Below are 72089 nucleotides of genomic sequence, written 5' to 3'. Positions count from 1 at the left end.
CGTTTAATTAAACAACGTATTTCCTGTTTGGTCAGAATTCAAAAATTACCTATACAGTAATACAGTCTTTTATTTGAAGCAAATAATTCATTTGAATTGTACATACTGTATGTGGGCCTGATTGTAATAAATTATATGTCTGGTATAGAGACATGATTTGCATTCAGGGGATCACCTGCTGCCGGCGTCAACTTCCCTCCGCCCTGTGCGTTCCCACAGAGAGGGCCTCCTCAGGGTGCCACCGGTCAGAGAATGTCGGCTGGTGGCCCCCAGGGGGAGGGCCTTCTCTGTGGGCGCCCTGGCTTTATGGAATCAGCTGCCGGTTGAGCTCCGGATGGCACCTGACCTTCGCTCCTTCCGACGCAGCCTGAAGACCTACCTATTTGAGCAAGCCGGACTGGCCTGATGGGGGATGTGCTGGGGGTTTTATTGGGGATTTTTATTACTCTACTGTTTTTTAGCTCGGGCTTTAATTTAATTCTTTTTTAATTTTTGTATTCTGTATTTTTGTGTGCCCTGTTCACCGCCCTGAGTCCTTCGGGAGAAGGGCGGTATACAAATATAATAAATGAAATGAAATGAAATGAAATTCTTTTCTCTTTTTTTACTTAATTTCAGTATTTTATTCTTTCTTTGTGTGTGGTCTTGTTAATATTTTCTGTAGTACATTCTGTATCTTGATATGACCTAACGACTATTTAACAATATTCTAGCATGTGCTCTAGAATCAAGATTTATTGATTCAAATTAATATTTTCAACTTGATCTCAGTCCAAATATAACCCAGGATTCTTCATTGTGTTTACAGATAAGTGGAAGAATGTCTTCAGCAGATCTCAGTGATAAAAGTAAATTTCCCTTTTTTTACCGGATGTTCACCAAATTAGGATTCCATTACCCAAGAATTGTCCAACTGCTCCTCCATTTCAGTTGGACCTTGGTTGGTCTGTTTGCTCCAGACACAGAGGGAGGAGAGCATTTCATGAGAATGTTGACTCCTATGCTTTTAAGGAATGGAATTTGTGTTGTTATATCACAACAATTCTCAATGACTGCACATACAGCACACCTCAAGGACAGCATGTCTAAGTGGAGACAGGTTAATGTTTTTATTCACTTTATGGATTACATTTCCCTTTTGGACAAAATAATTCCTGTCCTTTTAATACTTGAAGGTTTCTCGGGATTCATTGAAGGGAAAGTCTGGATTATCTCAGCCTTTGGAGACTTAAAGGTAGAAAGGAACAGACTTTTCAGATATGTCCATAGTGTTTCAACCTTTAAGTTCCAGGGGAAAAAAGCGTTTAAACAAGATTATGACTTTAAACCCGATCTCTTTGTGGAACACCAGTTTAAATATAAGACCTTTAACTGTTCTTTTTCAAAGCACACCTTTTCTGTCAAAGTCCGGAGAAGGTGCACCCAGAATAGGCCACTGGAGACCCACAAGAAAAGTAAGAGTATCTGGATCCAAAATATACACCATATTTATGCTCTCGTTAAGACTCTGGTCCATGCCTTGAATACTGCGTACTACTCCAGATCAACGAAGAGAAGAAAGGAGGGCACAGAGAGGTTGCAGCCATGGCAGGTATGGGATCACAACATAAGCATTTAAAAAAAGAAAAAAAAGAAATCCTGCGTGCATGGGCTTGTGATTACTATTGTAGAATTTTGTATTCATAAATTTGAAACAGATGCTGAGACCATCTATTCCAATCCCTTCTCTCTGCAGCCTTTCTGGCTGAGGACTGCTCAATCTTTGCATCAAGACCATCACTGAAGGGGAGACATCTCTACTTTATTGGTTCAGCTCTAAAACTGCTCCTATTTTTAGGATGTTTTTTTTTCTCCTTTCATTTAACCAGAATTTCTTCTCTTGTGACTAAGTTCATTTTTTCCATCTCTGAAACTCTAGAATAACAGTGAACAGACAGAGTTTAAGCTTTTTCTTTATTTCTTTTGAGTTATTAGAAGTGTGTTGTATCCTCGCTTTTCCAGCCAAGAGACTGTGTTAGTTAGAAAAGGTGCTCCCAGACATCTGATTTTCTGCTCCCTTAGGTTTGTTAAAAGATTTTTTTTCTGGGTCCCTTTCTCCAAGCCTAAAGAACAAGGGGAAATAAAACATGAGGCATGCTGTTGTGGAAAGAAGGTAGGTCCATTTATTTCCCAATAACAAAGGGATTTGTTCTTGCGGTCAACTATAGAGAAAATGGGATAATAATAATAATAATAATAATAATAATAATAATAATAATAATAATAATAATAATAATAATAATAATAAGAAGAAGAAGAAGAAGAAGAAGAAGAAGAAGAAGAAGAAGAAGAAGAAGAAGAAGAAGAAGAAGAAGAAGAAGAAGAAGAAGAAGAAGAAGAAGAAGAAGTTGGAAGGGACCTTGGAGGTCATCTAGTCCAAACCCCTGCTCAGCCAGGAAACCTTATACCATTTCAGGCAAATGGCTGTCTAGTCTCTTCTTAAAAACTTCCAGTTTTGGAGCATTCACCACCTCTGGAGGCAGGTTGTTCCACTGGTTAGTTGCTCTAACTGTCAGGAAGTTTCTCCTTAGTTCTAGGTTGCTTCTCTCCTTGACTAGTTTCCCTCCGTTGCTTCTTGTCCTGCTTTCAGGTGCTTTGGACAATAGCTTTGCTCCCTCTTCTTTGTGGTAGTCCCTGAGATATTGGAACACTACTATCATGTCACCCCTCACCCTTCTCTTCATTAAACTACACATACCCAATTCCAGCAACCGTTCCCTATATGTTTTGGCCTCCAGCCCCCTAATCATCTTGGTTGCTCTTCTCTGTACCCTTTCTAGAGTCTCGACATCTTTTTTACATCGTGGAGACCTTTTTTAATAGGGGCATCTGGTTCTGGGTTTGGGCTTGGGGGACGTGGCTTGTATATGTGCTAGTTCTAGTGTTTGTGTGTGTGTGTGTTCTTCCTAGTGTCTGTTGGCTTGCCTTTTGTTGTGTAAATGGTCTCTGGGCAGCCTATTTGTGGGTGTGAGGAAGTGTGATTGAACAGGATCTTTGGTTAATTACTGTTGCCCAGGTATTTAGTTTTGGTATTTGGTTTTGCAGTTGTCAGTAGAGAGCTTAGCAGAAGTGCAGTTTAGCAACCTATTCCTACAAAGTATCTCCCATAGTTTCCTGTCTTAGTGGATCATGGATTTCTGTTAATGGTTAAGGGATAGCTGAGACAGTGAGAGAAATAGTTAATTTGGAATAAAGACTCTCCTTTGATTATTAAAATAAAATACTTTCCATAGACCAAATTGGCTCTCCTCCTAGTTGTCTTTCCTAAAGGCAGTTCCATAGAATAGAATAGAATAGAATAGAATAGAATAGAATAGAATAGAATAGAATAGAATAGAATAGAATAGAATAGAATAGAATAGAATAGAATAGAATAGAGTAGAGTAGAGTAGAGTAGAGTAGAGTGGGTAGAGTAGAGTAGAGTAGAATAGAATAGAATAGAATAGAATAGAATAGAGTAGAGTAGAGTAGAGTAGAGTAGAGTAGAGTAGAATAGAATAGAATAGAATAGAATAGAATAGAATAGAATAGAATAGAATAGAATAGAATAGAATAGAATAGAATAGAGCTGGAAGGGACCTTGGAGGTCTTCTAGTCCAGCCCCCTGCTACTGCCAGGGGTAGGCAACCTCAGCTCTTTTATGACTCAGGAATTCTGGGAATTGAAGTCCATGAGCCATAAAAGTGTTGAGGTTGCCTACCCCTGGCCTATACCATTTCAGACAAGTGACTGTCCAGTCTCTTCTTAAAAGTGATGGAGCGCCCACGATTTCTGAAGGCAAACTTTTCCACTGATTACTTCTTGGCCTTCCTTGTCATTCCCTAAAGCTGAACAAGTTTTGTGCAATGTCTTCTCCAAACATGGTGCCTTCAAGGGGAGCTGGTACTTGGTAGGGAATCTCCTCAAACAGAGAATGTTCACTCCTGAGATTCTTATGGATGCATTTGACCTCTTTCTATCAGCATCACACTGCCCATTAACATATGGTTTACAATCAACCACCCTTTTGAGATCATTTTAACAAATATTTTGACAAGTACCAAAAGAAGTTCATCATACTGAATGGGCATTTATTTATTTTTTTCTATTAGTGGAGAACTTTGCACTTTTTTCTGTCTTAAATTTTATTTTTTTTTATTTTTGAGTCCATTTTATTAAAGTATCAAGAAGTGTTTTGAATTGTGTATCTTTATAAATTTTATACATTGACACCCAATTTGATATCAGCTACAAATTGAATGCCATTTTATTCCTTTTTGTCCAATCATTAATGGCACTGTCATTAAGCATATATGATTGATACCAAATCATGCTTCTACTAATTTATTATAATCAATTACCAGAATTCATATATAATAATGTGAGAAAAAGTACAAATGTATTCTGAATGAAAGATCTACATCCTTTTGTTGTAATACCAGATCTCATAGTTTGTCAAGCCCTGGATGCTAAAAATCAAATATGCACCTATTTAAGATTTAAATTTTAAAAAAAAGAAGAAGAAAATAACTTTGTCTAAGAGTTCATATAAACCCTGAAGTTTTTGTTTTGTTTTAAATAATTTTATTTGTGTTACTACGTAATCTACACATAAAAATAATATACACTAACAATCAGGAAAATAAATAAAGAGGAAGATGAAAAAGAGAGTAGAGGGAGAAGTGCAAAAAGATATAAAGGAAAAGAAAGCAAAATGAAAATATGTACAAAGAATGACTTCCGAACTCTGCTTCGAAGGATATGAAGAACTTTTACATTCAATTCTTAGCTTAACTGTAAAGTAACTGTAAACTGTAAAGTAGCATCGATTTCTTTTTTTGAATTTAACAATCATCAAATCCATATGTCAAATTTTGATTTTTTTGCCTGCTGTCACCTATGAATATTCCACAAAGGTCTTTCAGCTGAAGATGGTCTTCTTCAGTTATTTTTCTCTAACAAGGGTTGCTAATTTAGCAAATGTTGCCAGTTCCATCATCTTTATTAACCATTCATCCACCTTGTGGATGTAAGATCTTTCTAACTTTGGGTATATAAAAGTTGTGCTACTGTTATCATGTTGTTATTAGCTGCGAAGTCGTGTCCGACCCGTCGCGACCCTATGGACAACTCCTCCGCCATCTTCTGGAGTCCATTTAAGCTCACGCCTACTGCTTCAGAGACTCCATCCAGCCACCTCATTCTCTGTCGTCCCCTTCTTCTCTTGCCCTCCATCTTTCCCAGCATTAGGCTCTTCTCCAGTGAGTCCTTCCTTCTCATTAGGTGGCCAAAGTATTTGAGTTTCAGCTTCAGGATCTGGCCTTCTAAAGAGCAGTCAGGGTTGATCTCCTCTAGGACTGACCGGTTTGATCGCCTTGCAGTCCGAGGGACTCGCAGGAGTCTTCTCCAGCACCATAGTTATCATATTTAGAAGTAAAATGTCATTTCCCCCCCCCATTTTTGACCATTTTTCCAATTTTTTATCCATAAACCCTAATAAAAAAGTTTCTGATGTGTTTTGTATATTAATTTTCAAGGTTTTTCTATAAGCCTTGGACAGGACAAGAAGTTATGGGTGACAGCTGGTTAAGGAGAGATCTGATCTAGAAGTAAAGAGAAATGTTCTGACAGTGAGAACAATTAATCAATGGAATAGGTTGTCCCCTGAGATTATAGGTACTCCATTACTGGAGGTTTTCAAAAATAGACTGCACAACTATTTGATCAGGATGGTATAAGGTCTCTTGCCTTGAAGAGGAGGTTGGACTAGAATACCTCCAAGGTTCCTTTCATCCCTATCAATTGGAAGTTTTCTTATCTTGTTATTTTCCATACAAAGTACACCCAGTTGTCTCTTGGAACTTTTCTTTTTTTAAAAAAAAAGTAATTTTCCAATATTACAATAGTATCTTTAAAAAGCAATGTGGTGTCTGGGTTACAATAGTTCCATTTCAGACAAATACATATTATTACAAATATGCAAGTTGTTGTAACCAATACTTCCTCTCTCTTGTTTCCTTTAATACATATTGTCTCTTATCTAAATTAACATACTTCTCATTGCGATCCATCAGTCATTTAATAGTTTTCTTATATTTGTCAATGCTTTGGTATATTTTATATTTTAACATTCCATCTTTAAGACATCAAACACCTTATATATTTTCCCAGCTTTAATTTTACAATGATAGTAAAATTAAACATTTAAAGTTTCTCATTTTTATATTTATAAAAATTTATATCTAGATAACCTCCTTTCCCTTTACACAATTTTCTCTGATACCTAGTAAAGTAAATACACTTCTTATTTATGTCATTTCCATATCAACAAGTTAGTAGTACAATATAAGAGTGGTAGTCATTAGGATACCAGTTGCAAGAAGGAGAAAGAGGGGGAGGACAATATAATATTCTTATTTCTCATTTATAGTTTTCACATATTGAAAATTAACCAAAATTTCTCCCGTTTCAACATTTAATACATCCTTTCATGTCTCTACATCCAAGTATATTAGTTACATTATATCATTCTAAACATGTATACATTTAATCCATTTCATTTAAAGAGCTCAATATTTCAATGTTAGTATTCATACATCTGTATTTTGTTTTTGTTTTTTTAATTCGTGTTTTTATCTACTCATCAAAACAATCTCTTATAATCCAAGTACAATTCTATCTATTTTGGTATTATCTATTTCAGGCCTCTTAAGTATGTCCATATTTCTTCAATCTTATTCTTGCTTTCTTCCTTTGCCATGTCATTTTTCGCTTCCTTGCCTTAGGGTCATCAAAGCATTCTTGTGTTGTTATATCATATTGAAGAAGCCCTCCAGTCTCTGTTTTTGAAGGATTGAGAGGTCTGTTAACAGCGTCAAATCTTCTCATTATTTTCACCTCTTGATATAATTGCCCTGGACTGAATAAATTTTGTTCCATCTGTTTCTCATTTTGGTCTTCAAAAGTCTGTGTTTGTTGAATAGTTAATTTTTCTGCCAATGTATTTGATTGTTGAATTTCTTCTGTTAAGTTCTGTTCCGATAAAATATTAGTTGTAGTCACAGTTTGAGTTTGTTTCTTCGAGACACTTTTTAATTCTTTTCCAAAAGCTCTTATTTCATCACTGGCTGCAGAGAGGAACTGGTAGGTTTGACAAGATATTTCCCACATAGCATAGATTTGTTTTTGTAACTCTCCCATGGTGGAGTTTCACATCTGGTGTTCAAGGTTAATCTTATCTTGTTTTTCCTAAATATTTTCTTTCTTTCTTTTTTTTAAAGAGAAAGTCAGTTTGCAATTTCAAGTTTAGCCACTGGATGTCCCCCAAGTGCTTTGAAAGTTCTTTTCTTTTAGTCCGGTTTTTCCCCCCAATTTTTTTAAAAAACACCCCTAAGTTTGCTCGCCGCTTATTTGAAGGGAGGGTTGAATTCCCCCCTCCCTCTCCACAGCGGGAAAGGTACTTAGCAGCTTATTTAGGTGAAAAGAAGATTAAGGTATAAGAGAGGAATCTTACCCCTGTCTCTTCCACGCTTCTTTAATGTTCCCTGGTGGTAAGTTTGACTTCAGCTGTCTGCAGCCTAGTAATTGGCCATATTACTATGGCCAGTCTTTCATCCGCTGGTTTTAAGGGAATGCAGGCACTATCAGGGGGGTTGCAGCTCCCCCGTGCTTCTGCAAAAGCCCCTTCTTGCAGGTCACCCCTCCAGGGTAACTCTTCGGCACTTGTAGGACACCGCAGTGATGCAAAACTGGATGTGGAAGACAAGAGCCGTCCTCCAGATGTCCATGTCAGCTGGCTTGGCAAACTTGAAGTCCCTACACAATTTCTAGTTAATCATTAGTTAATTTTATTTTTAATACATTTGTTTCATCTCTTAAATAATTTGTTTTTCAATCATTTTTTCAAAGAATGAAAATATTGCATCCAGTTTATCATCTAAAAATTGGGTCAGTTTAGATCCTAATTCATCTAACTTAGATTTAACTAAACTAGGAATAAAGGGCATCTCCTTATAGTTTCTCTCCATTTAATTATCATACCATCAATTTCACTTAACTAGGATTCCAATAATCACATCAGAAAGTACTTTGTTAATACTTTTCTGAAAATGAATTATACAACCAGCATTTCCACAACCTCTAAGGTTGTTTAATGGTATTTGGGAATGACCTTATGGGATGGGAGAAAGAAATACTTTCAAAAAAATGACCAAACAAGAGGAACAGAGAGGATCCTGCAACTGCATAATCGAAAGAGAAATACAATAATGATAATAATGATAATGATGATAACAACAAAACAACAACAAAACAACAACAAAACAACAACAAAACAACAACAACAACAACAACAACAACAACAACAACAACAATAATAATAATAATAATAATAATAATAATAATAATAATAATAATAATAATAATAATAATAATTTTATTTGTATACCGCCCTTCTCCCGAATGACTCAGGACGGTGAACAGGGCAAACATATAAAAGTACAAAAATACAAAAGTTAAAAAAGAATTAAACGAAATGCCCAAGCTACAACAATAAGTTAAATACATTTAAAACAACAATAAAATCCCAACCCATCCCCCATCAGGCCAGGCCGGCTTGTTCGAACAAATAAGTCTTCAGATCACGTCGGAAGGAGCGAAGGTCGGGCGCCATCCGGAGCTCAACCGGCAACCGATTCCATAAATCCGGGGCGCCCACAGAGAAGGACCTCCCCCTGGGGGCCACCAGACGACATTCTCTGACCGGTGGCACCCTGAGGAGGGCCTCTCTATGGGAACGCACAGGGTGGAGGGAAGTTGATGCTGGCAGCAGGTGATCCCTAAGGTACTCCGGACCCATGCCATGTAGGGCCTTGAAAACCATTACCAGAACCTTGAATCTCACTCGGAAGACAACTGGGAGCCAATGCAGCTCACGGAGCAGAGGTGTAACATGGGAGTATCGGGAGACTCCCAACACAACTCTCGCGGCTGCATTCTGTACCAGTTGGAGCCTCCAAGTGGTCCTCAAGGGCAGCCCCATGTAGAGAGCGTTGCAGTAGTCTAAACGAGAGGTCACGAGGGCATGAGTGACCATACGCAGGGCATCCCAGTCTAGATAGGGCCGCAACTGGCGCACCAGGCGAACCTGGGCGAAGGCCCCCCTAGTCACAGTTATTATGTGGTCTTCCAAAGAAAGCTGTGAATCTAGGAGGACTTCCAAGTTGCGAGCTTTGCAGAATAGCTTGACTCCCTCTTCTTTGTGCCAGCCTCTGAGATATTGGAACACTGCTATCATGTCACCCCCCATCCTTCTCTTCGTTAAACTAGACATACCCAATTCCAACAACTGTTCCTTATATGTTTTAGCCTCCAGTCCCCTCATCATCTTTGTTGGTCTTCTCTGTACTCTTTCCAGAGTCTCAACATCTTTTTTACATCGTGGTGAGCAAAACTGGATGAAGTATTCCAGGTGTGGCCTTACCAAGGCATTGTAAAGTGGTATTAACCCTTCACATGATCTTGATTCAACCTAGCACTGTGTTAGCTTTTTTGGCAGTTGAAGGACATTGCTGGCTCATATTTAAGTGATTGTCCACTAGGACCCCAAGATCCCTCTCACAGTTACTAAGAAATTCAGAAAGGATCTTCAATAACTTTTCAAGCTGTACAAAAGAATAATTGGATATTTGTATTTTCAGACTTACAACCTTCTCTTAATGTAGTCTTACAATAAAGCACAATTAGCTTCTCAGGTTGTGTTTTCCCTCCTGATGAAGATTAGCCAGGCAAATTTCTTCTTTTTTCAGCAATCTCCCTGCTGTTTTCAATGATATTATGAATAATCTCTTATTTTGTTCAGTTTGTTTCTGGTTAGCTCTAGAATGTTCCCTAAACTGGAAAAATTTCTGCCAATTACATTTTGTCAATATGATTGAAAATTTTTGCTAAACTTTTATTTTTCACTTTTGAAGATAGTGGAAAGTCTTGTTCTCCCAGCTCAGGCTATTTTCAAGTTAGAAAACTTTAGAAGAAAAGTGCAAATTTGAAAATACCTCATGTGATAAGAAACTAAGTTTTCTGTTTTAAAAATTCCTGATTATTTCCATTCCAGTTTCATCCCTTTCTGGAGAAGAATGAGTTTTGCAATTTTTCCTGGAAGGATCTCTACTTGGACAAAAATGGAGGTATTACAGCAGACCCAAAAATCAAGAGCTGGGTGTTTCTCCCCAACATGGATCCCATCGTACAGCAACTGGGCAGTTTTGAAAGAGAGAGTCTTATTATCAACCAAGATGCTCTTTCACAGCTAAAGTTGCTCAACAAGGTGGGGAAAATGTGGATGTCTTTTCTCTGTTTACAGAAGACTTAGGACCCATTTCAAGTGGGTTAACTCTGGTCACCATGGTGGATGACCTTCACTGAGAGTTGACTGTGGTGAGTAGAATCCTTACAGTTTGGGAGGTGTCAGCTGTCCCATCTCGGTCAGTTAGAAAAGAAAGACTCTCAGGCCCATGATTAGCCAAAGGTATACTTTACTAAAGCCAAGGGATTACAAAAGAATTAAAGCTGGATCTGAGGTTTCCGTGCCCAATTTAAATGGTTAACTCATCCCTGTTCCCTTCCACTCCCCTGTTTATCAAGGAGTGTCCAATCAGGCATTAACAAATTGTTTTGGGAAACAATTCCTGTCTTCTCAGCTGGGTGCATATTTATTTTTATTTTTTTGCTGACCTTGGAACAGCTGGCTTTTCTCACAGGACAGTGTGAGCTTGGTTTCATTTCCTCATGGTAACCCCTGGTAACCTTCTCTCCTGTCCCACCCCAGAGCTCCCCATTTCTATGGCAGGCTACCAGCAGCAAGCAGTACACAGTGAAACTGAATGACAGTTCTGAGAGGAGGCTTCACTACTGCTCAAAATGGCATCCGTTGTATGCTATAATATGGAACATTGTTTTAAAGTGATTCAGCCTTGTCCATCATGCTGGGTGACTATATTTTAAGACATAGATCATGGCCCTTTCTCCATAAAACTGGTGAGGCCCCTCAACTGGGGATTGTGACGCTGATAGCCTCAACTTTGCTTGTTACTTGTCCTCATATAGCAAACAAGAAAGCAATTCTGTTGACAAGTTAAGATTTGGACTGAATCCGATGAAATTTAATCAAGACTGGGCAGATATCCTCTGGGCCCAAATAAATTTTGTTGGGGACTGTCACCCCTGAAAGGGAAAGTCCATATTCTGTAAAGTTTTAAAGCAGCCCAGACCTGGTTAGAGTTAGCCTTAGCTACTGTAACTTTTACTCAATAGGGATAGTGCAATAGGTCATCTTCTCCTAGGGAGGAGGTCTGTGTTTTTCAGTTCACATGACATCAGAATGACTAGTCTGTTGTAGGATAATGTCTACATGTAGGATAATGCCCTGTCCCAAAAACTGAAGCCCTGAAAGAAGACTTCCTTCCTTATATCAGAAATAATGAGTGACAGTTTGAAAGGATTTGGTCTTTGGCTTGAAAGAAGGTACTTGAAAACCCTTGAATGTCATTATTGATCTTGTTGTTAGCTACATTAAGTCTCTCTGGGGGAAAAAAATAAGGCTCCAAATTTAACTAATCATTAATGTTATTTTGTTTTCCCATACCAGTTGGTGACAGCTAATTGTAATTCTTCAAAAGAAATGACCTTGCTTTGAACACCGAGCTGGGCCTTAGAAATCCCTTTCTGACACAGGGTTCATTGCAATAGTGACGAATATCTGTAGCTCGGGTGTAGGATGAGGGTGAAGGTTCATTCTCCAAGCTTGTGGGTTGGTTTGCAAATCCTTTTTTTTATTAAAGAGTTTTACAAAAACAAAATTTTACAATATATCCCCAAATCCCTCCCACCCCAAACCCACCCACTTTCCCCCCCACTTCCCAGAGCTAAATACAGGATTATAGTTACAATAATCATATTCTAAATAAAAATTATGCATAATATACAATTAACCAAATTCATAATGCGCTTTAACTCTCTTTTAACATAACTACAAACAACGTACCAATAACAATATCCCACTAAAATCTACTCATAAGCTAAATGATACTTTTTAGTCCCATATTTGTTTTGAATATAATTTATCCATCTCCTCCAAACTGAAATATATCTTTCCTGTGAATGATCCTTTAGATAAGCAGAAATCTTAGACATTTCTGCAAGATTCGAAACTTTAAACACCCATTCTTCTACAGTGGGCAAACTATCCTTCTTCCAATATTGTCCCACCAGTAACCTTGCTGCTGTTATCATGTTCAACATCAAGTTAGTTTCTTTAACATCACAATCTACAACAATGCCCAATAAAAACAATTGCGGGGAAAACTTTATCTTTCTCTTAAAAATCTTTTGAATGTTCCACCAAATTTTAATCCAAAAAGCTTTTATATTTCTACAAGTCCACCACATGTGAAAATAAGTAGCTTCTAAACTACCACACCTCCAACATTTACCACACCTCCAACATTTAGCCACATCAACACCAAACAACACCAATTCAATTGGAGCAACACTAAAATCATTGGCCACACTACCACCCGCCATGCTCGTGAGTTCATCGAAGCCTGGCACTTCAGAAGCAATTCCATCCATAGACACATTGATCTGCAACCAGCCTATTAACCCCTTAGAATCCCAATCAATCATGCAGCTAACTGGAGAGAGGATAAAACCTTAACCAATCCACACAAGCTCCGGTCCCTCTCCCAGCAGTTCAGCTTCCAATGACCCTCACCTGAGGTAATTTCCCTGTCACAAGACCCATCACCAGCCTCTCACTGATGCTGTAACCCATCCCTGACCCACTGATAATTCACACTCTTTAGTGACCCTGAGCTGTAGTAACCTCCACATCACAAGACCCATCACAAGCCTCTCTCTGATGACTCATCACAAGACCCTCACTTGACACACCCACACCTGAAGCTCTTATAAATAGAAGAGCACTGACACAGACATCCCCTAAAAGCCACTAAAAATGTTACCTAACCTGGTAACAAAACATTTGGAAACCAACCCACAGGCTTGGAGAATGAACCTACACCCTCACAGGGTTTGTTCTCACGTCCCACGTGCTGCAGTAAAATATGCCTTACCCTTTTTGATACATTGGTACATTCACATGTCCTCATCTCTATCCAATCTCAGTACAGTTCTAGAAATTATATGGTCAGTCTTAGTCTTATTTCACCAGTATGGCAGCCCTATGCATTTAACATATAAATAAACAGATGGCACCTCCTCTAAAGTTGACAGTCCTAATTCGTAAGAAATTTTTCTTTGGTGTCTAACCCGGAGACTGTTTCAAACTTCTTTCTATGGAAAGCAGCTTTGCAATATTTTATGGAGCCCAGAAGATTCCTGTCCACAGCCTACTGGTCAGAAGTTACTTTCTTCACTATATTTTTATTCTATTTTAATAAATAGAATAGAGTAAACATTTAATAAAGCCTTTAGAATACGTCTTATTCTAAAAATTAATGTGAATAGATCATAATATTTTCAGATGATAGATACATGAAGAATGGAGGAATGAATGTTAATATAGCCAAGAGGAGGAACCCACTGGTTGTTACCTAATGCTTAAATCTTGTCTCAATTACATCACTCTGGACTTGATAAAGTGGAGATGTCCATGATTGCAATGTGATCTGCCAGAAACAAAAGGAAGGAACTAAATGAAGAAGCTTCTGTAATTGTATCTTGTGAATATTTTAAACTAATTAGAAATTTTTTATATACCTAAATGAAGCCCAGAGGCTACTTGGCTAATGTTCCCATCAACAAGAGCCTTGGTGGAGCAGTGGGCTAATGCCTCCTTAAGTAACACCAGCTGCCTGCAATTAGTGCAGGTTTGCATCCCATCAGGCTCAAGGTTGACTCAGCCTTCCATCCTTCCCAGGTAGGTAAAATGAGGACCCAGATTGTTGGGGGCAATTAAGCTGACTTTGTAATAATGTTGCTTGTGGTGTGTGTGTGTGAAAGCCCTAATAAGCAGGCATATACATAGAATGAAGGCTACTGCTAAGCTTGTAAGCTGCCCTGAGTATTCAGAGAAGGGTGGGATATAAATGGAAATAAAATAAAATAAAAAAAACCCTCCCTTTTCAAAATATAGTGAGTCCTAACTTTTTTTTTTGGTCATTCCATGTTTTTTTTTGCTTAGTCTCTACCTCAGTCCAGATGTGCAGAGAATTGTCATCCTGGATTTGTTAAGAGAGCTCAGAAAGGAGAACCAGTTTGCTGCTATGACTGTATTCCTTGTCCAGAAGGGACTATCTCCACTCAGGAAGGTGGGTAATACCAGTGGAAAAGGTACTGGCTTCATCCAGATCATTTTGATCAATGTGTATAATACGAGAACAATTCAGAAATAAACCTCCGTTTGGTTATCAATGACATACGCTCGTAGATATGGAACTTTTATTATACACATTAGAAAGCTACAACATTACATTACATTTTGACATAATCACCATTCTAATTGAGGCACTTGTCATAACATCTTACAAGGTTTGAAATTCCTTAGTAGTAGTCGCTCGGCACCAGATCTGGGCTATGGTGGTTTGTGTGATCAGAAACATCCTAATGGAACTGCTTCAAAAGTTCTTGGGTGCAGCTAGTGGTGTGCGGGTGAGCATTATCATGAACCAACACCACACCAGAAGTGGTGCCATAGAAAATCCTACCAAATGTTCGCCTGATGCGCCTGGTGCCCTGTTCACCGCCCTGAATCCTTCGGGAGAAGGGCAGTATAGAAATAGTATTAAATAAAATAAATAAATAAATAAAATACCAAAGGAGTACTGCTAGTGAAGTTCATGATGCATGGTTCAACCATCAATTCAGACATCTACTGTGAAACATTACAAAAACTCAAGACGAGCCATCCATAAGATGTGACTAGGGAGGCCTTCGCCCAGGTTCGCCTGGTGCGCCAGTTGTGGCCCTATCTGGACCGGGATGCCTTGCGTACAGTCACTCATGCATTCATGACCTCTCGTTTAGACTACTGCAATGCTCTCTACATGGGGCTGCCCTTGAGGACCACTCGGAGGCTTCAACTGGTGCAGAATGCAGCTGCGCGAGTTGTGTTGGGGGTCTCCCGATATTCCCATGTTACACCTCTGCTCCATGAGACTGTAGATGACCAAAGTTTACTTTAGGATGGATTGCCAAATAAATATTCTATATATGTATACAGGTTTCTATTTCCCATTTACTATGACTTTCCTGTCTCTCAGTGTCATCTGTCATCCAAAGATCTTTCCTGAAACGTGGAAGGAGAGATTATATAAAAAAAGAGTATTTTCTGTTTGTTTGTTTTTTAGATACTGAAAAATGCACCAAGTGCCCAGATGATCAATATCCAACTGAGAACCGAGTCCAGTGTATCCCCAAAAGAATAACTTTCCTGTCCTATGAAGATTATCTGGGCATCATCCTGGTCTCCTTTGCCCTATTCTTATTCCTAAGCACAGCCTCTGTTTTAATCATATTCCTTCAATATTTGGAAACTCCCATTGTCAAAGCCAACAACCGGCACCTTTCCTATATCCTCCTAGTCTCCTGCCTGCTTTGTTTCTTGTCTTCTCTTCTCTTCATTGGTCAACCAAGGAAAGCCACCTGCCTTCTCCGACAAACAGTGTTCAGCATTGTCTTCTCAGTAGCTGTGTCTTCTGTGTTGGCCAAAACGATCATGGTGGTACTGGCGTTCCTCGCCACAAAACCAGGGAACAGAGTGAGAAGATGGTTGGGGAAGAGCTTGGCCAACTCCATCATCCTTTCTTGTTCTGTTGTCCAAATTATCATCTGTTCCATCTGGCTGGGAGTTTCTCCTCCATTCCCTGACTCTGACTTGCACTCCCAGCCTGGAGAGATCATTGTTCAATGTAATGAAGGCTCTGCCACCATGTTTTATATTGTCCTCGGGTATATGTGTTTCCTAGCAGCTATTTGCTTTACTGTAGCTTTCCTGGCCAGGAACCTGCCTGGAGCTTTCAATGAAGCCAAACTGATCACCTTCAGCATGCTGGTCTTCTGCAGTGTCTGGGTCTCCTTCCTGCCCACCTACCTGAGCACCAAAGGGAAATACATGGTGGCTGTTCAGGTCTTCTCCATCTTGGCCTCCAGTGCTGGTCTGCTGGGCTGCATCTTCTTCCCCAAGTGCTACATTATTATCGTGAGGCCAGATCTGAACACTAAGGAGCATCTAATGATAAAAGTTGGGAAGTAATATTAAAATTGTTTCTTAGGTTCATGGCATTTTTTTTCCATTTCAGTTATTGTTGGGCTTGTATGTTTCCTTTTTGCATCACTTTGACCATTAAAATTATTTAAAACCAAAGGAAACAAACCTATGAAGTGTGTAAAACTAATAAAATTAAATTCCACAACATAATAATCAAACAATAAAATAAATTAATTAATAATTAATATTGTCATGTAGTTAGCGAAGGACAAGATAGGAAATGTCATAGTTATATTAACATAAGACAGTTGCAGAAGAGAGGAGACTCCTCCAAAAGAGGGGGAAGGAGTCTTTTTCCTTAGGTGGGATGAATATGTTAAACACTCAAAGAGCCACTTGGACCCGTTTCCCAAAGAAAAGAAAACACGGGGAGCCACAAAACCCTTTTGACATCTAAAATGAAGTTCACACGGCATATATCGTTTTTTTACCATTGTGCTATGTATAAAAAAATCTTTAGTGTGTCGCATTTATGAAATCAATGAACTCTCCTTCTCTCTCCCTCCCTCCCCCTCCCAGCAAACCCCTTACTGGGAAAATTCCAATCCTTTTTTCTTCCAGTTGTCTTCTGGGTGAGATTCAAGGTGCTGGTAATGACCTTTAAAGCCCTACATGGCATGGGTCCGGAATACCTCAGGGAGCACCTGCAGCCAGCATCAACTTCCCTCCGTCCTGTGCGCTCCCACAGAGAGGGCCTCCTCAGGGTGCCACCGGTCAAAGAATGTCGACTGGTGGCCCCCAGGGGGAGGGCCTTCTCTGTGGGTGTGCCGGACTTGTGGAACCGCTTACCGGTTGAGCTCCGGATGGCGCCCAACATTCGCTCCTTCTGGGGCGACCTAAAGACCTACTTGTTCGAACAAGCCGGCCTGGCCTGATGGGTTTGGGTTTTATTATTGCTTTTAATGTACTGTATTTACTGTTGTTTTGTATTGGGCACTATGTTCAATCTTTTTTAATCTTTGTATCTTTGTATTTTAGTATATGGCCCTGTTCACCATCCTGAGTCCTTCGGGAGAAGGGCGGTATACAAATAAAATTATTATTATTATTATTATTATTATTATTATTATTATTATTATTATTATTATTATTATTATTATTATTATTATTATTATTATTATTATTATTATGGGGTGGCTGCCACTCGCCTGTCTCAATATTGATTTATTGATTTATTGATTTATTGATTTATTGATTTATTGATTTATTTAGTTTTATATACCGCCCTATTCCCGAAGGACTCAGGGCAGTTTACAGGGCAAAGTTTAAAAAAACAATATAAAAGTTAAAATAGAAATAGAATTAAAATAAATTAAATTAATTACTAGCCCAACAAATTAAAACAAAGTTTAAAACTTAAAACCCCTCAGTCCAGGCCAGATAGATCAAAGAGCCAATAAATCAAATCAAAAAATCAAATCAATAACTGACAGAAACAAGGAAAGTAAAAGGACCACAACAACTTGCTTTACATGCTTTTCCCAGGGCTCTGAAAAGACTAATTAGGGGTTGGTGTCTAATTTGAACACAACTCAGTGAAAGTTCACGCTCACTGGAATTTAAGATCAGCAGCTCAGTTTGCTTCCTAGAACTTTACACGTTAGGGCTCAACCCTCAAACATATGTAATAGAAAGGGGGGGAAAAAGACCTGCATACATGCCATAGTTTATTTTTTTTCAGTTCATTTAAATGATACACATGTAAGAGTTCAGAAATTGGCAACGATTCTATGGCAGCAACTATGGATATTAAGATGGCAGTGAAAGCTGGACCATAAGAAAGGCTGAGCACCAAAGAAGTGAGGCCTTTGAACTCTGGTGCTGGAGAAGACTCCTGCGAGTCCCTTGGACTGCAAGGCGATCAAACCGGTCAGTCCTAGAGGAGATCAACCCTGACTGCTCTTTAGAAGGCCAGATCCTGAAGCTAAAACTCAAATACTTTGGCCACCTAATGAGAAGGAAGGACTCACTGGAGAAGAGCCTCATGCTGGGAAAGATGGAGGGCAATAGAAGAAGGGGACGACAGAGAATGAGGTGGCTGGATGGAGTCACTGAAGCAGTAGGCGTGAGCTTAAATGGACTCCAGAAGATGGTAGAGGACAGGAAGGCCTGGAGGAACGTTGTCCATGGGGTCACGATGGGTCGGACACGACTTCGCAGCTAACAACAACAAATGGATATTAAGAGGAGCTACAAAGTAATCTTCCATATTGTATCTGTTCATTTATTAATCAAACTGGCATGTTGCCTGACTTCAAATGATTCTGGGTACACTACACAACAATCAAAGCATGACAATTACAACAAAACCAATTAACACAAGGGGAAACAAGACAAAAGATGACAAGGACCACAGATTGGATGGAAACAAATCAAAGGATCCTATCCTCCCTTGTTCTCTGCTGTACCATTTTGTTTTACTCCACAAAGTAAAAAAAAAAAAAGTTGGGAAGTCCGAGTACTACACAACACAATAAAGTTCTCAGGAAAATCTCAGCAACTTTTACAAATCAATAATAATAATAATAATAATAATAATAATAATAATAATAATAATAATAATAATAATAATAATAATAATAGCCATCAAAACTGCACAATTATGGATGAAACGTGTAACAGTGATACCCATTGTCATCGGGGCACTGGGAACTATGTCCAAAAACTTTGCAAAGTACAAGAAATTGCAGCTTCCTTCAATAACTCCAGCAAAGCTACAAAAAACTGTGCTACTTGGAACATCTTACATTTTAAGGAGATACCTGGTTGATACCTGGGACGCTGGCAGCAACCCGTGTCAACCATTAGTGCCAGTCAATTTTAGTGTTCAGTTAACTGAGTTTCATGTTTAATGAATAAAAGTTTTATAATAATTATTAAGACTATCTGCCCAACTCTTCACACACGAATTATTCTGTGTTCTAGCATCTCTTATTCTACACATTCTCATGTAAAACAAACAAATAATATAGATGCAGATTAGTTATAGGTGGGAGGCTTCTGCTCCCATGGGGGACCCTTGACCACTTTCCACTATCAGCCCACAGAGCAAAAACCCTGCACACACAAGTTCCCCGCTGCTGCCACCACTCCTCCAAATTTCTGTCTCTCTTGCCTGCATTCTCACACCTGGCAGAATCCGTTCCCCTCGTGCCTAGCAAAAGCCACCACTGCCACTGCAATCCCTCGCCAGGGCCTGGCAGGGGGATAAAGAGGCACAGGTTCTGCTGCTGCCAGCTCACATTCTCCTGAGCTCCCCCTCCACAATTTTAGGATTCAAGCCCAGGCACAGAGGCTCCTCAGGACAGCTGAGATAGGAAGGCAAGAAGAGCTCCTGCCATGCTCCTGGAGAGCCTGAAAGGCTCCGCTGGAACTTTCCACAGAGCTCCTCTCAGGCCAAGAAGCCTCATCCATCTTTCTGAGATGCTCTACTCTGTGTGGCCGGCCCCAACTCCTGTGCCCCCCGCAGCCTGGCCACACCTGCCAACACTGCTGGCTTTACTTAACCGTCTGTCATGGCCACCTTGGCACCTCCGTCCTGCGTGCAAAGCCCCACCTAGCCTGTTTCCCCAGCCAGCTCCATATGTTGCTTGGCAGAACCACCACCCCCCCGCATGCCCCCTCTGACCCATGAACCTTCTTTCCTGTACTGCCATGTAAAGTCCCAAGGAGAAAAGAAGTTTGTGGGCAGTCCCAAAAACAAAAGAAGTTCAATCAATCAATTCCAACTTCATGAAATCTTTTTATTTTCTTTTTTTTTAATGAGAAGTAGGAATTCATTGATTGAACTCCCACTTTTTTTTGTGGGACTGCAAATGGCGGACGAGGACTGGAAAGCCATAGCAGAAGGCTGAAAGAGCCGCATGCAGCTCCAGAACCACGGGTTGCCACCCCTTGGTCTACTTTAGTGAAGAGAAGGACAAGAGGGGACATGATAGCAGTGTTCCAATATGTCAGGGGGTGCCACAAAGAAGAAAGAGTCAAGCTATTCTCCAAAGCACCTGAAGGCAGGACAAGAAGCAATGGATGGAAACTAACCAAAGAGAGAAGCAACCTAGAACTAAGGAGAAACTTCCTGACAGTTAGAACAATGAACCTGTTCTGTACCAGCCTGCTACCGGCCCTGCAGAAAAGGCAGGGACAACCCCTTTACAAACGGCAAGAGGCTGGAACTAAGCCTGCCAAATTTATTAACATAAAACAGAGCAAAACAAGACACGAACCATGAAACAGGAGCTATTCGCCTGGTGCGCCAGTTGCGGCCCTATCTAAGATGGGATGATTTATGCACGGTCACTCACGCGCTCGTGACCTCTCGTCTAGACTACTGCAACACTCTCTACATGGGGCTTCCCTTGAGGACCACCCGGAGGCTCCAACTGGTACAGAATGCAGCCGCGAGAGTTGTGTTGGGAGTCTCCCGATACTCCCATGTCACACCTTGCTCCGTGAGCTGCATTGGTTACCAGTTGTCTTCCGGGTGAGATTCAAGGTACTAGTAATGGTGTTTAAAGCCCTACATGGCAGGGGTCCGGAGTACCTTAGGGAACACCTGCTGCCGGCGTCTACTTCCCTCCGCCCTGTGCGTTCCCACAGAGAGGGCCTCCTCAGGGTGCCACCGGTCAGAGAATGTCGACTGGTGGCCCCCAGGGGGAGATCCTTCTCTGTGGGCGCCCCGGAGCTATGGAACCAGTTACCGGTTGAGCTCCGGACGGCGCCCGATCTTCGCTCCTTTCGCCGCGATCTGAAAACATACTTGTTCGAGCAAGCCGGCCTGGCCTGAGGGGGGATTGGTGGGGTTTTTATTATTTTTATTGGGGTTTTTAGTATGTATTAACTGTATTTTTTAATTGGGCATGTATTTAATTACTTTTTATCTTTTGTAATTTCTGTGTTTTATTCTTGCCCTGTACACCGCCCTGAGTCCTTCGGGAGAAGGGCGGTATAGAAATATTAATAAATTAAATTAAATTAAATTCAAGCGGTTGCCTTCAGCAAACCAGCCCTCCCACGCATTCCTCTTTTATACAGTTCAGGGTGTGGCTTCTCTCTGCCTCCTTCTGAGGTGCCCCATTGCCTTCCTCTGTTTACTCCTGATTGACTGCCTCCTGCGTCGGGCGTCCTTGAACAAGGCCAGCTGTGGGTCATCTTCATCCATGCTGACAGGCTCACACAGCTGGGTCTCTGTGGTGACCAGGTGGGAGGGGCCTGGCTGAGGGCTCTCATCAGCAAGCTCTCCAAACCTCTCAGCAAGCTCTTCAACACCCCCCTCCTCCTCTGAGTCGTCCGACCCAACTGCCGAACCCACAGGCTGACCCTGAATCACAACACTATCCTGCACCGCAGGGCCCTTCCCCCGGGTCTGCCGATCCGGATGCGGTCGGGATGGAAATTGTTCATGAAAAGCGGTCACCAAAGCAGGGGCATGAATGGCGGTCACGTCTTCCCAGGTGAACTCCTCTGGTCCGTAGCCTTTCCATTCAATCATGTACTGGAAACGACCTTTCAGCCAACGGGAGTCCCTGATGCTGGCGACCTCGTACTCGGGGGTGCTGTCTCCATCATGAGGTCCTGATGGGGGAGGTTCCACTCGGCGGAGTGGACAGGCTGGTTGCTCGGGAAACAACAGAGACCGATGAAAAACTGGGTGCACGCGCAGGGAATGTGGCAGAGTTAAGCGATAGGCGACCGGATTGATGACAGCCTCAATGGGAATGGTCCTAAATATCGGTGATCTAACTTTCTCACTGGCCGTGTTGATGGTAGGTTCCTGGTGGACAACCAGACCCGATCTCCCACCAATAGTGGAGGCGTATCCCGCCTTGACCGATCAGCAAACCTTTTGTAATCGGCCTTGGCCTTCTCTAACTGACGTCGCACCAATCGATGGATTGCCTGTAACTCTGCCATGAAGTCATTTGCTTCCGGCTCCAGTGAGTCCACGGGAGAAAGGGGGAAAAACCGGGGGTGATATCCCACATTGGCCAAGAACGGTGTCACCTGTGTGGAAGTGTGCTGCGAATTGTTAAATGCAAACTCAGCTATGGCCAGATAGTCCACCCAATTGTTTTGCTGCAGATTAACGTAGCAGCGCAGATATTGTTCCAGGATACCGATGACCTTCTCAGTTCCCCCATCAGTTTGAGGATGATGCGTGGACGAGAGGCAAATCTTGATATCCAACGCATGCATCAACTCCTGCCAGAAGCGGGCTGTAAACTGCCACCGCCCTATCAGAGACAACTCTATCAGGGAGGCCGTGCAGCCGAAACACCTGCTGAATGAAGATACGACTACTGGCGCGGGCTGACGGTAAGCCGCAACAGGGGATAAAGTGCGCCATCTTGGTCAGCATGTCCACCACCACATACAATGTTGTAAAACCAGAGGATGGGGGTAAATCCATCAAGAAGTCCATAGACACAGCCCCCCAGGGTCTTTTGGGTGTCGGCAAGGGCTGCAGTAATCCAGGCGGGGCCCCTGTCACTGACTTGATCTGCCTGCATGGGATGCAGGAGGTGACATAGGAGTGGACGTCTTGTCGGACTCGGGGCCACCAGAAGGTACGGGAGACCAGGTTCAGGGTCTTGAACAGGCCAAAATGCCCCGCCACCGGGTTATCATGACACTGGCTGAGGATGAGTCCCCTGAGTGGCCATCCTGGAACGTAGAGCCGGCCACGATAATACAAGAGTCCATCCGTGACCGTCCAAGGAGAATCTGGCCCCACCTCCTCCTTCCGCTGAACCACACACACCTCCTGCTGCTGTGCCTCCCGGATCCGAGCCCGTATATCAACCAGCTCCCACACTGCAGCAAAAGACTTGACGGGGATCACTGTCCTGGGCAGAAGCTTGTCTTCCACTTGGGAATATTCGGGCTTCCTGGACAGAGCATCCGCTCTTTGATTGTGCCCACTAGGTATGTACCAAACTCGGAAGTCAAACCTCGCAAAGAAAAGAGACCACCGGATCTGGCATTGGTTCAAATTCCGAGCGGTCTGCAGGCTTTCCAAATTCTTATGGTCCGTCCGGACCTTGATTTGATGCTGTGCTCCCTCCAGATGATGCCTTCAGGCCTCGAACGCCACTTTGATGGCCAGCAGCTCCTCCTCCCAGATTGTATAATTGCGCTCCGAAGGGTTCAGTTTTCGTGAATGGTACCGGCAAGGGAAGAGGGTACCGCTGGGCGTCGTTGCCTGGAGTAACACCGCCCCAATGGCAATGTCGGAGGTGTCCGCCTCCACGACAAACGGCCGTTGCGGGTCAGGATGCTTCAAGATGGGCTCCTTCATAAAGGCTTCCTTCAAAGTCTGGAAAGCCCGTTGTTCTGGAGCGTTCCACTGGAACCGAGTCTTCTTCTGCAGGAGCCGGGTGAGGGGGGCTGTCAAGGCAGCAAACCCAGGGATGAAAGTTTGGTAATAGTTGGTGAACCCAAAAAGTCACTGAACATCTTTCACGTGACGCGGGGGTTGCCAACTCTGCAAAGACTCAACCTTACGTGACTCCATGGCGATGCCCTCAGGAGAAATGCGGTGACCCAGGAAATCGATGGTCACCCAGTAGAACTGGCACTTCTCCAACTTGGCAAACAGCCGATGTTCTCGGAGTCGCTGCAGGACCTGATGGAGATGCTGATGGTGCAGCTCACGCAACGGGGAGTAGATCAGGATGTCGTCCAAGTAGATCACGACAAACTGATCCAACAAATCCCGGAAAATGTCGTTCATGAAATGCTGAAACACAGCAGGGGCATTGGTCAGGCCAAACGGCATCACCATGTACTCAAAATGTCCATAGAGTGTACCAAATGCCGTCTTCCACTCATCACCCGGCCGAACCCTGACAAGGTTGTAAGCTCCACGCAGGTCCAGTTTCGTGAAGATCTTAGCCTCCCGGAGTCGGTCCAAGAGTTCGGGGATGAGGGGCAGCGGGTAACGATTGCGCACCATGATGGCGTTGAGTTTCCTATAATTGCAGCAAAGCCGCAATTCGCCGGACTTCTTTTTGACGAAGAGCACAGGTGCAGACACTGGCAAGGACGAGGGCCGGATGAAACTGTGAGCCAAATTCTTCTCCAGAAAGTCCCGCAATGCAGCCAACTCGGGTTCCGACATGGAGTACAAATGCCCCACTGGGAGAAGCGCATCAGGGACTAAATCAATGGGGCAGTCATAGGGCCTGTGCGGGGGTAATTGATCCACCTCTGTCTCGCTGAACACATCAGCAAAGTTGGACAGTTTGGGAGGCAAGGAAACTCCTGGGGAACCCTCCACCTGGCCGGCACAGATATGGTGGGAGTGGTCCACGCACTGCAAGCCTGGGAAGGTGACCAAGTTCTGTAACCAATAGATCTGTGGGTCATGTGCCCGGAGCTACGCCAGTCCAAAGACCACGGGGAAATGCAGATCTGAGGTGATATAGAACTGGATGGCCTCCACATGGGAACTGATGGCCATAGATAATGGTTGCATGGCAGCCTTAATTGGCCCAGACAGGAGCACTCGACCATCAATAGTCTCCACTAACATGGGTGGATCCACCGGGCACTGGGGAACAGCCCATTTGGCCACAAATGCTGAGTCCATAAAATTTGTAGTGGCCCCAGAGTCAATTAAGGCATGGACTGGAATCCCCTCTGGCTTGCCAGGAAGGATCAGACGTGCCTCCAATATCAGATGCCGTGGAGGTCCACAGGCAGCATTGGAAATATGTCGCTCAGTGTTGTTGTGGGACGCCCGATCTATCACACCGTCTAGATCGGGCTCGGGGCGTTTCCTGACAGAAAAGTAGGGGACTTTCTCAGGGCAGACTCGGTCACTGATGCCCGCTGTCGCTTCTTTGGGCAAAAAGCAGCCAAATGCCCAGGGTCCCCGCAGTAAAAACACAACCCCCCCGATCGTCGTCTGTTCATTTCAGTCACTGATAGACGAGACCTGGCGGGACCCAGCTCCATTGGCTCCTCCCTTTGAACTGGGGGCTCATGCACAACAGGGGCTGCAGGGGTCTGTGGGGTGGCACGGCGACTCCTTTGCTGCTGCAACCAAGCATCGATCCGCAGGCAGAGATGGATCAGCCCATTCAGGTCTGAGGGAATATCCACATGGGCCAGCTCATCCAACATCTCCTCCAACAATCCATCCTGGAAGGCATCCACAAGCGCAGCCTCATTCCAGGCGGAATCCTGGCTAAGCAGCCGAAAATCGCTGATATAGCCCTGTAGGGGGCGTTGACCCTGCCTCAGAGCTTTCAGGCGTCGAGTAGCAGTCTGCGTCTTAATAGGGTCCTCATACATCAGACGCATATGATCACAAAACCCCACAAAGTTGTCCAACAATGGACTAGGTTGAGCCAGCAGAGGCATGCCCCAACAAGCTGCATCACACGAAAGAAGGCTTAACACAAACCCCACCTTATCCCGGTCAGTGGGGAAATCAGCTGCTCTCATGCTGATAAAGAGCTGGCATTGTCCCAGGAAAGCAGGAAACAGTTCTAGATTGCCAGTAAATTTATCCGGCATCGCAACTTGGCATTTTCTCCTGGGTGGGGGTGATGGTAGGGGTGCAGCATGGACCTGAGCTTGCAGTTGAGCCACCTGAGCTGCCAGCAAAGTGAGTTGCTGGGCAAGCTGGGCATTCTCAGCACATAGCTGCTCCATAATAATAGTAAGGGGTGGGAGGCTGAAGGCAAACTGTTCTGTACCAGCCTGCTACCGGCCCTGCAGAAAAGGCAGGGACAACCCCTTTACAAACGGCAAGAGGCTGGAACTAAGCCTGCCAAATTTATTAACATAAAACAGAGCAAAACAAGACACGAACCATGAAACAGGAGCTATTCAAACGGTTGCCTTCAGCAAACCAACCCTCCCACGCATTCCCCTTTTATACAGATCAGGGCGTGGCTTCTCTTTGCCTCCTTCTGAGGTGCCCCATTGCCTTCCTCTGTTTACTCCTGATTGACTGCCTCCTGCGTAGGACATCCTTGAACAGGGCCAGCTGTGGGTCATCTTCATCCACACTGTCAGGCTCACACAGCTGGGTCTCCGTCGTGACCAGGTGGGAGGGGCCTGGCTGAGGGCTCTCATCAGCAAGCTCTCCAAACCTCTCAGCAAGCTCTCCAACCCCCTCAGCAAGCTCTTCAACACCCCCCTCCTCCTCTGAGTCGTCCGACCCAACTGCCGAACCCACAGGCTGACCCTGAATCACAACAGAACCAGTGGAACAACCTGCCTCCAGAAGTGGTGAATGCTCCAACACTGGAAGTTTTTAAGAAGAGACTGGATAACCATTTGTCTGAAATGGTATGGGGTTTCCTGCCTGAGCAGGGGGTTGGACTAGAAGACCTCCAAGGTCTCTTCCAACATCATCTTCATCATCATCATCATCATCATCATCATCATCATCATCATCATCATCATCATTATTACCTCTGCTTTGTGAACTACACTGGTTGTCTTTGGCTTCTGGTTGTAATTTAAGTTTCACCTATGAAAACCTCTCTGGCATAGGGCCTGGTCATCTGAAGGAAGGCCTGTATTTTTATCCTGTTCCACATGGTTTGATTGACTTGGCATGCTCTGGGATCCAACAATTAAGCAATGCCTGCTGGTGGGACAGGGCTGGAAGTTAGGCTAGATTACTTAGAGATCCCCTCCAACTCATTCCAACTCTTTTGTCTCAGTCATTAAAACGTTTTAAAGTCTGAAGCCATAGGGAAAACTTCCTAAGCACCATAAAGATGTGTAGAGTTTAGAGTGATGCTTCTCCTCCTTCACATTATCAAAATCATAGTTGTTTGCTCATTCCCTTATGGCAGACTTCAAGGAACAGCCCCCAAAGCGAGTCATGGATGTAAACATCAGCCTTAAAAAAAGAGCTCCATACTAGATGAGAAATACTATATGCCTAAAGAACCATGATGTGTGTGGGAGAGCAAGCACGTTCTGTGCCAATGAATTGTCCCCCTCCCCTTTGGACATGATTTGACTTAGGAATATGGGGAAACTCTACAACCCTTGAAAACAGGGTGTTGGTTTTTGCTTCTGACATGGTTTGAAAAAAGGGAAATATCTGCAAGGCTGGGGATGGATTCAGGCAGACAAATGGTCCTTCTGCTTCTCCTTCTCATGATGCTTCCTCACACAGCCAATGGAAGGGTCACTTGGAATTGCCCTCTGAATTTGAATAGGAATGAGGTCGATCCATTGAATTATAACAAGCCGGGTGACCTTCTTCTGGCTGGGGTCATTGGTGTAACAAATGCAGTTTTCCGTCCTTGCGATTTCAGCAGGACCCCCTCTATAAAGGTTGCTGGGTAGGTCATCTACAAAGAAACTGTTTTTCTGCTGGTCTTTGCTAATTTCCAGGCTTCCAGAAAAGTCCAAGTTTTACTGCATTGTTTCATTGTCATCCTTCATCCATTGCTCCCTTAAAATCAGAGAATCGTAGAATAAAAGCATTGGAAGCCACAAGTTTTGTGTACATTTTCAGGTCACTCTTGGGGGATAAGAGTTTGGGGTGCACCAATGCAAAAGGAATCAACCCTAAACAGCCTCCAGCATTTTGAGGTCTCTTTTTTAAAAGCAATGGAGTCCTTGCTACCTTTACTCAAGTGAAGAACAGACACCCATTTTCTTTTATCTTATGTGAACAGAGAAATCTTAACTGAGATAGCAGAGCAGGTCTCTCTCTCTACCCCCATTGCATACATTAAATGTTAAGTATTGTCAAAGTGGGCCCTAAATTCTGCAGAAGAGATTTGAAAGCGAGAAGGTGATGGAGACTTGGGATAGCTGCAGGACTACGAGTAAGGAGGTGGGCATTTCAAGGGAGAAGGAGATGCAACCACTGGGACAGCTTTGGAAACACAGGAGCTATTTCACAGCTCAGAAGATGGTGAACTCCCTTCCTAGCAGCAGCTCATCAAAGTCTAGATTAGCACCTGTTTTTTCACCTTACGCTGTAAATATGACATTGAACCATTAGATGTCATCCATCACCCTTTCTGGAAAAGAAGTGACTGAGAAGTCATCTGTGATTTTCTGTGCCAAACTTACCCAGAAAAAAGTAAGCACAACGCCTGCCACAGTTTAGTGATAAATATGGCTGTAGTCAACAGACTGGATTTGGGTTGAAACCAGAAATCCAGGTAACAGGCAAAAAAATGCAAGGGACAGTGGTGGGATTCAGGCAGTTCACACTAGTTCGGCAGAATCAGTAGCTAATTTCTTTGTTGCCCAGGCCCAGAATGGATTTCTGAAAGTGGCATCCACACAGAGAATCGCCGGTTATTCACATATTTGAAGCCGACCACTGGCAAGGGGAGATGGGGTGAAGACAGGAGATTTGTCTAGGTGAAATCCAGGTTAGGAACAGCAAGCTCATACAGCAATGCTGAGGCTTGAGAAGTTGTTCTCAATGTTTTGGCCATGAGAGAAGGCCAAAAATGAACCGGCTGGGACTCCACCTTAATGCACGTTTGAAGTATGTTTCACACTAGAGTCAGCTCTTTTGCTGGGCTGCCTTTTGGCAACTCTGCACAGAGCTCAGTCCTCAGCTGTTAAGTCTTAAAAGCCTGTCTCTGCTTGGGATTCGTGGGTGAACTTCAGGATCCAAGAAGCAGGCAAGGAGTCCTGTGGACCTGCTGGATCCCCCTTACCCAAATAAAATCATTGTCTTCCACACTCTTGGCATCACATCCTCCAGGACTATCATCACTTGGATGCCCCTCGCTCGACTTCCCCTCTCCATCAGAGAACATAACTAGTTTCTTGGTGTCTCTAAAGGATAATTCAAAGATATTCTAGGGTTGAATGTCCCAACAGTTGCACTGCACTTTTTCTGATTTGAAAGAACTTTATTACAATGGTTCCCTCCCCCACACTTTATAATACATTTTGTTTGCTACGTAAAATGTATTTTATTTCATTGTTGTTTCTATTATTCTTTGTAACTTCATAGTTTTTACTCAGAATATGCTTTCACACAGATTTTGGGGCAAATGATTATTGTGATGATGTTAAACCCTGGGGCTGATTATTTACATGCAGACATATAGACATGAAGTTTGACATGTTGGCTGGTGACATATGCAAGCAGTGATGGGATTCAAATATGTGAACAACTGGTTCTCTGTATAGATGCTGCTTCCGGAAGTCCATTCTAGGCCTGGGCAACAAAAAATTAGCTTCCGGTTCTGCCGAAGTGGTGCAAAATGGCTGAATCCCACCACTGTGTGCAAGATGTAGACAGACAAAAAAAAAAACTATGTAATTAAAGAGATATTATTATATTATTATTACACATGATATCACATTCATTCATTCATATGTTACAAATAAAATACAAAAATTAATCTTAAAACAACAAAAACAATAGAAGTATCCAGATTCAATATATATAGGAGCAAGATACTTGACCAGTTAGCAACACAGCCAAGAAGTGGGGCCCTCAACACATTCAGGCCCCCCCACCCAGTCACGGGAACATACCCAGGTCTTTAAGGCCTTATGAAAGGCTAGCAGGGTTGGGGGCATTATGATCTCTGAAGAGAGGATGTTCCATAGAGCAGGGGCCACTGCAGAAAAAAAACTCACTAAGCATTAATTATGGTGTAAAATGTATATATTTGCAGGAAAGCACCCCTGTTTCGCTGGAAAATTGTCTCCTTCCTGTTTACCTTCTGGAAGATCAACCAGGATCTCCAGGTCTTACCCAATATCTCCCTGGGCTACAACCTCCATGACAACCATTTCAACCCAATAATGACTTCGGATGCCTTGCTAGATTTGCTATCTGCTGGGGAGGCAAATATTCCAAACTACAGATGTGGAAGTCATAACGGACCCTTGGTAGTTTTGGATGGGTCCAGTGCTGATATCTCCATCCAGATACCAAATATGCTGGGCATTTATAAAATTCCACAGGTTTGTATGTGTCTCTAAGTGTGTGGGTGAATCCTCCATGAAACTTAAAGTCAGCTTTTGCTCATGGAAATATTAAGCTTATTGCAAATGGGTTGGCTCTGGATTCACACAGAGAACAAAGGATTAAAACAGCCAGATCTAAAACATTCAACCTTTGAACAGACTAATTACACAAATTGCCTCCTGAAAATAATCTACCAAAAAATATTGAGATGCCTTCCATTATTGTATGAGAAACTGTCAACATTGTGACAAATTGAACTGAAGCCATTTTCATTTTGTCTTCGTTGCCACAGTTTTAGTTTAGAGATTTTAGATGAAGGAGCGGGAGGAGGGATGTTAAGTTTCTCAGCTAGTCATAGCAATACTTCTGTGTGAGAATCAAGGTCAGTCCTGATAAGAGTTTTGGCGGGCTGAAAAGCTGGGAGGAGAGCCCACATTTTTAAATAATTGGTGAATGTGATTTATGACAGCAATTTGGGGTGGGAATTGCAACTTGTTACTTTTTAGCCCGAGAGAGGGGATTTTAGTCTTGGGTTCACCTATGTAAGTGCTGATACATTGTTTCCTGATAAAATGTTCTTTAAGGAAGAAATCTTTGCCTTGAAGTTCTTTTAAATTGTTTCATCTATTGGAACCATGTCAGAAACACATTTTTACCATAGATTTCAGCTGCTATTATTTTGAATTGGATTTGTCTTAGCATATAACCCACACTTCTTTTTTTTCCAGATCAGTTATACTTTTCTTTCACAGGCTCAGAGTGATAAATCTCTCTTTCCTTTTTTTTACCGAGTGGTCCCCAAGGAAGGAGGTCAGTACCCCACAATTATCAAACTTCTCCAGCATTTCAGGTGGACGATGGTCAATCTAGTTGCTCCAGACTCTGATGGTGGAGAAAGGTTCATAAGAAGTTTGACTCCTCTGCTTATCAGGAATGGCATTTGTGTTGTTTTATCCCAAAGCATTCCTGTGGCTGTCAATGAAGTGCGTATTGATCCTTTTCAGTTCTGCAAATGGACACAAGTCAATGTCTTTGTTTATTTTGCAGCGATCGATACCTTCATAATGGGAATAATGATTATGCAGAAGATATTTGAATTCTGTACAAAAGCCACAATTGGAAAGGTCTGGCTCACTTCAGCTATGTGGGATATTAGTTTTGATTTACAGTATAATTCACAGACTATTCCATTCATCTATGGGTATATTTCCTTCTTGATACAGAATGGCAAAAATGCCAAACATAATGATTTTAGATCTATTTATTATTCTACCGTAGACTTTGTCAACAAAGTGTTTCATTGTTCGTATTCCAAGCATGGCTTGTCTGTGAAAGGCTGGACAAGATGCCAAGAAAATAAGGATGTAGAAGAAATGCCCCAAGAGGAAATTGAAGAAATCCTGTCTCTCGACAGCTACATCATTCATCGCTCCATCTGGAGTGTGGCCAGAGCCTTAAATGATGCGCATTCATCCAGATCCAAAAGGAAAGTGAAGGATAATAAAGATCAGTTGACTACTCGGGAGTTGAAACCGTGGCAGGTATTCCCTTTGCATAATTTTATGGTTCCATTCTTTTCTCTTTTTTTAAAAGTAGAAGTTCATTATTTTATTCAGAGATTCAGCTTTTCTGACTCTATTCCTGGACTAACTGAATGCATTTTCTCCTTTCTGGCTATCTCTCTGGCTACTATTAATTTTCCTCTATTTTTATTTTTTAGTTCTTCATTAAAAAACAATAATATAGAGAGTTAGCTTCTTCTGTTCTCCTCTCTTTTTTGCATTATTGGGGTCTTTTGTGATTTTCTTGTAATATACTATTTTTAATGTTACACTTTTTAACACCATCACACCATTCAATCTGAGCTCCTTTTCCCATTAATTTAGCTTTATTGAATTTTGCTTTTTAATTTGATTGATTAACCTGAAATCTTTTAGGTTTAGAATGATTTCAATGAAGTGATTCTGAGGTCTTTCACTTTATTGCTGCAGACTTCTCCTTTATGTATAAAATGTTTCTTTTCCTTATATGCATCTCTTGAAGATGCCATGGAGTTTATTGGTATTTGCTGTTTGAGCTCCCAAGGTAAGTGTTTACTATGTTCTCTGTTAGTGCCTAGAATAATGAACTGCAAAGTACAAAGTCATTTTCCCCCATGACTCCAATTTTTCAACTTTCCTATGGATTGTCAAGTTTCTGACGTATGGGCTTTTCAAGTGACTCTGAGGCATTGTTTACCTTAAAAGTCCTTTATTTAGCCTAATACACCGGCAAATGCTTGCTCAAAGGAAGCTGGAATCTGAAATCTCCGCCCCCCCCCCCCTTGCACAATATATTAAACACAATTTTCCACCTTTCTAATTTTGTCATTAATCATATTCTCCAATTAATTTAAAGAATCAGTTTCCCTTCCATTAGACAACCTGCCAAGTTCTTATAGTCTTTAATTTCATATGGCCTTGAGGTCACTCCTCCTCCCTCCTCCCAGCCTTAACCCTATCTCTTAAAGCAATACACAAGTTTAACATATGAAATAGCTGCTTCTTCATCTCTTGTCAAGCAAGAACATTTGATGTTAGCAGCTTTGACATGGATTTTTTAAACAATCAGTTTAAACATTATACCTCTTTACTGGTTCCTTCCTCCACCTTCTGAAGGAGAAACCAAGTGTTAAAGAAGCAAGTGAGGCATTTCCTGGAAGGGTTGATGGTCCAACAAGTGCTGACCTCCATCTCTTCTCAGGACTGTTCTAGTCAATTTAGGAATTCAGATAACAATTTTAAGTAACCTGAATAAAGGCATTGATTGGGTTAATTGCACCCATACAGAAATCCCTGCTAATAACAAACACTATTGTAAGTACCTGCAGTCAGTCAGTATCACCTCCCAAAGAATAAAATATTTAGGGGAATATTAAAAAGGAAGGATAGAATATTTTCCCTGAAGGAGTAATGGGAGAGGCAGAAGCCCCAGTTTCCCTGCCACAAGCAGAAACTGAGGAGGCCAGCTTTTAGAAATGCAGATTTGGTAATCCATTCAGGAAGACTGGGGACAGGAAGGCTGGACCTGAGGGGATTAGAAAAACAAAGGCTCCAAGGGCAAGACATGATTTTTAGGACATAATAGGATTAACCTACTATCATTAGAATAGCAAAAAACATAATGCTCACTTAAAGTGAACCACTTCCTGGAGCATCTCAAACAGAACCCTATAAAGATCCACCCACTCTCAACTCCATTTGATCAGCCATCCTAGAACTGCATGCTGTTGCAGGTTCTGCTCATCAATAAACTGGAACCTTCCTTCTAAGCAGCCTCCATTTTTATTTCCAGCATCTTATTCTCCATTTATTTATTCCCGGCTTGAAACTGGTCTGATGATTTTTCTTTCAACATGCTGATCTGGAAGTTTGGAATTATTAAGAATTTTACTATCAGAATTCATGTCCTATTTTCTCTGTTCTTCCCTCATCTTTGTTATTTTAGCTTCATTATTTCCTACAAAACCTTTTCAAGATTTACAATAACTCATTGGATACACTATATCTGGACCAGAGTGGAGAGCTGGCTGCTGATCTTGATATCATGAATTCAGTCCAGTTTCCCAATAAATCAGTTGTTCGGTCAAAATTTGGGAGCCTAGCAAGACAAGGATCTGGGGAAGTCATATTTTCTGTTGACCAGGATGCAATGGTGTCCCCCAAATGGCTCAACCAGGTGAAGCATGTCTTTTCCCCCCAGTTCTTTAAAACTCCACAGGAAGGTCAAAACTGGTCTCCTGAATTATGACTCTAATAATATTATATTTCAAGACTGATTCTGCTTCTTTGCCTCCAGTGAATTGGGGAGGTGTCGGCCCAAGCCATTTACAAGTGTTCTTGCTCTTGATTTACAAATGTTTCAGAGTCCTTTGATTTGAGAACCACATTTCCATTGTATAATTCCTGCCAGGGGACCTGCAGATGGTACTATAACCTTTCTCTGTCCAGCAAAAACTGGGTCAACTTAAACAGAGCCCCCAGGTGGCCGTCAGAAGTAACAAGGATACACCCAACACATTTCCTCCACATTTTCCTTGATGTTCCTTCTATTTTCCCTTAGTCTCTCCCTGAATCCAAGTGTGTGGAGAATTGCCATCCAGGATTCATCAAGGTGCCTCGGGAAGGAGAACTCCTTTGCTGCTATGACTGTGTTCCTTGTGCAGAAGGGACCATCTCCACTCAGGAAGGCAAGTGGCTCTGAAGGAGAGGTCTCCCCAGTGGGAGTGGTCACTGTAGGCTCTCATAGTGTTCTGTGGGAGAGTTTGATTTCTCAATTGGGTGTCTTTTATTTTTGGCCTCTTTGCCTTAAAATCCAGAACTAGTTTCATAAAGTGAATTGTGAGAAATCATCTGGGAGAAAGACAGTTCTTCAGTCATTCTCTCTTTTTCCTCTGTAGTATTGCTGAAGAAAAATGAGGACTTTTATATGAAAAAAGGATATAACTTTGCACATTCGATGCTAATACTATTTCAAGAAAAAGGATATTTTAAAGTAGATAAGATTCTCAGGAAAAGGTAGCTCTGAATCAAATTGATTGCTCAGAAAATATAAAAAACAAAATCTATGGAATTAACCAATTTTACATGAAACAGGTAACAGCGTTCCATGTGCCTTTGGCATCTAGTCATGCTGGCCACATGACCACGGAGACGTCCTCGGACAAGCGCTGGCTCTTCGGCTTTGAAACGGAGATGAGCACCGCCCCCTAGAGTCGGAAACGACTAGCACGCATGTGCGGGGGAACCTTTACCTTTACCTTTACCTTTACATGAAACATTTAGGGAAGAGATGATAATGGTGGATGAGGTAGACAGAAGAAAAGGTCAACATTCCAGGAAGTGGATAAATTTATCTCATCTCTCTTATTTGCAGATGCAAAAGTGTGTATCAAATGTCCAGAGGATCAGCATCCAAATGGGAAACAAGATCAGTGCATCCCCAAGATCATAACCTGTTTATTGTACAGAGGACTTTTGGGGATTATCCTGACTTCCTTTGCCTTCTTCTTGTCTTTAGCCACAGTACTTGTCTTAACAATCTTTATAAAACACTTAGAAACTCCACTAGTCAAGGCCAACAACCAAAACCTCTCATATATCCTTCTCATCTCCTTGTTGTTCTCCTTCCTGACCTCCTTCCTCTTCATTGGCCAGCCAACGAAAGCCACTTGTCTTCTTCGTCAAACCGTTTTCAGCATTGTTTTCTCAACTGCTGTCTCCTCAGTCTTGGCCAAGACAATCACAGTAGTGTTGGCCTTCCTGGCCACAAACCCCAGCAGCACCATGAAGAGGTGGCTGGGGAAGACTCTGGCCAACTCCCTTGTTCTTTCTTGTTCTGGGATTCAAACTCTCATTTGCTCCATCTGGTTAGGAATTTCTCCCCCCTTCCTTGACTCTGACATGCATTCCCTGCCTGGAGAAATCATCCTGCAATGTAATGAAGGGTCTGTTACCATGTTTTATGTAGCCTTGGGCTACATGGGTTTCCTGGCTGGCATCTGCTTCATTGTGGCTTTCTTTGCCAGGAATCTCCCTGGGACATTCAACGAAGCCAAGCTGATCACTTTCAGCATGCTGGTTTTCTGCAGTGTCTGGGTCTCTTTTGTACCTACCTATTTGAGCACCAAGGGGAAATACATGGTGGCTGTGCAGGTCTTCTCCATCTTGGCATCCAGTGCAGGGCTGTTGGGCTGCATCTTCATCCCCAAGTGTTATATTATTATCCTGAGGCCAGACCTGAATACAAAGGAGCAGCTTACAACTAGAAGAAATGTAGAAATGTGAGACTAAAGAATTTCAACAGAAGGAGCAGCTTATATTAAAAGTAAAATAAGAATCTTGGAGATACCATTTCTTTGTATTTTAAGATGATAATTTAGGATTCTTCATGACAAAACAATTTTATTTTGTATTTTGCATTTAAAAAACTCAACCTGCATCTTTTCCCCTACTACTCTGTTAGATTTTTGGTATGATGATAAAAATGAAATAGAGGCTGATGGACTGCATTTCCTATGTGAAGGACTCTTGGCAATAGATGGGCTGCACCTCATGAAAAAAGGGAAAATGTACTCAGAAGAAGACTCATTAGAAGGGCTTTAAACTAAAATTGAGAGAGGAGGGTGACCAATCATCAGAATCTCTAGAACACAAAACCAATCATAAGTCCCAAGAATACAAATCAAACAAACAGGTAGGGATTGATGGAAAAATAATCAAACAACAATCAGGAGATCCCAAAAACATACCCATGGAGAGACATAAAAATCTTAAATGTTTATATACTAATGGTCAAAGCTTAGGGAAGAAAATGGGTCAACTAGAAGTAATAGTACACAAGGGTGTGAACACGAGTTGGCATTACAGAAACCTGGTGGGACAAAACCCATGACTGCAATGGACTGATGGATGTATACAAATTTTTCAAAAGAAACAGAACTACAAAAAGAGGAGGGGGAGTTGCAGTATATGTAAGAGAATATTGCATATCTAAAGAAATGTACATGATCAAAGAATGTATATGGGTCAACATAAAAGAATGTATATGGGTCAACATAAAAGGAAAAGAAAGTGATGTTGCCATAGGGGAATAAGTTCTCCTTATTCTCCACTTTCCTTCTGCATCTTCCCTTCCTACATTCACTGACTTTTTTTAATGCCATGAAGTTCTCAGCCAATTCAACTGACCTGAATTTGGGTTGTGTTTTTGCACCCAAAACCTCAGTTTAATAGAGAGTATCTGTAGAAACTGTTCGAAAATTACCTCCTCTACCACTTTTTCTTTGCTTATTTCCTCTGGCCTCAACCATTTCCTGCCTAGATTTTCCAACCTTGCCAACATTCACAAATCCCTTTGTGTTTGTCATAAGTGTGGCTTCTAAACCTCTGCCTATAGGGAGAGACATCATATTTACATAGGATTAATCTCTTTCAAATAAGAGTAACCTACTACTTCTTTTGCTGGAAGAACTACTATAAGCTCCCAAGGCCTTTCCTATTATATATGGGGCAACCCATTCACTCTCAGGCCATTTACAAGAGGTAGCAACTCTTTTGAACATGGTAAAATAAGCTTCTGAGTCTTCCATTGCTGAGTGGGAAATTCCAGGCCGAGGAAACTGACCCAAAAATGGCAGAAAACTGCTGATGGAATTGTCTTTATGATCCTCTCATTGTTGTCCTTTCACACCCTCCATTGATCAGAACCATTTTGACAGCATATAGGTCAAGCTCAGCCTGAGCTCCCTTCAGATGTTTTTTTTTTTAAATTGGATTGTTGTACACTACTCAGAATCACTTTTTGTGACATGTCTGGCTATATAAATTTGATTAATCAATCACTAAGGACATATCAACAACAAGCGACTTTGCTGCTCTCTGAGCTTGGTTGTTTTACTGAAGACATTTGATTACCCAAACTAGATAAGATCATCAGTGCTAAGTGATGTTACTAGCACTGATGATGTTACCTTTTCAGGTGCTGAAACATCTGCAAGAAAATGAACAACCTCAGAGAGTATCAAAGAGCCTTCATTTCAACCCTAAGCTACAAATATTTCCTTTACTGACATCAACAAGAGCAATAGACCTTGCCTAATCTTGAGGTATTTGGGTCCATCAGGATCTGCAGGGAGGCTCTCCCATAAGGCAGGCGATGGCAGAGAGAAGGGCTGGTTCCTGGGTCCAACTACAGTTTCATAGAGCGAGTGCAAAGAATCTCTTTGTGCTAGCCTGGCTCTGGGGCATATTGGATGCCAAAAATTAATGACTTATCTCACTCCATTTCCTGACTGATTATTCACACGCATTGAAGCAAGGACTGTAGAGTATCAAACAAATTAGACAAGTTTTATACATAGATTATAGATAGGTTTACTTGCCTAGATCTGTTCAACAGGTTTTATAGGTTTTATATCTAAAAATGTGATGCTATCCTAATTTTGCCTATTCATATTTTGCTGCATTTTCCCTCGCTTTTTTATTGAAAAGTTTTACAGTACATTTTTAAATAAAAAAGAACTCCCTCCTTCCTCCTCCCCTCCCCCAACCCTCCCCTCCCCTCCCCTCCCCACTCCCCGACTTCCCAGAGCTGAATACAGGGTATAAACTTAAAAACCTAAGCTAAAATATGCTAACAACAAAAATAAAACATTAAGTTCTATCGCACTTTAACTCTCCGTAAACATAACTATATTACTAACAAATAACAAATAACTAATAATACAACCTATACCACTACTTATTCAAATGCTAAATGAAACTTTTTAGTCCCATATTTATTCTGCATATATTCAATCCATCTTCTCCATTCCGCAATATATCTCTGTTGAGATTGTTCTTTCAAATATGCTGAAATCTTTGACATTTCCGCCAAGTTAGAAACTTTCAAAATCCACTCTTCTATAGTAGGCAGTTCCTTCTTCTTCCAATATTGCGCTACTAAAAGTCTTGCTGCCATAATTAAATTCAACATCAATTTAGTATCTATAACAGTAAAATCTGTAATAATACCCAACAAAAACAACTGCAGAGAAAACCTTATCTTTTTCTTAAATATCTTTTGCATGTTCCAACAAATTTTAATCCAAAAAGCTTTGACTTTTTTACAAGTCCACCATATGTGAAAATACGTTGCATCCTCACAACCACACCTCCAACATTTGGGCTGGCAGTTCAGATACATACTTGCTAGTTTTTTAGGGTCTAAGTGCCACCTATAAAACATTTTATAAAAATTATCTCTTAAATTTTTGGCCTGTGTAAATTTTACGTTTCTAACCCAAATCTTTTCCCAAGTATCCATTGTTATAACCTCCTTAAAGTTCTGGGCCCATTTTATCATACAATCTTTGACAAGTTCCATTTCTGAGTCAATTTCTATCAATGCATTATATATCCTTCTTATATGTGCTTGACCTTGATCTCTAATTTGTTTTACCAAATTTCCATCAATTATCGAAATACCAATTTTCTGATCTTCTTTTCATATTGCTTGTAACTGCCCATACTGAAACCAAGTTTGCACAATCTTTTCTTCTTTTAAAATATTATATGGCTTTAATTGCCATACATTCCTTTCTATCTTTAAAATTTCTTTATATGTAATCTCATCATTTTCCCTCTCATAGACTGTTCCCTGACCACAATCATCTTTTGGTTTCTTCTATTATTTAGTTGCATCTTTACAAATAAATAATGGGATTTCTCCCATGAGGAAAAAAAAACTACTTTTTTTCCAAAAATTAAAATGTCCTGGTAGTAGTTAGGACAATTTTTGATGATTGTTATGAATAAAAATGATTTTCAGGTACTTTGTTCTGTTTTGGAGCATTGTAAGAGAGAAGAATGTCATATGAACAAAAACAGCCATCCATCTGTTAACAAAGGAAAACCAGAATCAATTTTATCCACACTGAGGATTGACATTTCAGACTCATGCTAAAATTCTCTCTTGAGAATGGAATATATCAAGAGATTTTTTTTAAGGGATGTTTGGGAAAAAGTTCTCCAATCTCACTGTTCGTTGCATTTTCAGAGTTTGACCCCATTTGTGACTCCTCCCATTGGGCACCTCCTTGTTAACTCACTCAGAGTTTAGAGAGATGATGTCTCTTCCTTGTGGCCATTATCCAAATCATAGTGATTTATTTATTCTCTTGGTGCTAAATCTGAAAAGACATTTTTGACTGCTTTCAGATATCACACAAACACAGCCGTAACACGCTTCCACTTTGATATCATATCAAAGACTAATCTGGCTAATCTGTTTGCACTGGAAAATCTTGGGTGCATAAGTGGCCCTGGAGAAAGAGAGAACCTTGAAGGCTTTTAAAATAGTTAGGGGCTGCAAATGTGAAGGCTTGGCTGGACTCTGTCTGAATTAGGAAACCTTCTGAGCTTCTGTCTTGGAAGAGGGCTTTGGAATCTTCCACCTCTTCATGTCACTGTGTTTTCAAAGCAAGGCTGGAGACTCCATCAGGAACTAAAGTCATGTTGCTGCTTCTGCTGCTTCTGCTGCCCCAGGAAGTTCTGGCAAGTCTCAGAGCCAAATGCATCCTGACTCTGAAGAGGGACGAGCAGCACCCACAGAACTATTACAAGCCAGGAGAGTTTCTCATTGGTGGCATTCTCTCTGCAACAAGGAAGAGGTTTCTGCTGATAAGCTTCAACAAATCTCCTTTGACTCATTTTTTTTCAGTATGTCAAAGTTTCTGCACACAATTAGAGCCTCTCCATTCCACCCTGAATTCTAAAATTTCAACTGCCTCTCTTGCAATGAGAGATCTCTTTGATCTGCTTGTTTTTTTTCTCTTTCTGTCTTATTTCATCCTTTATTCATCCTTTTCAGCTAATGAATCTGATCTGAAATTCTCAAATAAATAGTCAGTAGAGATCTTCTGTTTTTATTGACTTTGAAGTAACATCTGCTTTTCTTGATATCCTCATAGCAGAGGTGGACTGTGGATGGATGAGAGCAGTGCTTTTTTTGTAAAAGAAAAAGGTGCCGGAACTCACACATGTTATACAACCCGCCTTGCCTACCCTACAAGGTTCCATCCAAAAAAGTTGCTGGAACTCCGTTATGAGCGTTCAATGAGAAAAAAAGCCCTGGATGAGAGGATGGTTCTTCTCTTCTATGAGGTCATCAGTATCGGTAGAAAAATGCAGAAATATTGCCTTTTTCTCTGAAGTAAAAATAAACGTGATAATTTTATTCTGTACCACCAACTAAATGAATGGACGTCAATTCAGAATTGACTTTTCTTAAATGTCTGAATCTCTTTTGAGTGAATGCCAATATCCTAATCATACAATGAGTTAAATGTCAGCTAAGTCTCTATTGTGGACATGTGGTTCATATAAACATACGAATTATGTAGAAATGATGAACATGTAATAACATAAATGTATAAAGTTTTAAGCATTTGAAACATAAGATGAACCGGTTAAATTTGAATGACTAAATGCACTATTAAATTTGGGTATCAAATATAGATAGGGAGCATTTGGGTAATTGCTATTTGGTTTACACTCTGTGATAGGTTAAGAGAATAAAATAAAAACTGAAAGAATCCCAAAGTTCCATTCAGATAGGTGAGATATATTTGAGAAATTTGAAAATGTCTCCAAACACCTCAGTCTTAGGTGGATTAAAAAACAACAATTGTTGCAAGAACAGCTAAATTGATTAAGTCCTGATACGTTCATACTTTCAGGACAAATCCATCGGAGTACTGGAAAATGCTGTCCTTCCTTTTTGCAATCCAAGCAATCAACAAAAATCTCAGCACTTTGTTCAATGTCACCCTGGGATACAACATCTATGAGAATTATTTCAGCACACGGATGACTTCAGAGGCTTTGGTGGACCTGCTTTCGGAGGGGGAGGCCAATGTTCCCAACTACAGCTGTGGAAGGCAGAGAAACACAGTGGCTGTTCTCGAAGGGGCTGATACTGACACCTCTACCCTGATTTCAACCATGTTAGGAACTGACAAAATCCCACAGGTGGGTCTTTATTGTGAAGACCATTTCTAGAGTTGCAACTTACAGCCAGACATCCTCTTTTGTAAATAAAAAGCAAAGCTCTGTTATGGAAATTGCATGAAGTAAGGGTGAAGGTTCTATCAAATGGAAGAAAAGGATCTGAGCAGACAATCCCCTCCCGGGCAGACTCACAATGCAGACAGTGCATCTCTGCTGGCTGTTTGCAGCAGCCAAATTCTTCTCTGAAGTGAGAACATAAACAATGTAAGAGCAAAATGACCAGAGATTCCCTATAAAAGGTTCTTCATTGCAAGGAGTGGAACAATTCCTCCATTTGGGCTAGATTTTGTTTTTGTGGTCTCCAAAAAAATAAAAGGTTTTTTTCCCCTTTCCAGATCAACCACAGTTTTGAGTCCCACGTTCTGAGGGGTGAAACTCCTTTCTTCTACCCAATGCTCCCTGCTGAAGGAGCCCTGTACCCAGGGATGGTGAAGCTGGTCCTCCATTTCAGGTGGACCTTGGTGGGTCTCTTTGCTACAGACAGTGAGAATGGAGAAAGATTCATGAGAACGTTGACTTCCATGCTGATCAGCAATGGCATTTGCCCAGTTTTATCACAAACCTTTTCTCCAGGTTCTTGGAAAGCGAATGTAGACTGGCACTTATACCGCAGTTGGAGAAAGGTGAAAGTCTTTATTTATGGTGCAGAGACGACTTCATTTGTTCTAGGCATTAGACTTTTGAATCAGATATTTGAAAGGCTTATTGAACCTCCTAGAGAAAAAGTCCTGATCACGACAGTCCGGTGGGACTTCTATATTTATTTGACAAAGGGAAACTTTTCTGTTCAAAACATCCATAGTGTATTTTCTTTTCCTAATCAAATTGGGAACTATGGTCGGCATTTGAAGTTTTATTCTTTTATGAAGCACTTTGTAGAGATCTCCTTCCTGTGTTCCGACTCCAAGGATGCCTTTTCAGTGAAAGTCTGGAGACGGTGCAGGCAAAGAGAAGAACTGGAAGCTCTCAAGAAAGAGGAGATGGATCCAATCCTGAGTTGGGACAACTATTTCATTTACAATACAATCTGGGCAGTGGCAAGGGCCTTAAATGCAGCTTATTTATCCAGACCCAGGGGGAGATTTAAAGGTGGTAAAAACCTGAAAACTGCAGTGCTGAAGGCATGGCAGGTACTTATCTTCCATTACATAGCTCTCTATAACAGTTTGGAATCAGTGTTACAATTGTGAGCACCAGAGTACGTAACTATTCTGACAAATGTTTTACTGTTTTCTGAATATAAATATTAAATTAAATTCCAATTATCCATTGTTCTCCTTTCTGCATTCACGCTGTTCATTTCTTTTCCAATTTCTTCTTAAAAGCTTCTTGGTAAAAATATTTTTCCACCACCACTTTCTTCTTTGATTTCTTTTTTTACAAGCAGAACCATTACCATACAGTCCACAAAAATGTGTTGTGTATATTACACTCTTCCTATCTTCCCATTGACCTATACACCAGTTTTTTTACATTTTTGTTTCTGTGTGTACAACTGATTTCAATTTTACATTGCTGGCAAAATTTCTTCAGTATTGTTGTACGGACAACATCAATTTCCTTTATGGTTTAACTTTGGACCACATTAATTCAAGCTGGATGTATCCTTTGCTATACTTCCCTTTGGTTTTCCAGACTCTGCAGTGACAATTATGAATGAAAAAGATAAAGGATATCCTTGACCATCCTTTTTTCCAGGCCATTCGTGGTCCTTATAAGAAGATATTTATTCTATATTCCTCACTGCAGATCCTCCATGACAGCTCAAATGGAGGAGTCTTGCCAGAGAGCTTCCTGTATCTAAGTAATATTGCCCATTTTCTCTTCCATTCCAGCTTCATTCCTTCCTTCGAACATCTCAGTTTTATAATAATTCCATCAATGGAGTATATTTGGATGAGAATGGGGAGCTGGTATCAGACCTGGACGTTGCGAATACGGTGGTTTTCTCCAATATGTCTGTTAGACAAGTGACAGTTGGGAGGCTACTAAGAGTGGGATCCTTGGATTTCAAGCTGATGATGAATCAGAATGCTATTGCAAAAGTGGAAATGCTGAAGGTGGGAAAAACACTTTATTTTTTTTTCTTTAGTTATATATTTGCAGAGTTGGGGCAGGGACAAACTTGGGATGTCACCTTGGTTCTCTCAGAATAGAAATATTTTTACTTTTATTTTGGTTAGATGTTTAGGTTTCTATGAGAAAAAAAATCCTTAACTATTCTGGTTAACTTTTATTAATCTTCTGCAAGGGAGCTAGGTTATAGATGTTGTTTCTTTCCCTCTCTCTACCCAGCCCCTGTCCCTTTCCAGGTGTGTGGAAAGCTGCCCTGCTGGGTTCATGAAGGTGGCACAGAAAGAGAAGCCCATCTGCTGCTACAATTGTCATCCTTGTGCAGAAGGAACCGTCTCCACCATGGAAGGTGGGTGGCAGCAGGAGAAAGGAGCAGACTTTGGGGAGGACCATAAATCCTGAGATTTTACATGAATGTGCATTTTGGAAGGCTTGACCAGAGTGGCTCCCACCTCTTGTTCAAGTTAGACATTTATGTCATGGTGAATTACAGGAAATGATGATTATATACATCAGGTAAACAGGGATAAAGATAATGGATACAGGATTTGTTATTATTATTATTATTATTTAAACTTATATACTGCCCTTCTCCCGTAGGACCCAGGGCGGTTCACAAGGCGATTAAAACAATATAACAATACAAAAGTTAATAACAAATTAAAATAAATGGATGAGACTGAGTTAAGTAATTGTGGGAGATGACATCTCTTGCTCTTTTACAACACATCTTCCATGTTTCAAATTACAATTTATGTCATTGTGAGAGTTTGCAGATTGTGAGGTGTTCTCACAATGAATCGTTAAAGGTGCTTCCAAGCAAAGGCATCACGCAGAGATGCAATCATATTAGCTTTATTCATGATAGATCAAAGAGAAAGAAATACTTGGCATGAAAGCATTCATGCCTGCATGTGAGAGAGAAATAAAATAAAACAAGCTAGCATAACATGACTAAAAGAAGGACTAAGAGCTAGGAGAGGAGAACTGGAACTAGAAGGAGAAATGGAGACTAGAACAAAGAGCAGCCCCTCGTGCAGAGGTATTTATGGGGGGTCTTGGTCCCTCCCTGACCATAAAACACTCTCACCAATGGGGCTGTCGGGGTCTGAGACCCTTGGCTCATCAGTGGAAGCAAAGAAGCCTCTTTGCCTCCATCTGATGACCCTTTTGGGGAACTGCCAATGGCTGGCACTAATCATCTAACACAGATATCAGAATATAATGATCAAACTTTGATTGGAACTTTATAAGAGAATTGATTAGATCCTTGCAAGTGTCCATGTCTGCTGGATATTTTGGGCAACCAGTTTCAGGTTGCAACCACCAGGTTGCCTTGGCTGCAATCTTTACTCTACTTTCTGTGGGCAGGAAGATCTGGGCAGCCTTATAGTGTGATGATGATGATGATGATGATGATGATGATGATGATGATGATGATGATGATAATAATAATAATAATAATAATAATAATAATAATAATAATAATAATAATAATAATAATAATAAGGTTGGAAGGGAGCTTGGAGGTCATTTATTCCAACCCCCTGCTAAGGCAGGAAACCCTATACCATTTCAGACAAATGGCTGTCCATTCTCTTCTTAAAAACTTTCAGTGTTGGAGTATTCACTGCTTCTGGAGCAGGCTGTTCCACTGGTTTATTTTTCTAACAGTCAGGAGGTTTCTCCTTAGTTTTTAGATTGCTTCTCTCCATAATTAGTTTCCATCTGTTGCTTCTTGTCCTGCTTTCAGGTGCTGTGGAGAATAGCTTGGCTCCCACTTCTTTGTGGCAGCCCCTGAGATATTGGAACACTGCTATCATGTCATCTCTAGTCCTTCTCTTCATTAAACTGCACATACCCAATTCTAGCAACCGTTCCCTATATATTTTAGCCTTCAGTCCCCCAATCATCTTTGTTGCTCTTCTCTGTACTCTTTCTAGAGCCTTGACATCTAGAGTCTCAACATCTTTTTTACATTGTGGTGATGAAAACTGGATGCAGTATTCCAAGTGTGGCCTTACCAAGGCATTGTAAAGTGGTATTAATACTTCAAGTGATCTTGATTCTATCCCTCTGTTAATGCAGCCTAGCACTGTGTTGGCTTTTTTGGCAGCTGCAGCACACTGCTGGCTCATATTTAAGTGATTGTCCACTAGGACTCCGAGATCTCTCTCACAGTTACTACTATTGAGCAAGGTACCACCTATGCTATAACTATACATTTAGTTTTTCTTGCCTAAATGTAGCACCTTACTTTTTTCACCATTGACTTTCACTTTGTTAGATAGCCCGCAATGTTCAAGTCTATTAAGATCCTCCTGTATCTGTTCTGTACCAGCCTACTACCGGCCCTGCAGATAAGGCAGGGAAAACCCATTTTATAAGAAGGCAAGAGGCTGGAACTAATTGATGGACACAAAAGCAAACAGAGCAAAAACAAGACACGAACCATGAAACAGGAGCTATTCAAACGGTTGCCTTCAGCAAACCAGCCCTCCCACGCATTCCCCTTTTAAAGAGTTCAGGGCTTGGCTTCTCTCTGCCTCCTTCCGAGGTGCCCCATTGCCTTCCTCTGTTTACTCCTGCTTGACTGCCTCCTGCATTGGGCGTCCTTGCAGTTCCATTGAGGACCACACGCTGAGTACGGCCTGACAGCCAGCCACGAATCCATCTGGTGGTAATGCTAACTAACCCACATTTTTCTATCTTATCAAGTAGTAGGTTGTGATCTACTTTATCAAATGCCTTACTGGAGTCCAAGTAAATTATATCTACAGCATTCCTCTGGTCCACTAGTTTTGTCACTTGGTCAAAGAATGTAATAAGATTTGTATGGCATGATCTGTTTTTAACAAACCCATGTGGGTTTTTATTAATGAATTTGTTCGCCTCTAGCTGTTCGCTGATTCGTTGTTTGATAATCTTTTCCAGAATCCTCCAAGGTATTGAGGTCAGGCTAATACTACTGTAATTTCCTTGGGTCCCCTTTCCACCCCTTTTTTGAAGATGAGAACTACTAGTAATCCTTTGCCTAGTCTATCTGTATAGACAGTCCCTCTTTGGGCTCAGCCTTAGGTGACTCCTCTTTATAATTCTTGAGGCTGACATTCCACAAGTTCTGCTGCAGGCTCTTGGTTAAAGTCTGAGTCCTGGCCCACAAGGAAAGGGGAGATGAAAGGAGAGGAGGGGAGGGGAGGGGAGGAGTTGTGGTGAGGGAGGAGAGGGAAGAGGAGAGGAATCATGAGTTGGGACTTAGCCAAACTTCCTCCTTGACCATAGGGAAGATGTTCCTCTTTATGCTTATACAAAACAAAGGAATGCATTTTGATGTCCTCACTCCATATTTACTGTAACTCATCTTCAAGGGGAACTTCACCTAACATTTCTTTCTTTGTGGCAAAATTAGTATTTATCCAAATCAGATGATCCTTCACGCGTACTTCATTCCATTGTAGGCTGGATCTCACTGGGGCCTTAACGCACTGACAAAAGGCTCCAATTTTCAGTTGTGAAAAGATAAAATGATGGAACTGCCTTCCTTTCATGAATCCTTTCTTCTTCCTTTCTACTCTCTTCACAAGTTCCATGAGAAAATGGTGACATCAAAAAAGAAAAGTAATATTAAGACTTTCTAGATGTAGGGAAATGAAGAAACACTTTGACTTCATCTTTACAAATCTTTATATGTAGTCAAACCAAAACCTATTTTACTTAAACAATACATTTTATTACAGTAAATGGCATGTTAAAGGGAGACTGCATTCTTGCTCTTTTTCAGATGCAGACAAATGTACCAAATGTCCTGAAGATCAACATCCAAACACCAATCGAGTTCACTGTATTCCCAAGATTCAAAGCTACCTTTCTTATAAGGAAAATCTGGGGATCATCCTGACTTCCATTGCCTCATTTCTCTCTTTAACCACAGGCTTTGGCTTGGGGATCTTCATTAAATTCATGGAAACACCAATTGTCAAAGCCAACAACCGGGACCTTTCCTACATCCTCCTGGTCTCCCTCCTGCTTTCCATCTTGACCTCCTTCCTGTTCATTGGCCGGCCAAGGAGGGTGACCTGCCTCCTCCGACAAACAGCTTTCAGCATTGTCTTCTCAGTTGCCATTTCTTCAATCTTGGCCAAAACGATCACGGTGGTGTTAGCCTTCTTGGCCACCAAACCAGGAAATAAAGTGCAGAGATGGCTGGGGAAGAGCTTGGCCAACTCCATTGTCTTTTTTTGTTCTGGTCTCCAATTTGTCATTTGCACCATCTGGTTGGGTACGTTCCCTCCATTCCCTGACTCTGACATGCATTCCCAACCTAGAGAGATCATCCTACAATGCAATGAAGGCTCCGTTGCCATGTTTTACGTTGCCCTCGGGTACATGGGCTTCCTGTCTGCTATCTGCTTCATGGTGGCTTTCCTGGCCAGGAATCTCCCTGGGGCCTTCAATGAAGCCAAGCTGATCTCTTTCAGCATGCTGGTCTTCTGCAGTGTCTGGGTGTCCTTTGTTCCAGCCTACCTGAGCACCAAGGGGAAGTACATGGTGGCTGTTCAGGTCTTCTCCATCTTGGCCTCCAGTGTTGGATTGCTGGGCTGTATTTTCATCCCCAAGTGCTATATTATTATTTTTAGACCAGATCTGAATACCAGAGAACATTTGATGTCAAAATAAAATAGAAATAAATGACTTTTGCAAATCTATTATTTTTCAAATATGTCATTTAGTAGGTCTGATTAACAGATTTTGGTCATTTAATGTTTGTTTCTTTCTTAAATCTAAATGCTGTCCATGGCTAGAGATGACTCTTGGCAACTGACAAAAGAAAACAAAAGATTAAAATAATAAATAGTAGCATTATCATTGGTTTAAAATTGACCAATATGGAAAAGAAAGGAGCAAGATGCTCATAGGGAGGAAATATTCCTCTTATTTCTAAAGCTACCTGTATTTATTTTCCTCTGTATTCCTAAAGAAATCAATAGCAATATAGCAAGTCTCATTTTTAGTCGCAATACTGTGGATAAAATCAGTTTCCAGATGAATGGGACTGTTTGGTAGGCAAATGGAGACATAAGGAATATGGCCTTGCAGATCACAGTGACATATGGGAAGCTTCATCATAAGATCCACATAGCAACTTCTGAATCTGAAGATGTAATTACGATTTATATCTAAGAGCAGTTTTCTTTGCAGATAACACAAAGGCAAGAATTAACCTGGGACTCTAGAAACAGTACAGAGAAGTGCAGGGGGTTGGACTAGATGACCTCCAAGGTCCCTTCCAACTTATTATTATTATTATTATTATTATTATTATTATTATTATTATTATTATTATTATTATTATTATTATTACCTCAATACCTGGGAAGATTCTGGAAAAGATAATCAAACAGCAAATCAGTGAACACCTTGATGCGAACAAAGTTATCACTAAAAGCCAACATGGGTTTGTCAAAAACAGATCATGCCAGACAAATCTTATTGTATTCTTTGACCAAGTGACAAAACTAGTGGACCAGAGGAATGCTGTAGATATAATTTATTTGGACCTCAGTAAGCCATTTGATAAAGTAGATCACAACCTACTACTTGATAAGATAGAAAAATGTGGCTTAGATAGCATCACCACCAAATGGATTCGTAGCTGGCTGACAGGCCGTACTCAGCGTGTGGTCCTCAATGGAATTGCATCTACATGGAAGGAAGTGTGTAGTGGGGTGCCCCAGGGCTCTGTTCTGGGCCCAGTGCTCTTCAACATCTTCATCATCTATTTGGAGGAGGGGATAGATGGAGAACTCATCAAATTTGCAGACAACACCAAGCTGGCAGGAATAGCCAATACTCCAAAAAATAGGCTTAAGATACAGGAGGATCTGGACAGACTCGAACACTGGGCAGTATCTAACAAAATGAAATTCAATGGTGAAAAAATTAAGGTTCTACATTTAGGCAGGAAAAATCAAATACGAAAGTATAGTATAGGTGGTACCTTGCTCAACAGTAGAAACTGTGAGAGAGATCTCGGAGTCCTAGTGGACAATCACTTAAATATGAGCCAGCAGTGTGCTGCAGCTGCCAAAAAAGCCAACACAATGCTAGGCTACATTAACAGAGGGATAGAATCAAGATCACATGAAGTACTAATACCACTTTACAATACCTTGGTAAGGCCACACCTGGAATACTGCATCCAGTTTTGGTCACCACGATGTAAAAAAGATGTTGAGACTCTAGAAAGAGTACAGAGAAGAGCAACAAAGATGATTGGGGGATTGGAATTGGGTATGTGTAGTTTAATGAAAAGAAGGGTGAGGGCTGACATGATAGCAGTCTTCCAATATCTCAGGGGCTGCCACAAAGAAGAGGGAGTCAAGCTATTCTCCAAAGCATCTGAAAGCAGGACAAGAAGCAATGGATGGAAACTAGTCAAGGAGAGAAGCAACCAAGAACTAGAAATTTCCTGATAATTTATCAGTGGATAACTTCTTCTTCTTCTTCTTCTTCTTCTTCTTCTTCTTCTTCTTCTTCTTCTTCTTCTTCTTCTTCTTCTTCTTCTTCTTCTTATTATTATTATTATTATTATTATTATTATTATTATTATTATTATTATTATTATTATTATCATTATTATTCTTATTATCATTATCATTATCATTATCATTATCATTATTAAACACTGGTCCCTGACCACAATCATCTTCTGGTTTCTTCTATTATTTAGTTGCACTTTACAAATAAATAATAGCTTTTCTCCCATGAAGAAAAAGTTCTCCCATCTCCATCTTTATTGCATTTTCAGAATTTGACCCCATTTGTGACTCCTCCAATTGGGCACCTCCTTATTGACTCACTCAGAGTTTAGAAAGATGATGTCTCTCGTTGTGGCCATTATCCAAATCATAGTGATTTATTTATTCTCTTGGTGCTAAACCTCAAAAGACATTTTTGATTGCTTTCAGATCTCACACAAAAACAGCCAAAACACACTTCCACTTTGATATCATATCAAAGACTTTGTTGGCTAATCTGTTTGCACTGGAAAAATTTGGGTGCATAAGTGGCCATGGAGAAAGAGAGAACCTTGAAGGCTTTTAAGATAGGCAGGGGCTGCAAATGTGAAGGCTTGGCTGGACTCTGTCTGGATTAGGAAACCTTCAGATCTTATGTCTTGGAAGAGGGCTTTGGTTTCTTCCACCTCTTCATGTCACTGTGTTTTCAAAGCAAGGCTGCAGACTCCATCAGGAACTAAAGTCATGTTGCTGCTTCTGCTGCTTCTGCTGCCCCAGGAAGTTCTGGCAAGTCTCAGAGCCAAATGCATCCTGACTCTGAAGAGGGACGAGCAGCACCCACAGAACTATTACAAGCCAGGAGAATTTCTCATTGGTGGCATTGTCTCTGCAACAAAGAAGAGGTTTCTGCAGATAAGCTTCAACAAATCTCCTTTGACTCATTTTTCTCAGTATGTCAAAGTTTCTGCACACAATTATTATATTTATTTATTTATTTATTTATTTATTTATTTATTTATTTATTTATTTATTTATTTATTTATTTATTTATTTTTATTGCATTTATATCCCGCCCTTCTCCGAAGACTCAGGGCGGCTTACAAGCTTAGCAATTAGAGCCTCTCCATTCCACCCTGAATTCTAAAATTTCAACTGCCTCTCTTGCAACGAGAGATCTCTTTGATCTGTTCGTTTTTTTCTCTTTCTGTCTCATTTCATCCTTTATTCATCCTTTTCAGCTAATGAACCTGACCTGAAATTCTCAAATAAATATTGTGCACATGTGGTTCATATAAACATATATAAGCATTTGAAACATAAGATGAACAGATGAAATTTCAATGACTGAATGCACTATTAAATTTGGATATTAAATATAGATAGAATTTGGGTAACTGATATTTGGTTTACACTCTGTGATAGGTTAAGAGATTTTCTTAATAAAATATTGTATTCTTGGTATAGGACATCAGAAAAATTATAAAAAAAATATGTAAGCATATTTCAGACCAATGCAGGAATTGTGAGAAAACTCAGGGTTTTTTAGATACAAATTGACATGATAATGCAAAGAATTTGAAAGGCTAAAAATTGCGAAGAAACTCACATTCTTTTTTATTGGGAAATCTGAGAAATGAATTAGATAACCCTCATAGATTTTATATATTGTAATCAGTGGTGGGATTCAAATATGTGAACATCCAGATCTCTGTGTGGATGCCACTTCCGGAAGTCCATTCTGGGCCTGGGCAACAAAAAATTAGTTACCGGTTCTGCCGAACTGGTGAGAATTGGGTGATTCCCACCATTGATTATAAAGGCAATAATTTTTTTGTATGCACAATAAAGGGGGAAAAGGCATGGAATTCTCACAATGGATGACTAGATTGTAAAAATGTAGAATTTACAGAAATGAAAAATTATCACTTGAAAAGAAGGATGGAAGTCAGATTTTTCTTTATTTTTACTTTCTTGCACATTTTCTTTCTTTGTCTATTTTTCTCTTTCCTTTTTTCCTTGCATTATTTCATTTTCTGTAAAAAAATTAATAAGTATAAGTTTAAAAAAAGTATTAGAAAAAGTTAATAATAACTAGATTACTTCATGCCTAATATTCATTCAGTATCCAAAAATAAAAGAAAAATTGAAAGAATCTCAAAGTTCCATTCAGATAGGTGAGAGATTTTTGGGACATTTGAAAATGCCTCCAAACCTCTCAGGCTTAGGTGGATTTTAAAAACACACAACAACAATTGTTGAAAGAACAGTTAAATATCATGTCGCTTCCATTGATTATGTCCTTATACGTTCATACTTTCAGGAAAGCATCATCAGAGTACTGGAAATTGCTATCCTTCCTTTTTGCAATCCAAGCAATCAACAAGAATCTCAACACTTTGTTGAATGTCACCCTGGGATACAACATCTATGACAATTATTTCAGCACACGAATGACCTCCGAGGCTTTGCTGGACCTGCTTTCGGAGGGGGAGGCCAATGTTCCCAACTACAGCTGTGGAAGGCAGAGAAACACAGTGGCCGTTCTCGAAGCGGCTGATACTGACACCTCCACCCAGATTTCAACCATGTTAGGAACTGACAAAATCCCACAGGTTGGTATTTATTTATTTATTTATTTTTTATTGAATAGTTTTAAAGTACATTTTTTAAATAGAAAAAAATCTCCCTCCCTCCCCCTCCCCTCCCCCCAACCATCCCCTCCCCTCCCCCCTCCCCGACTTCCCAGGGCTGAATACAGGGTATAAACTTACAAACCTAAGCTACAATATGCTAACAACAAAAATAAAACATTAAATTCTATAGCACTTTAACTCTCCGTAAACATAACTATATTACTAACAAATAACAACTAATAATACATCTTATAAAACGACTACTTATTCAAATGCTAAAATGAAACTTTTTAGTCCCATATTTATTCTGAATATATTCGATCCACCTTCTCCATTCCACAATATATCTCTGTTGCGATTGTTCTTTCAAATATGCTGAAATCTTTGCCATTTCCGCCAAGTTAGAAATTTTCAAAGTCCACTCTTCTATAGTAGGCAGTTCCTCCTTCTTCCAACATTGCGCTACTAAAGTTCTTGCTGCAGTAATTAAATTCAACATCAATTTAGTATCTATAACAGTAAAATCTGTAATAATACCCAACAAAAACAACTGTGGAGAAAACCTCCTCAAATGGGTCTTTATTGTGAAGACCATTTTTAGCCATGCAGCTTACAGCCAGACATCCTCTTTTGTAAATAAAAAGCAAAGCTCTATTATGGAAATTGCATGAAGAAAGGGTGAAGGTTCTATCAAATGGAAGAAAAGGATCTGAGCAGACAATCCCCTCCCGGGCAGACTCACAATGCAGACAGTGCATCTCTGCTGGCTGTTTGCAGCAGCCAAATGCTTCTCTGAAGTGAGAACATAAAAAATGTAAGAGCAGAATGACCAGAGATTCCCTATAAAAGATTCTTCATTGCAAGGAGTAGAACAATTCCTCCATTAGGGCTAGATTTTGTTTTTGTGGTCTCAAAAAAAATATTTTTTTTTCCTTTTCAGATCAATCACAGTTTTGATTCCCAGGTTCTGAAGGGTGAAACTCCTTTTTATTACCCAATGCTCCCTGCAGAAGGAGCCCTGTACCCAGGGATGGTGAAGCTGATCCTCCATTTCAGATGGACCTTGGTGGGTCTCCTTGCTCCAGACACTGAGAATGGACAAAGGTTCATGGGGACGTTGACTTCCATGCTGATCAAAAATGGCATTTGCCCAGTTTTATCACAAACTTTTTCTCCAGGTTCTTGGAAAGTGAATGTAGACTGGCATTTATACCACAACTGGAGAAAGGTGAAGGTCTTTATTTATGGTGCAGACATGGCTTCCTTCAAACCAGGTATTACACTTTTACATCAGATATTTGAAAGTCTTATTGAACCTCCTAGAGAAAAAGTCCTGATTACTACAATCCGGTGGGACTTCTATATTTATTTGACAAAGGGAAAGTTTCCTTTTCAATACATCCATAGTATATTTTCTTTTCCTAATCAATCTGGAAACTATGGTCGGCATTTGAAGTTTTATACTTTTATGGAGCACTTTGTAGAAATCTCCTTCCTGTGTTCCTACACCAAGGATGTCTTTTCAGTGAAAGTCTGGAGACGGAGCAGGCAAAGAGAAGAACTGGAAGTTCTCAAGGAAGAGGAGATGGATCCAATCCTGACTGGAGATAACTATTTCATTTACAACACAATCTGGGCAGTGGCAAGGGCCTTAAATGCAGCTTATTTATCCAGACCCAGGGGGAGATTTAAAGGTGGTAAAAACCTGAAAACTGCAGTGCTGAAGGCATGGCAGGTACTTACCTTCCATTACATAGCTCTCTATAACAGTTTGGAATCAGTGTTACAATTGCGAGCACCAGAGTACATAACTATTCTGACAAATGTTTTACTGTTTTCTGAATACAAATATTAAATTAAATTCAAATTATCCATTGTTCTCCTTTCTGCATTCACGCTGTTCATTTCTTTTCCAATTTCTTCTTAAAAGCTTCTTGGTAAAAATATTTTTCCACCACCACTTTCTTCTTTGATTTCTTTCTTTACAAGCAGAACCATTACCATACAGTCCACAAAAATGTGTTGTGTATATTACACTCTTCCTATCTTCCCATTGACATATACACCAGTTTTTTACAATTTTGTTTCTGTCTGTACAACTGATTTCAATTTTACATTACTGGCAAAATTTCTTCAGTATTGTTGTGCGGACAACGTCCATTTCCTTTATAGTTTAAGTTTGGACCACATTAATTCATGCTAGATGTATCCTTTGCTATACTTCCCTTTGGTTTTCCAAACTCTGCAGTGACGATTATGAATGAAAGAGATAAAGGATATCCTTGACCATCTTTTTTTCCAGGCAATTCTTGGTCCTTCTAAGAAGATATTTATTCTATATTCCTCACTGCAGATCCTCCATGACAGCTAAGATGGAGGAGTCTTGCCAGAGAGCTTAATGTATCTAAGTAATTTTGCCCATTTTCTCCTCCATTCCAGCTTCATTCCTTCCTTCGAACATCTCAGTTTTATAATAATTCCATCAATGGGGTATATTTGGATGAGAATGGGGAGCTGCTAGCAGACCTGGACATTGCAAATACGGTGGTTTTTTCCAATATATCTGTTAGCCAAGTGACAGTTGGAAGGCTATTAAGAGTGGGATCCTTGGATTTCAAGCTGATGATGAACGAAAATGCTATTGCAATGGTGGAAATGCTGAAGGTGTGAAAAACACTTTATTTTTTCTTTCTTTATTTATTTGAAGAGTTGGGGCAGGGACAAACCTGGGATGTCACCTTGGTTCTCCCAGAATGGAAATATTTTTACTTTTAGTGATTGTTTAGGTTTCTATCAGAAAAATATTAACTATTCTGGTTAACATTTATTAATCTTCTGCAAGGGAGCTAGATTTTAATCAAGGTATAAAATAACTCAATTTGGCAAAGAAGAAATCCATTCAATTTTCTCTTGAGTAGGTATATTGAGAATTTGAAAATTGTTCTGTGAAAAGATTAGAGGAGAGGCTTCAAATTGAAAAAATGTAAGCCTTGAACTAGAGATGCCTAAACTTTTCTTTTTACTTCCTTTAGCATGTTTTGGATGTGATTTCTTTCCCTCTCTCTGCCCAGCCCCTGTCCCTTTCCAGGTGTGTGGAAAGCTGCCCTGCTGGGTTCATGAAGGTGGCTCAGGAAGAGAAGCCCATCTGCTGCTTCAATTGTCATCCTTGTGCAGAAGGAACCATCTCCACCATGGAAGGTGGGTGGCAGCAGGAGATAGGGGCAGGCTTTGGGGAGGACCATAAATCCTGAGATTTTACATGAATGTGCATTTTGGAAGGCTTGACCAGAGTGGCTTCCACCTCTTTGAGTCTTGACCAAGTTACATATTTATGTCATGGTGTATTACAAGAAATGATGTTGGAGTTTAATACATTATATAGATCAAGTCAACAGGCATAAAGATAAATGGATACAGGATGAGACTGGGTTGTGTATAGTGGGAGATGACATCTCTTGCTCTTTATCTTTTACAACACATCTTTCATGTTTCAAATTACTATTGATGTTACTCTGAGATTTTCCAGATTTTAGAACATAATGATCAAACTTTGATTGGCTCTTTATGAGAGGATTGATTAGATTCTTGCAAGTGTCCATGTCTGATGGATATTTGGGGCAGCCAGTTTCAGGTTGCAACCACCAGGCAGTTTTGGATGCAATCTTCACTCTACTTTCTGTGGGTAGGAGGAGCTGGGCAGCCTTATATGGTAATAATGATAAAGTTGGAAGGGACCTTGGAGGTCATCTAGTCCAACCCCCTGCTCAGGCAGGAAACCCTATACCATTTCAGACAAATGGCTGGCCAGACTCTTCTTTAAAACATCAAGCGTTGGAGCATTCACCGCTTCTGCAGGCAGGTTGTTCCACTGGTTAATTGTTCTCACTGTCAGGGAATTTCTCCTTAGTTCTGGGTTGCTTCTCTCCTTGATTAGTTTCCATTTGTTGCTTCTTGTCCTGCTTTCAGGTGCTTTGGAGAATAGCTTGACTCCCTCTTCTTTGTGGCAGGCTCTGAGGTATTGGAACACTGCTATCATGTCCCTCCTCATCCTTCTCTTCATTGAACTAGACATACCGAATTCCAGCAACCAATCCTTATATGTTTTAGCCTCCAGTCCCCTAATCATCTTTGTTGCTCTTCTCTGTACTCTTACTAGAGTTGCAGGTTAATTTTTGCCCTTGTGTTATCTGCAAAGAAAGTTGGTCTTAGATATAAATAATATTTGCATCTTCAGATTCAGAGATTGCTAAGTGATTGTCCACTTGGACTCTTAGATCCCTCTTACAGTTACTACTATTGAGCTAGGTACCACCTACACTATACCTGTACATTTGGTTTTTCTTGCCTAAATGTAGAACCCTACTTTTTTCACCACTGAATTTGATTTTGTTAGATAGCACCTAGTGTTCAAGTCTGTCCAGATCCTCGTGTATCCTAAGCCTGTCTTCTGGAGCGTTCTGCCAGTTTGGTGTCATCTACAAATTTTATGAGTTCATCTATCCCCTCATTCAAATCATTGATGAAGATGTTGAAGAGCACTGGGCCTAGAACAGAGTCCTGGGGCACCCCACTACACACTTTCCTCCATGTAGCTTCAGGTACATTAAAAACAGCATGCTGAGTATGGCCAGTCAGCCAGCTACAAATCCATCTGATGGTGATGCTGTCTAACCCACATTTTTCTATCTTACCAAGGAGTAGGTTGTAGTCTACTTTATTAAATGCCTTACTGAAGTGCAAGTAAATTACTGTATATCCACAGCATTCCTGTGATCCACTAATTTTGTCATTTGGTCAGAGAATACAATAAGATTTGTCTGGCATGATCTGTTTTTAACAAACCCATGTTGGCTTTTACTAATGACTTTGTTTGCCTCTTGGGGTTCACTGATTCATTGTTTGATAATCTTTTCCAGAATCTTCCCAGTATTGAGGTCAGGCTAACAGCTCTATAATTTCCTGGATCCCATTTTCCCCCTTTTTTTGAGATGGAAACTACTAGTAATCCTTTTTCTAGTCTATCTGTACAAGTGGTCCCTCTTTTTTGTCAGCCTGAGGTGACTCCTATTTGTATTTCTTGAGTCTGACATTCCACAAGTTCTGCTGAAGGCTCTTCTTTAAAGTCATTGTCTGAGTCCTGGACCACAGGGGAAGGGGAAAGGAAAGGAGAGGAGGGGAGGGGAGGGGAGATTTGTGTTGAGGAGAGGGAAGGGGAGAGGAAACATGAGTTGGGACTTAGCCAAACTTCCTTTTTGACCATAGGGAAGATGTTCCTCTTTATGCTTACATAACAGAGGAATGCATTTTGATGTCCTCACTCATCATTAAGGGGAACTTCACCTAACATTTCTTTCTCCGTGGCAAAAGTAGTGTTTATCCAATTCAGCTTACCCTTCATGTGTACTTCATTCCATTGTAGACTGGATCTCATTGGTGCCTTAACGCACTGACAAAAGGCTCCAATTTTCAGTTGTGAAAAGATAAAATGATGGAACTGCCTTCCTTCCGTGAATCCTTTCTTCTTCCTTTCTACTCTCTCAACAAGTTCAATGAGGAAACGGTGACATCAAAAAAGTAAAGTAATATTAAGACTTTCTAGATGGAGGGAAACGAAGAAACACTTTGACTTCATCTTTACACATCTTTATATGTAGTCAAACCAAAACCTATTTTACTTAAACAATGCATTTTATTAAAGGACATGTTAAAGGGAGACTGCATTCTTGCTCTTTTTCAGATGCAGACAAATGTACCAAATGTCCTGAAGATCAACATCCAAACACCAATCGAGTTCACTGTATTCCCAAGATTCAAAGCTACCTTTCTTATAAGGAAAATCTGGGGATCATCCTGATTTCCATTGCCTCGTTCCTCTCTTTAACCACAGGCTTTGGCTTGGGGGTCTTCATTAAATTCATGGAAACACCAATTGTCAAAGCCAACAACCGGGACCTTTCCTACATCCTCCTGGTCTCCCTCCTGCTTTCCATCTTGACCTCCTTCCTCTTCATTGGCCGGCCAAGGAGGGTGACCTGCCTCTTCCGACAAACAGCCTTCAGTATTGTCTTCTCAGTTGCCATTTCTTCAATCTTGGCCAAAACGATCACAGTGGTGTTAGCCTTCTTGGCCACCAAACCAGGGAATAAAGTGCAGAGATGGCTGGGGAAGAGCTTGGCCAACTCCATTGTCTTTTTTTGTTCTGGTCTCCAATTTGTCATTTGCACCATCTGGTTGGGTACGTTCCCTCCATTCCCTGACTCTGACATGCATTCCCAACCTAGAGAGATCATTCTACAATGCAATGAAGGCTCCGTTGCCATGTTTTACGTTGCCCTCGGGTACATGGGCTTCCTGTCTTCTATCTGCTTCATGGTGGCTTTCCTGGCCAGGAATCTCCCTGGGGCCTTCAATGAAGCCAAGGTGATCTCCTTCAGCATGCTGGTCTTCTGCAGTGTTTGGGTGTCATTTGTTCCAGCCTACCTGAGCACCAAGGGGAAGTATATGGTGGCTGTTCAGGTCTTCTCCATCTTGGCCTCCAGTGTTGGATTGCTGGGCTGTATTTTCATCCCCAAGTGCTATATTATTATTTTTAGGCCAGATCTGAATACCAGAGAACATTTGATGTCAAAATAAAATAGAAATAAATGACTTTTGCAAATCTATTATTTTTCAAATATGTCATTTAGTAGGTCTGATTAACAGATTTTGGTCATTTAATGTTTGTTTGTTTCTTAAATCTAAGTGCTGTCCTTCTTGGCTAGAGATGACTGTCGGCAACTTACAATCAAGACAAAAGAAAACAAAAGATTAAAATAATAAATAGTAGCATTATCATTGGTTTAAAATTGACCAATATGGAAAAGAAAGGAGCAAGATGCTCATAGGGAGGAAATATTCCTCTTATTTCTAATGCTACCTGTATTTATTTTCCTCTGTATTCCTAAAGAAATCAATAGCAATATAGCAAGTCTCATTTTTACTTGCAATACTGTGGATAAAATCAGTTTCCAGATGAATGGGACTGTTTGGTAGGCAAATGGAGATATAAGGAATATGGCCTTGCAGATCACAGTGACATATGGGAAGCTTCATCATAAGATCCGCATAGCAACTTCTGAATCTGAGGATGCAATTATTATTTATATCTAAGAGCAGCTTCCTTTGCAGATAACACAAAGGCAAGAATTAACCTGGGACTCTAGAAACAGCACAGAGAAGAGCAACAAAGATGATCAGGGGACTGGAGGCTAAAACATATGAGGACCGGTTTTTGAAATTGGGATTGTCTAGTCTAATGAAGAGAAGGATGAGGGGTGACATGATAGCAGTGTTCCAATATCTCAGAGGCTGGCACAAAGAAGAGGGAGTCAAGCTATTCTGCAAAGCACCTGAAGGCAAAATAAGAAGCAGCAAATGGAAATTAACCAAAGAGAGAAGCAACCTAGAACTAAGGAGAAATTTTCCGTCAGTAAGAACAATTAACCAGTGGAACAACCTGCCTCCAGAAGCTGTGAATGCTCCAAAGTTTTAAAGAAGAAACTTGACAGCCATTTGTATGAAATGGTATAGGGTTTCCTGCAGGGAGTTGGACTAGATGACCTCTAAGGTTCCTTCCATCATGATCATCATCATCATCATCATCATCATCATCATCATCATTATTATTATTATTATTTTCTTGTCCCCAAAATGGTTCAGCATGGGATAAAAGCCAATTAGAGCCAGAGATCAGTGATGGACTTTCACAAAACATTTAATGAAGTTCTTCAGCAAAATGGTCCCAACTGTTAAGGGAGCTGAGATCCCGAACAGCAGCATAGCACAATATTTTATAGATATCCTCAAATATGGAAGTAAGATTTCACAAAGCTATTGCTGTTTTTTGCAGTTTTACCTTGCTTTTAGTCTACATGTCCATTTGTCTATGGGGTTGTCCTTTATTTGAGCATACATGTCATCTCCCTCCTGTCATTACTCAACTTGCCCTAGAAATGGGGGGAGAGGGAGAACATAGGAAAGAAATGGGAGTTTCAAGAAGCCATCCATGGACTGTGAGACCCAAGGTCATCCAAAGCAGGTGTTGGACTGAGAAGTAGAACATTCTCATCAGAAAAAGAAAGGATGTGATTGAGCAACATGAACATGTGGTGGCTGTGGGTGAACTTCCAGAGGACTGGAAAAGAGCTTCTCTTTTATAGTCCAGTATCAGAAGGGAAGGAGTCTGCTGCCGACCATTGGACAGACTTGTTCTTTCAGTTCACTTAAATGTTTTACTCAACAATGGGTTTCCAACCCCCATTATGTGAACTGCACAATACTGCCCTTAGTTATTTTATTAAGAGTTAAAGTGCGATAGAATTTAATATTTTATTGTTGTTTGCATATTTTAGATTATGTTTGTTTGTATTTTTATACCCTGTATTTAGCTCTGGGAAGTCGGGGGGAGGGGGGAGGGGAGGGGAGAGTTGGGGAGGTTTGGGGAGAGGGGAGGGGGAGGGGAGGGGTTTTGTTTTCAAAAATGTACTGTAAAACTTTTCAATAAAAAAAGAAAAGAAAAGAGCTGATGTAGTTCCCATCTTCAAAAAAGGGGAAAAATGGATCCAGGACCTATCAGCCTGACCTCAGTACTGGGAAGATTCTAGAAAAGATAATCAAAAAATGAATCAGCGAGCACCTAGAGGCAAACAAAGTCATGAGTAAAAGCCAACATGGGTTTCTCAAAAAGAGATCATGCCACATAAATCTTATGGCATTCTTTGAGCAAGTGACTAAATTAGTGGATGAGAGGAATGCTGTAGATATAATTTACTTGGACTTCAGTAAAGCATTTGATAAAGTAGATCACAACCTATCACTTGACAAGATAGAAAAATGTGGTTTAGACAGCTTCATCACCAGATGGATTCCTAGCTGGCTGACAGGCCGTACTCAGCGTGTCATGCTCAAAGGAACCACATCTACATGGAGGGAAGTGTGTAATGGGGTGCCCCAGTGTTCTGTTCTCGGCCCAGAGCTCTTCAACATCTTCATCACTGATTTTGACAAGGGGATAGATGAGCAACTCATTAAATTTGCAGATGACACCAAGCTGGCAGGAATAGCCAACATGCCAGAAGACAGGCTTAAGATACAGGAGGATCTTGTCAGACTTGAACACTGGGCGCTATCCAACAAAATGAAATTCAATGGTGAACAAAGTAAGGTTCTACATTTAGGCAAGAAAAATCAAACGTACATGTATAGTATAAGGGATACCTTGTTCAAAAGTAGTAACTGTGAGAGGGATCTTGGAGTCCTAGTGGACAATCACTTAAATATAAGCCAGGAGTTGTCAAAGAAGCCAACACAGTGCTAGGCTGTATTAACAGAAGGATAGAATCGAGATCACGTGAAGTATTAATACCACTTTAGAATGCCTTGGTAAGGCCACACTTGGAATACTGCATCCAGTTTTGGTCCCCACGATGTAAAAAAAAATGTTGAGACTCTGGAAAGAGTACAGAGAAGAGCAACAAAGATGATTAGAGGCCTGGAGGATAAAACATATAAGGAACGGTTGCTGGAATTTAGTTTAATGAAGAGAAGCACTAGGGATGACATGATAGCAGTGTTAAAATATCTCAGGGGCTGCCACAAAGAAGAGGGAGCCAGACTGTTCTCCAGAGCACCTGAGAGCAGGACAAGGAGCAATGGATGGAAACTATTCAAGGAGAGAAGCAACCTAAAACTAAGTAGAAACTTCCTGACAGTTAGAACAACTAACCAGTAGAACAACCTGCCTCCAGAAGCTGTGAATGCTCCAACACTGGAAGTTTTTAAGAAGAGCCATTGGACTGAAATGATATAGGGTTTCCTGACTGAGCAGGGGTTGGACTAGATGACCTCCAAGGTCCCTTCCAACTTTACTATTATGATTATGACCATTGATGATGCATTGCTAAGTGGGAAAAACCAGGCCCAGGAAACTGACTTTAAAAAAGCAGAAAACTCCTGATGGAATTGTCTTCACGATCCTCTTTTCACACCCTTCATTGGCCAGAACCATTTTGACAGCATGTAGGTCAAGCTCAGTCTGAGCTACCTTCCAAAGCTCCCTTCAGCTGTCTTTATTTATTTTTTTAATTGGATCATTGAACACTGCCCAGAATCACTTTTGGTGACATGTCTGTCTATATTAATTTGATTAATCAATCAATCACTAAGGACACATCAACAACAGGCTACCAAACTAGGTACCATCATCATTGCTAAGTGATGTTACTAGTACTGGTGATGTTACCTGATGCCAAAGAGAAAGGCTGGTTCCTGTGTCCACCTAGATGATATGGTTTCAAAGAGGGGGTGCCAAGGATCTCCCTGTGCTAGCCTTGCCCTGGGCCATATTGGATGCCCCAAAATTAATAACTTAACCCACTCCATTACCTGACTGATATTTCACGCACACCTAAGCAAGGACTGTAGGATAGCATCAAAATGTAATGCTATCCTAATTTTACCTATTCATATATTGCTGCATTTTCTCTCTCTCTCTCTCTCTTTCTCTCATTTTTTCTCTCTCTCTCTTCCTGACAAACCTAGCAGACAACTTTCTTTCCCCAAAAGTAGAGAAGGGAACTAGGGGAGTAGCCATATTGGATTTAATTCTCAATAACAGAGATGAAATGATAGAAAGTGTCGAAGCCACAGGAACCTTGGGGGGAAGTGATCCTGCAATATTGGAATTCAACATTATGGAAGCACAAGCAATAGAACACAGCCAAACTAGAGTCTTGGACTTTAAAAGAGCTAATTTCAATAAACTTAGAGAGACCATGGGAAGAATTCCATGGATGAGAATCCTAAAGGGGAAAACAACTCAAGAAGCTTGGGAAATTTTGAAAAGTGAGATAATAAAGGCCCAGTCTAGTACAATACCAACAAAGAAGAAAAATAACAGCTCTCAAAAGAAACCTGCATGGCTGCATAAAGAACTCTCTGATAAATTGAAAGATAAAAAGGACAAGTATAAGAAGTGGAAAGAGGGGCACATAACTAAGTCAGAATATCAGCAAATAGCCCGTGCCTGCAAAGATGAAGTGAGGAAAGCTAAGGCTCAAAATGAACTAAGGCTTGCGACCAAAGTCAAAAATAACAAAAAATGCTTCTTTCAACATATAAAAAACAAGAAAAAAGTTAAGGAAATGATTGGTCCATTAGTGGGGGAAAATGGAAAGAAGGTGACAAGCAATAGGGAGAAAGCAGAACTATTTAATTTGTTTTTTGCATTTGTCTTTACACAAAGAGAAAAAACAGTCCAACCTACCAAAACCAGTGCCATAAAAAACAGAATAGAAACGCAAGTTAAGCTAGGCAAGAAAATGGCAAGTGAGCACCTGTCCAGCCAAAGCGAGTTCAAATCACCAGGCCCAGATGGATTACAGCCCAAGGTTCTGAAGGAACTGGCAGACGTGATCTCAGAACCACTGAACTATATTTTTCAAAGATCCTGGAGCACTGGGGAACTACCAGAGGACTGGAAGAGAGCTGATGTAGTTCCCATCTTCAAAAAAGGGAAAAAATAGATCCAGGAAACTACAGACCTATCAGCCTGACCTCAATACCTGGGAAGATTCTGGAAAAGATAATCAAACAACAAATCAGCGAACACCTTGATGCAAACAAAGTCATCACTAAAAGTCAACATGGGTTTGTCAAAAACAGATCATGCCAGACAAATCTTATTACATTCTTTGACCAAGTGACAAAACTAGTGGACCAGAGGAATGCTGTTGATATAATTTACTTGGACTTCAGTAAGGCATTTGATAAAGTAGATCACAACCTACTACTTGATAAGATAGAAAAATGTGGATTAGATAGCACCACCACCAGATGGATTCATAGCCGGCTGACAGGCCGTACTCAGTGTGTGGTCCTCAATGGAACTGTAGTGGGGTTCCCCAGGGCTCTGTTCTGGGCCCAGTGCTCTTCAACATCTTCATCAACGATTTGGATGGGGAACTCATCAAATTTGCAGACGACACCAAGCTGGCAGGAATAGCTAATACTCCAGAAGATAGGCTGAAGATACAGGAGGATCTTGTCAGACCTGAACACTGGGCACTATCTAACAAAATGAAATTCAATGGTGAAAAAAGTAAGGTTCTACATTTAGGCAGGAAAAATCAAATGCACAGGTATAGTATAGGTGGTACCTTGCTCAATAGTATTAACTGTAAGAGAGATCTCGGAGTCCTAGTGGACAATCACTTAAATATGAGTCAACAGTGTGCTGCAGCTGCCAAAAAAGCCAACACAGTGCTAGGCTGCATTAACAGAGGGATAGAATCAAGATCACATGAAGTACTGATACCACTTTAAAATGCCTTGGTAAGGCCACACCTGGAATATTGCATCCGGTTTTTATCACCACGATGTAAAAAAGATGTCAAGACTCTAGAAAGAGTACAGAGAAGAGTAACAAAGATGATTGGGGGACTGGAGGCTAAAACATATAGGGAACGGTTGTTGGAATTGGGTATGTGTAGTTTAATGAAGAGAAGGGTGAGGGGTGACATGATAGCAGTGTTCCAATATCTCAGGGGCTGCCACAAAGAAGAGGGAGTCAAGCTATTCTCCAAAGCACCTGAAAGCAGGACAAGAAGCAACGGATGGTAACTGATCAAGGAGAGAAGCAACCTAGAACTAAGGAGAAATTTCCTGACAGTTAGAACAATTAACCAGTGGAACAACCCGCCTCCAGAAGTGGTGAATGCTCCAACACTGGAAGTTTTTAAGAAGAGACTGGCCAGCCATTTGTCTGAAATTGTATAGGGTTTCGTGCCTGAGCAGGGGGTTGGACTAGATAACCTTCAAGGTCCCTTCCAACTTCTTCTTCTTCTTCTTCTTCTTCTTCTTCTTCTTCTTCTTCTTCTTCTTCTTCTTCTTCTTCTTCTTCTTCTTCTTATTATTATTATTATTATTATTATTATTATTATTATTATTATTATTATTATTACTATTATTATTATTATTATTATTATTATTATTATTATTATTATTATTATTATTATTATTATTATTATTATTATTATTCACTGGTCCCTGACCACAATCATCTTCCGGTTTCTTCTATTGTTTGGTTGCACTTTATAAATAAATAATAGCTTTTCTCCCATGAAGAAAAATATCTACTTTTTCCCCCCAAAATTGAAATGTCCTGACAGTAATTAGGACAAATTTTGATGACTATAATGAATAAAATTGATTTTCTGGGACTTTGTTCTGCTTTGGAACATTGTAAGAGAGAAAAATGTCACATGAACAAAAATAGCCACATATCTCTTATTAAAGGTAAACTAGAATCAGCTCTATCCATACTGAGGTTTTACATTTCAGACTCTTGAGACTTGAATATATCAAGAGATTTTTCTAATGGATGTTTGGGAGAAAGTTCTCCCGTCTCAATCTTTATTGCATTTTCAGAATTTGACCGCATTTGTGACTCCCCCCTTTGGGCACCTCCTTGTTGACTCACTCAGAGTTTAGAGAGATGATATCTCTCCTTGTGGCCATTATTCAAATCATAGTGATTTATTTATTCTCTTGGTGCTAAATCTCAAAAGACATTTTTGATTGCTTTCAGATATCACACAAACACAGCCAAAACACACTTCCGCTTTGTTGGCTAATCTGTTTGCACTGGAAAATCTTGGGTGCATAAGTGGCCCTGGAGAAAGAGAGAAGCTTGAAGGCTTTAAAGATAGGCAGGGGCTGCAAATGTGAAGGCTTGGCTGGACTCTGTCTGGATTAGGAAACCTTCAGATCTTCTGTCTTGGAAGAGGGCTTTGGTTTCTTCCACCTTTTTATGCCACTGTGTTTTCAAAGCAAGGCTGGAGACTTCATCAGGAACTAAAGTCATGTTGCTGCTTCTGCTGCTTCTCCTGCCCCAGGAAGTTCTGACAAGTCTCAGAGCCAAATGCATCCTGACTCTGAAGAGGGACGAGCAGCACCCACAGAACTATTACAAGCCAGGAGAGTTTCTCATTGGTGGCATTGTGTCTGCAACAAGGAAGACGTTTCTACCGATAAGCTTCAACAAATCTCCTTTGACTCAATTTTTTCAGTATGTCAAAGTTCCTGCACACAATTAGAGCCTCTCCATTCCACCCTGAATTCTAAAATTTCAACTGCCTCTCTTACAATGAGAGATCTCTTTGATCTGCTAGTTTTTTTTCTCTTTCTGTCTCATTTCATCCTTTATTCATCCTTGTCAGCTAATGAACCTGATCTGAAATTCTCAAATAAATATTCAGTAGAGATCTTCTGTTTTTATTGACTTTGAAGTAGCATCTGCTTTTCTTGACATTCTCTCAGCAGAGTTGGACTGTGGATGGAGAAGAGAATGGTTCTTCTATTCTACCACTCTCATACCCAATGAGGTCATCAGCAAGGGTAGAAAAATGCAGAAATGTTGACTTTTTATCTGAAGTAAAAATAAGCTCAAAAATTTTATTCTTTACCACCAATTAAAGGAATGGACGTCAGTTCAGAACTGACTTTTCTTAAATGTCTGAATCTCATTTGAGTGAATGCCAATATCCTAATCATACAACGAGTTAAATGACAGCTAAGTCTCTATTGTGGACATTTGGTTCATATAATCATATATAAGCACTTGAAAAATAAGAGGAACAGATTAAATTTCAATGACTGAATGCACTATTAAATTTGGATATTAAATAAAGATAGAATTTGGGTATCTGCTATTTGGTTTACACTCTGTGATAGGTTAAGAGATTTTTTTAAATAAAATATTGTATTCTTGGTATAGGACATCAGAGAAATTATTAAGAATATGTAAGCATATTTCAGACCAACGCAGGAATTGTGAAAAACATAGGAAAACATTTTATCATGCAGGACAGACTTTTGAGAAAACTCAGATATTTTAGGTGCAAATTGACACAATAATGCAAAGAATTTGAAAGGCTAAAAATTGTGAAGAAACTCGATTTCTTTTTTATTGGGACTTCTGAGAAATGACTTAGATAACCCTCGTAGTGGATGGATTTTATATATTGTAATCAGTGGTGGGATTCAAATATGAGAAAATCCAGTTCTCTGTGTGGATGCCGCTTCCGGAAGTCCATTCTGGGCTTGGGCAACAAAAAAATAATTTTTTTTTATTTTTATTTTTTATTTTTATTTTAATTCCATTTATATCCCGCTCTTCTCCGAAGACTCAGGGCGGCTTACAAGCTTAGCAGGAGCCTTCATTCTATGTATATGCCTGCTTATTAGGGCTTTCACACACACCCCAAGCGGCATTATTACAAAGTCAGCTTAATTGCCCCCAACAATCTGGGTCCTCATTTTACCTACCTCGGAAGGATGGAAGGCTGAGTCAACCTTGAGCCTGGTGGGATGCGAACCTGCACTAATTGCAGGCAACCCACTGCTCCAACAAGGCTCTTACCAGTTCTGCTGAACTGGTGTGAATTGGGTGATTCCCACCACTGATTATAAAGGCAACATTTTTTTGTATGCACAATAAAGGGGGAAAAAGCATGGAATTCTCACAATGGACGACTAGATTGTAAAAAATGTAGAATTTACAGAAATGAAAAATTATCTCTTGAAAAGAAGGATGGAAGTCAGATTTTTCTTTATTTTTACATTCTTGCACATTTTCTTTCTTTCTCTGTTTTTCTCTTTCCTTTTTTCCTTGCATTATTTCATTTTGTGTAAAAAATTAACAAGTATAAATTTTAAAAAAATATTAGAGAAAGTTAATAATAACTAGATTACTTCATGCCTAATATGCATTCAGTATCCAAAAATAAAAGAAAAATTGAAAGAATCTCAAAGTTCCATTCAGATAGGTGAGAGATTTTTGGGACATTTGAAAATGCCTTCAAACCTCTCAGGCTTAGGTGGATTTTAAAAACAACAACAACAATTGTTGAAAGAACAGTTAAATATCATGTCGCTTCCATTGATTATGTCCTTATATATTCATACTTTCAGGAAAACATCACCAGAGTACTGGAAATTGCTGTCCTTCCTTTTTGCAATCCAAGCAATCAACAAGAATCTCAATACTTTGTTGAATGTCACCCTGGGATACAACATCTATGACAATTATTTCAGCACACAAATGACCTCAGAGGCTTTGCTGGACCTGCTTTCCGAGGGGGAGGAGGCCAATGTTCCCAACTATAGCTGTGGAAGGAAGAGAAACACAGTGGCTGTTCTCGAAGGGGCTGATACTGACACCTCCACCCTGATTTCAACCATGTTAGGAACTGATAAAATCCCACAGGTGGGTCTTTATTGTGAAGACCAGGTTTAGAGATGCAACTTACAGCCAGACATCCTCTTTTGTAAATAAAAAGCAAAGCTCTGTTATGGAAATTGCATGAAGTAAGGGTGAAGGTTCTATCAAATGGTAGAAAAGGATCTGAGCAGACAATCCCCTCCCTGGCACACTCAAAATGCAGACGGTGCACCTCTGATGGCTGTTTGCAGGAGCCAAATGCTTCTCTGAAATGAGAACATAAAAAATGTAAGAGCAGAATGACCAGAGATTCCCTACAAAAGGTTCTTCATTGCAAGGAGTAGAACAATTACTCCATTAGGGCTAGATTTTCTTTTTGTGGTCTCCAAAAAAATAAAGTTTTTTTTTTCCTTTTCAGATCAATCACAGTTTTGATTCCCAGGTTCTGAGGGATGAAATTCCTTTCTTTTATCCAATGCTCCCTGCTGAAGGAGCCCAGTACCCAGGGATGGTGAAGCTGATCCTCCATTTCAGGTGGACCTTGGTAGGTCTCCTTGCTCCAGACACTGAGAATGGACAAAGATTCTTGGGGACGTTGACTTCCATGCTGATCAAAAATGGCATTTGCCCAGTTTTATCACAAACTTTTTCTCCAGGCTCTTGGAAAGTGAATGTAGACTGGCATTTATACCACAATTGGAGAAAGGTGAAGGTCTTTATTTATGGTGCAGACATGACTTCATTCAATCCAGGTATTACACTTTTGGATCAGATATTTGAAAAGCTTATTGAACCTCCTAGAGAAAAAGTCCTGATCACGACAGTCCGGTGGGACTTCTCTATTTATTTGACAAAGCGAAACTTTCCTGTTCAATACATCCATAGTGTATTTTCTTTTCCTAATCAAATTGGAAACTATGGTCGACATTTGAAGTTTTATTCTTTTATGAAGCACTTTCTGGAGATCTCCTTCCTGTGTTCCTACTCCAAGGATGCCTTTTCAGTGAAAGTCTGGAGACGGTGCAGGCAAAGAGAAGAACTGGAAGTTCTCAAGGAAGAGGAGATGGATCCAATCCTGACTGGAGATAACTATTTCATTTACAACACAATCTGGGCAGTGGCAAGGGCCTTAAATGCAGCTTATTTATCCAGACCCAGGGGGAGATTTAAAGGTGGTAAAAACTTGAAAACTGCAGTGCTGAAGGCATGGCAGGTACTTATTTTCAATCACACAGCTCTTTATAACAGTTGGGAATCAATGTTACAATTGTGAACACCACAGTACGTATTCTGACAAAGGTTTTACTGTTTTCTGAATATAAAAATTAAATTAAATTCCAATTATCCATTGCTCTCTTTCCGCATTCACGCTGTTCATTTCTTTTACAATTTCTTCTTAAAAGCTTCTTGGTAAAAGTATTTTTCCTCCACCTTTTTCTTCTTTGATTTCTTTTTTTACAAGCAGAACCATTACCATGTACCACACAGTCTACAAAGGTGTGTTGTGTATATTAAGCTCTTCCTATCTTCCCATTGACCTGTACACCGTTCTTTACAGTATTGTTTTTGTGTGGGACATCTGATATTAATTTGACCTCACTGGCAGAATATCTTCATTATTGTTGTGCAGACAACATCCATTTCCTTTATGGTTTAACTTTGGCCCACATTAATTCACGCTGGATGTATCCTTTGCTATACTTCCCTTTGGTTTTCCAGACTATGCAGTTACAATTGTGAACGAAAGAGATAAAGCATATCCTTGACCATCTTTTTTTCCAGGCAATTTTTGGTCCTTCTAAGAAGATACTTATTCTATATTCCTCACTGCAGATCCTTTATGACAGCTCAAATGGAGGAGTCTTGCCAGAGACCTTCCTGTATCTAAGTAATATTGCCCATTTTCTCCTCCATTCCAGCTTCATTCTTTCCTTCGAACATCTCAGTTTTATAATAATTCCATCAATGGAGTATATTTGGATGAGAATGGGGAGCTGGTATCAGACCTGGACGTTGCAAATACGGTGGTTTTCTCCAATATGTCTGTTAGTCAAGTGACAGTCGGGAGGCTACTAAGAATGGGATCCTTGGATTTCAAGCTGATGATGAACCAGAATGCTATTGCAAATTTGGAAATGCTGAAGGTGGGAAAAACACTTTATTTTTTTTCTTTAGTTATATATTTACTTCCTTTAACATGTTATGGATACTATTTCTCGATGCCTTTTCAGGGTTGGTGGTTGAGTTTCCCAGACTTATAGTTCTGGGTGGCTTTAACCTCCCTTCCCTTTGGGGGGTCGTCAGAGTTGGCTCGGGAATTCAAGGCTTCCATGACGGCCATGGACCTAACCCAAATAATTCAGGGTCCAACTCATGGGGGGGTCACACTCTCGACCTAGTTTTTCTATCTGGACAGTGGCTTGGTGATCTGGGAGGGGGCAGAATTCGGCCACGCGAGTTGTGATGGGAGATTCCTGATACTCCCATGTAACACCTCTCCTCCGGAAGCTACATTGGCTTCCAGTTGCCCTCCGGGTGAGATTCAAGGTGTTGGTGATGACCTATAAAGCCCTAAATGTCATGGGTCCGGATTATCTTAGGGAGCACCTGCTACCAGCATCATTTTCACATTGTCCTGTGCGCTCCCACAGGGAGGGCCTCCTTAGGGTACCGCCGGTAAGTGAGTGCCAGTGGGTGATACCCAGGGGAAGGGCATTCTCTGTGGACATGCCTGCCCTGTGGAAGAATCTGCCTGTGGAACTCCGAACCACTCCTGACCTTCTTTCATT

The 72089-nt window shown here is 40.7% G+C and overlaps 2 protein-coding genes across 2 annotated transcripts; both read left to right on the top strand.

Annotated features, from left to right (window-relative positions):
- Positions 1-31603: 31603 nt before the first annotated feature.
- LOC310633295 (vomeronasal type-2 receptor 26-like) lies at positions 31604-43500 on the top strand (the record flags this gene model as incomplete). The annotated part of the gene is made up of 7 exons (XM_083350994.1): positions 31604-31771; positions 33717-33947; positions 34332-34458; positions 35145-36051; positions 41488-41779; positions 42154-42301; positions 43454-43500. The coding sequence occupies 7 exons, from the start codon at positions 31604-31606 to the stop codon at positions 43498-43500; spliced, it is 1920 nt and encodes a 639-aa protein (XP_083207120.1).
- A 204-nt stretch (positions 43501-43704) lies between these two features.
- LOC310633294 (vomeronasal type-2 receptor 26-like) lies at positions 43705-48568 on the top strand (the record flags this gene model as incomplete). Its single annotated transcript, XM_083350993.1, has 2 exons — positions 43705-44240; positions 47673-48568. Exons 1-2 carry the CDS (start codon positions 44159-44161, stop codon positions 48566-48568), a joined length of 978 nt encoding a protein of 325 aa, XP_083207119.1. The 5' UTR covers positions 43705-44158.
- Positions 48569-72089: the final 23521 nt, after the last annotated feature.

This window comes from Vipera ursinii (assembly GCF_947247035.1).
Source record: "Vipera ursinii genome assembly, chromosome: 2".
In the NCBI taxonomy this organism is placed as follows: domain Eukaryota; kingdom Metazoa; phylum Chordata; class Lepidosauria; order Squamata; family Viperidae; genus Vipera; species Vipera ursinii.
The sequence above is the reverse complement of the archived record's forward strand: the minus strand, read 5'-3'. Positions and strand labels throughout refer to the sequence as shown.